This window comes from Cynocephalus volans, chromosome 2 (genome assembly GCF_027409185.1).
Source record: "Cynocephalus volans isolate mCynVol1 chromosome 2, mCynVol1.pri, whole genome shotgun sequence".
Classification (NCBI taxonomy): Eukaryota; Metazoa; Chordata; class Mammalia; order Dermoptera; family Cynocephalidae; genus Cynocephalus; species Cynocephalus volans.
This window is the reverse complement of record NC_084461.1, coordinates 42,694,537-42,766,625: the sequence shown is the minus strand read 5'-3', so window position 1 is coordinate 42,766,625 and position 72,089 is coordinate 42,694,537. Positions and strand designations below refer to the sequence as shown.

The window sequence follows — 72,089 nt, the reverse complement described above, 5'->3', positions numbered from 1 at the left end:
ATGAACAAGCAGTTTACCAAACAAGAATGACAACTGGAATATACATGTATCTATCTATAGATATAGATGTAGATAAAGATATAGCTATAGATATAGATATATACTAATTAAAAAAACACTGAGATAATATTTTTCACTTGTGACACTGACAAAGACTTTTAAAAAATTATTGTAATGTCCAATATTGACTAGGATGTGAGGAAAACAGCACCTTTACACACTGCTGAGAGAACAGAAATTGGCCCAGTCTGCCTGGACGGCAAGCTGGTTATTTATATCAAAAGTCTCATAACGTTATTTACTTTTTCATCTGGGAATATAAATTGATGTATTCAAAGACTAATACAAAAGAATATTTATCTCTGAGAAATTGCAAATGTTCTAAAGTTTTGTTCAATTAATAGAGAAATGGTTAAGTAAATTATAGATTATGGTTGACACACAGAAAGTAACATATGTTAATTTGTGCAATTCTATAAGTTACATGTATTGTCTAAAAAACATAATCATATTATAATGGTAAGGGGAAAATACCAAACCACATATTGAATATTGTACAACACAATAATAGTGAATAAAGAAGGAAGCATACTTTTAAAAAACTGTATGCCTATATAAAAATTTAGATGAAAATGATATAGACATGATAATTATTTGAAATAATTATGGGTGATACTCAATTTCTTTTTTTTTTTTTCTTTGCTCATTTTAATTTTTTACATTCTTTTCCTTCACCATGTATTCCTTTTACAAAAAAATAAATTGAAACAAATGTATATTGATTTTTATATAACCTGAATATAAGCAATACCATTTATTAAAAAATGTGTAAATCATATCCTCAATAACTTTGCATTTACATAATATTTGTAGCAATTTCCCACATAATAGTTTTGTCTTAAATCCTGTGACCTATCTATTTTATCTCAATTTTAAGGATGAAGAAACTAAGATCAAGTGACATGACCAAAGTTCCCACTGATAAGTGAGAGAGCTCTGTGTGCAGTTCTTTTGAGGTTAAGTCCATGGGGCCTTTCCACTACACCAAGAGCTGCCTTTCACTTAATCCCTATATGGCAATAAAAGAAGCAAACTGAGCATTAAAATTTTGTATCATTAGAATCCTATTCCAGATGCTTGTAAGAGCAAGCCAGCATATCATTAGTTTTCATTTCATTGAGTTTTTTAATGACAAATTTTGACTGCAAACTCTTTTCAGAGTGGAGAGTTCAAATTAAAATGTCAGTTTTGATTCAGTCATGATGCTTTACTTTCAAAATATTTAAGGAATATATTTCATTAAAACCAAGATGATTGGAGGTTAGAATATGTAAATGTCTTCATAAATTCTATCAGTTAGTAAAAAGATTTAGGCCCTATTACACAAATCCCCAAACTTTATAATCATAAAAACTTTAGTCTTAGAAATATACATGTGCATATGTATACTTACATAAATATTTAAAACATATGCAATAAGTTCAAGATTCTTATACTACGGTTTGTCAATGTCTATGATAAATAATCCAATCTGTTGACAAGCAGTCTCCAACAATTATTGTCAATGGTAGCATCCATTAGACTTCTGAACTCTAATATAGCTCTCATTGATGAATTGCTGTGCAGTTCGATCTCATTTCGTTTCACAGTATACATGTTAGGTCCTTTGTGGTCCTTTTCTTTTACAGGAGATCAATGTAGATTTCTGAGGTTCACTTTAGCCTAGTTTGACAGTCTCCAGACCAACAAAACAAAATTTTTATTTATCTCTCATTATTCAGAAAATCTCACAATTTATGATACCTCCACCAACCTACCCCCAAATGGTGAATATTTCACAAATAATCTATTAGAGGCAGACCCCATAGGCAATTTCCACTTGCATTTAGTTCGCCCCTAGTTGGGCACAGACCTTTTCAACCATGATGCAAAGATCTCTACTGGTTTAAGAGAAGAGACTTTCACACAAATTCCATTTCACCTCCCCTCCTTCCTCTCATCCAGGACCTAGAAAGATCCCTGCCACACCCCTATCTTTCAGCAACATCACCCTTTGCCTTCATTCTTCTCTGAAATTTTCAGTCAGGATGAGAAGGAAAGGACCTCCCTCCTCTGAGAGTTCCCAAATGCTCTTCCCCAGGCACAGGAAGCTAAATCAGAGCCAGAAGGTGCCAGCTGATACTGACGTCCTAAGCACAGCACAGCTTTTCTCTACCATCTTCTACCTTTCCTCTTAGCTTCCATCTTTATACTCTGCCTCACACCAGCACCATCAGTTCTTCTTGAGATCCTCCAAAATGGCCTTGTCCTAAAGGAAACCAAAGAAGGTCTCCCATTGCAAGACCCCTTCTCAGCCATATATAGTTTAACAAAGGAGTGCTTTTATCACAGGCAAAAATACTATTACACATATACAATTACAAATATGTTCTCTTTAACTGATTCAATCCAGGTGCCAAAATGCTCAAAAATGGGTAATCTACTGAATTAAAACCGATTTTTTTTAAGAATATTATACTTAGACATGGTAAATCATGATTGGACAGATCCATTAGAAATCAAAGTAAAGAGGGTTTTGGCAATATCCCGTTTCAGAAGGGTTCTCCTAGTCAATCCAAAATTCGAGTGACAATTATTCATAGTGTACTTAGATTCTAGTACTATTCTAAATTCACTGAGAGTTACAGTAGAAAAATAACACAAATTAATTGAGAACTCAGGAGAAACATACACAAAAAATTTAGAGAAAAATGCATAAATGTAACATAATATAAGAAAAAGGCAGTTACCAGGTTAAAAACCAGAAGTACTACAGAAATTTTGAAGTAAAAAATTGGTAAAGGAAGGTTTTGTGGAGGACATGGAATTCGAAATGGACTATATGGAGAAAAAACATTTCAGAAAAGGACATGAGAAAGGACACAGAAGTGGAAATTAGCAACCATGTAAGGGCCTGGAACTCAAAGCTGCAAGAAATAGCTGACTTTATTCACATACCTGTTTCACACACATCCCTCACCATGGAAAATTTAAAATGGCTACAAATTCTTCCCTTTCCAATAAGAGCTAGAGTCTTTCTAGTCCTTTTGAATCAGGATTGTCACTGTGGCTTCCTCTGGCCAATGGGACTTTAGCATACATGACACAATCAGAGGTTTGGAAAACACCTGTACCTTGGGGCTTGCCTTTTGCTGTACATGGTAAACTGAGATCACCATGGACAGAAAAGAACCCAACCTAGCCTGTTGGAGAATGAAAGATGAAAGACCTCAATGCAGAGAAATGAGATGACACAGATAACCATCAGACAGCCCCAGGCAAAAGCCTGCCAACTGTCAGTGATGTGTGACCAGCCACCCTGCCAGCTGACCCATGGACACATGAATAAGCCCAACAGACATCAGTGGAGGCACCCCAGACACAGAACTGTGCCAGTCCACAGAACTCTGAGCTAAGTAAATGGTGGTTGTTTTAAGCACTACGTTTTGGGGTGTATGCAAAAGCATACAACACACACACACACACATTTCCTCATTCAATTAACTAAATACATCTCCAAACTGATAACTCAACTTTCAGTTTTTCCTTCCAAACTCCCTTAACCACTGTTAGATTAACTTTTCAAAAAAGCACAGTTTTCATCCTCTCGCTCTTCTGACTGTAAACTTCTAATAAGTATTCATTGATTCATTCATTCATTCAATAAATATTTACCTATCACCAGCTAGGTGCCAGCCACTAATCTAAATGTAGGAAACACAGTCTGAAATGGTGTAAAAAGTCCCTGCTCCACAAGACTAACACTCTAGCTCATGATTTTCTAAAGTAAGGGTTCTCCAACCTGACTCCACATAAGATCACTGTGGAAGCTTTATAATTATGTACTGAAAATAAACATGAGAATGATAAATCATACATTGTTTAAGTGATTATAGGGAGAGGAAGCAGGTAGGTGGATGGGACAGGCTAGATTACTTTGACAATAACTTTTTTTGCAAATTTAACTTTGGAGCTGTGTAAATATTCTGTATAATTATAAAACAAAATTAAATGTACAAAATAATCTCTAAAAATGAAAAGGAAATAAAACAAATGAGCCTTAATGTGTAACCAGTTACTGGTGTAATCAAAAAGAGGAACTATTCAAAGTAACTTTAAAATGGAGCAAATTATTCTCATTCTAACATTCCTGGTGATACTGAGAATTGGGATTTGGAGGGAACCTGGGGAAATGGAGATGCAATATAAAATATAACACTGGAGTGCTGAATTTGAACTGAAAGTATTAGTACGGAGTCCTTTATGCGATATCACATCTTAAAAAATGAGATCTTCCATAGCTTTTTCACTGAAAAGGCCCAGAAACATTGCCTAGTAGCAACAAGAGCCACTAGCACCCAGAGTGTAGTCTCAAAATGTGGTTTACCATTAAAAGGCTAGAGATCCTTGGAGAAATAACTGATTGAAGGTTTGGGGTAGGAGATGTACATAATGATCCTAGAATATGTCGTCATATGAGAAAGTAAATAATGTTTGAAATGCTATGATAAGGATTGAATTTTATGTATTAGAAGTTTCATGTATTAGAAGCTTGACCCCTACTGTGACTTTGGGGAAAATGGGAAATCCTATTATGTAATTGAAAGGTAGAGTCTTGAAAGGTGATTGGTTTGTAAAGTATGCCTAGTGAGTGGATTGATCCTAGTGAATAGTGGTCATGAGTGTGGTTCTGATGGCTTTAAAAGGAGCCACCTGAGAAGGTTAGCTCTTTCTCTGCTTCTGCCATCTTGCAATGTGATACCCTGTGTTGCTGAAGTCACCTTCACCAGGATTATTACCTGGACTTTGGACTTCCCAGACTCTGAAACTGTAAGCAATACATTTTGGTTTTTTTTACAAATTATCCAGTTAAAATATTTCTGTTACAAGCAACAGAAATAGTCTAATACTCTCTTTTAGAGTCATGTCAAAAGAATTCAGGAGTCAAATTGAAGAAGTTCCCATCAGGAAAAGAAAAAATAATTTGAGCATCAATAACAGTAACATTGCAATAGACTGAAATATACCAAACATATTTAAATCCATGAAATAAAAAAAAAATGCTAAATAAATTAATTGATTCAATAATTTAACCCCATTGCACAATGCTAATGGACAAATTCATTATTTTGAAAATTGGTGAATAAGGGAAAAAATCATGTATCCTGCCTTTCCTATTTGAACAGTACCACCGTTTAAGTAAATAATAGATGAGAGGAAATGTGTGCTTGCAGAAGTAAACCAGTAAATAGAGAAGACAGAACATCAACATTTTGAAATTTCTATTAAATTAATGGATCTAGGCATTGATCATCAGTGGCCGCCAACATTTTAATAAGACAAATAGATATTATGTGCCTCCCAATGAACAATGCACCATGCAACCTAGGAAATGGTCTTAAAACAAAACAAAACAAAAAAACCTAGATCTTGTTAAACTTCTAGATACAACTATCTGTAAATGATGAGAAAATATGTTAAATGACAGCACAGGGATGCAAGCAGCAAAATGCAGAGTGAGGGAAACACTGTAGGACAACCTGGTTTCTTGAACAAATCGTTACAAGAAAGGAAAGAGAGATGGAGCAGGAACATATAGATTAAGAGACCTATCAACCAACTGTGATGCGTGGACCTTGCCAAATTCTGACTCAAACAATCTGTAAAAAATTGTACACATACACACCCACAATTATGAAATGGTAAAAAAAAAAAAAAAAAAAGAACACTGGCTATTTGATGGTATTTTAAAATTATTGTTTTTTAAGGTGTTATAATGGTATTGTGGCACTTTTAAATCCACAATAGAGAGATACATACTGAAATGTTACAGATGAAGTGTCATAATGTCCGAGATTGAGATTTGCTTCAATCACTATGGGAGGAGCTGGCTGGTAATTACAGTTGGTTTGAGGGTGGTGCTGATAACACCAACATCCCTGTACTGGCCGGGTACAAAAAACAAAACAACAGCAACAAAAGAAACATGCTATGGGAGGTGGGAGGAGTGGTAGGGGTATAAATGGAACAAAACTGGCCATGAGTTCAAAATTACTGAAGATGGGTGCATGGACACTCACTATACTGTTCTGCCTACTATTGCATAAATTTAAAAATTTTCCATAATAAAAAGTAAAAAAAAAAAAAAAGAAAAGTATTGATGCAAAGGCCCCACCCTTACCCTCAGAGACTCTAAATTAATTGGGGCTCAGGTACTTAGGAAGGAAGGAAAGAAGAGAGCAAGCTCTCTGTGTGATCCTAATGTGCAGCCTGGCCTAAGAATCATTTGTTTACCCTCCAGCCATCCCATTGCTTCCTTTACGGCCATGTTTGTGTTTCTCAGTGGTTTTATCCTAATTATCTGGGTTTCATGTTAAACATGCTGATTCACGAGCCTCACCTCAGAAGGACTAAAACAGACTCACGGGAGGTTGGGGTGGGGCCTGAGACTACATACAATTTAATAAGCTCCATGGGCGATTCTGCTATAAACTAAAGGTGAAAAATGCCCCGCTGTGCTCAACAAGGCAGGACCTCTCATTGTTTCCTGCATGCTGCCGTGGCTCTGTGACTCCCATGACTTTGTTTTATTCCTTCCTTCTTCCATTTGAAATGTCTTTCCCTTATCTTTATCCAAATCACACCAACTCTATAACCAAGGTGAAAAAATCAACCATCCATGAAGCCTAACACCTTCAGTTGAACTGATTCCTTCCTCCTGTGAACTTGGTTTTACCCTCTCGCATAGGTTCATATCTGTTTATATATAGACTTCAGCGCCTTGACTCAACGATAAGCTGCTTTAGGCCAAAGGGCCTCTTTTACATATCTTTGTAACTTAGACATTGTTAAGACACATGCTAAATCAATGAATCAATGAAAACATAACAGCTGATAGTGTCCAGAATACTCGCCTATTAGGTGCTCTTCTGTTAAGGGCTAGCTAACATAATCCCATTCCACCCTCAAGATACAAAGAGGTACCTCTCAAGGAAAGGTGGTAGTGAGAGGAAGACAACTCAAGATGAATGACTACGGGCATTTCTCAAGAATCAGCTAAATCAGCTGTAAAACCTTAACTACTTTCTAAATCAAAATGCCATGCTTACCATTTTCACATACTAAAAAAGTTGGTTTAAAGAAAAATATTCCAAAGTAATATTTTACATATAACCATTGTGTCCAAAAAGTGTTGAATATCCTGAGGCCATGTTTATAAAAATGTAAGTAAATATGCCTTTATGTATAAGTGTACTTCAATTTTATAAGTCTTCTAAAGAAAAGTGATATTTTTATAAAGATCTCTACTTCAGTTTCTTAAAGGAAATAAAAAATCTTTAAAACTTCGACTGAGAGGTTTAGCATTATAAATTAATGGCTGGTGCTTGTTGAGAGCTTACTGTATACCAGGTGCTGTGCTCAGCAGTTCACAGGATTCTCTTGCTTAGCCTTCCCAACACCCTTATGAGTTAGGGTTGTCCATGGTTTCTCAAGAACAGTGCGACCGGAAGGGGTTGGGTGAGTGCCCAAGGTCACTTAAGTGGCAAAACTGGGATTCAAGCCCCCATCTGCCTGATTTTTTCTTTCTTCAGACCCTTACCTTCTTAGCATTCCCCTGACTCTTGAGACTAAAACTACCAAAGTCTGGGGAAAGGTGCAGGGAGCAGGGAGACAGATTAGAGGATGAGAGACAAGGTGAACTGAGGGCTTGGCTGTTAGAAAAATCATGGTTCACATCTTCCTCCCTTCCCTATATGAACCTCCCTGATCTTCATCTTCATTCTCTATAAAGAATATGGACCATGTGTATTGGGAAAAAAATAGGAAAATAGTAAGGGCCCCTTAGATGTTCAGAATCTTGCTGAGTATTTGCTGTAAATACACTTAGGTGTTCCTTGTTACTACTTAATGTAATTGCATATGGGCACTCAGGTGTCCAGGGTTATGGACTTAAGTATAAAAGACTGACAGCTCTGCTCCACAGTGCTTCTCAGAACTCTCAGAGAAACCAGTAGGGCAGTTGCTCCTAGATCTGACTAAAACCTATTCATTTTTCTACACCCACGGCTCCCAGAACCTTTTTCTTTATTATTACCTAGCTCACAGACCTGCATGTGGAAGGTTTGTGACCCAGTCTGTGCAACAGACTCAAGGGGTCTCTAATCCCTAGCTTTACAATTGGCATAGTCAGCAGGATATTTGAGCAGGTACAGGAGCCGAAAGCCCCTTGGAGAGGGAGGAAATGTGGCTACTCCTGAATATGTTGTGCCCTATGGCCACTTTCCTGTTGACCAGGATCTGGTTGCTGCTCACTATACTACAAGTCAGCATAGACCAGGCACTCCATGAAGCAGTGTGGCCTCAGAGAGCCCCTTGGGAGGGGGAAGAAATATGGCTATCTTTGAGTATATGGTGTTTGGTGGCCACTTTTCTGCTGACCGGAGCCTTGCTACTGCTCACTATGCTAACTGATCAAGATTTAAAGAAGAAAGCAGAGTTGTTGGAAGCACAGATATGTCTGGAGGATGACGTGTTGTGACTGGGCACCCCTGCTTCTCACACCTAGAAGAACGACAAACCCAGTGGTGAGTTAGAGGAGACCATGCATCTCCATCCATGACCTGTTGTGCACCAGAAACTGAAACACAAGCAGGCTATAGGACCAGGTGGACAACCGGTGGATGATCCACAGGTGACTGAATTCACTACCTATGTCCCATATACCCAGGTTGAGTTAGTTGATTTAGGGAGATAGTTCTGGCAGAAACGGGGGGTCCCTAGCTGCTTGGCTGCTGCGGTTATGGGACCTAGGGGTGGACAGTGTTATATGCTCTGATGAGGAGATGGAAAAATTGGCCTCCATTACCATGCACCCATTGCTGAGGCAGCAGCTACAGAATAGCCGCGAATATGCACAAGAGCCAGGTAATCACTGCTTAATGGAATAGGTGAGTGCAGCTACCCGAACCATGTGGGCAAATGCTGGAGAAATGCCCAAGACTGTGTGTAAATGGCAAACAAATACTCACTTGGTTCAAATAATTCAGGAGCTGGGGATGAGGCAGTCCATATTTAATGTGAACACCCATGGCCCGGACAATGAAAGTTTTACAGGCATCATAAGAGACATAGTGCTGCAAAATGCCCCATCAACATCCTTTGGGTCACTGATGTCCATACTTGACCCATACATTGGTCATCCTATACATGGAGTAACGACCATGATAGGCAGCCTGGGTGAAGTAAAGGAGAAAAGACAAGCAAAAGAGGTCTGGAAGGTGGCTAAGACCCAACCCCTAAGAAATGATCAGGATCTTATCCTGAGGGGACCAAGCAAGACTAGCCATAAACAGATGTGGCTTGACTTCCTTGCAGCAAGGGTTGATAGCAGGAAAATTGTCCGGCAGCCAAATGCGGTCCTGTTTGCCTTGTGGCAGCAATTACACCCTGAACAGCATTTCACAAAATGTCCAGAAACAAGTAGCAAAGTGCACTTGGTGGACTTAAAGGATTTTTTGATTGCTTCTGAGGAGGTGGATGAAATGTTCCAGTTCGATTAGGGAGCAGGCCAAGGTACTCACCTTTTGAGGGCAGATGAGTACCGGTGCCTCACATTGAATTGGCAATACATTGGTCAAGGACTAATGTGCAGTGTGTTTTGGTGTTGGTAGATACAGACACAGAATGTAGCTTGATATATGGCAATCCAGATAAGTTTCCAGGGGCCATGGTTCATATAGATGGATATGGAGGACATACTATCGAAGTCAAAGCTGTGTCACTGCCATTAAGCATAGGACAATTACTCTCACATGCGTATACTGTGTATATATCTCAAGTAGCTGAATACGTCTTGTGTATGGATGTTCTTTATGGCTTGCACCTGCAAACAACAGTTGGAGAGTTTCAGCTACATATATGGACAATAAAGCCTGTGTTACGGGAATATGCTAAACATGACCCACAGGTGTTACCCCAGTCAAGACATGTAGTTAATGTAAAGCAATATTGCCTACCAGGAGGACATGCAGAGATAGGTGCCTCTATATTGGAGTTAGAAAAAGTTGGCATTATTCATCCAGTTCATAGCCCATTTAATGCTCTGGTATGGCCAGTGAAAAAAACCTGATGATACCTGGAGAATGACTGTAGGCTATCAAGAAGTAAACAAAGTAAAGCCTCCTTTGCGTGCAGCCATGCCTTCAGTTCATGACTTGATGGATCAGCTGATGACTCAGCTGGGAAATTATCATTATGTATTGGACCTTGCAAATGCTTTCTTCTCTATTCCAATCTCAGCTGATAGCCAAGATCAATTTGTCTTCACCTGGGAAGGGAAGCAGTGGACCTTTCAAGTATTACCCCAAGGTTATCTGCATAGCCCAACCATCTGTTATGGTTTAGTAGCTGGGGACCTAGCCAAGTGGACAAAGCCCAGCATGGTTACGGTGTTTCACTACATTGATGATGTGTTGTTAACCTCTCATTCTCTTACAGATTTAACCCAGGCAGCTCCAATGCTGCTAAGCCATTTGGAACAATGTGGGTGGCCTGTGAACACAGCCAAAGTACAAGGACCTGGGCTGTCAGTCAAATTCTTAGGAGTGGTCTGGTAGGGTAAGACGAGGGTCATCCCAGAAGCCATTGTAGACAAGATACAGGCATACCCTCAACCCCCAAATGTAGCTCAGCTACAGACATGTTTGTGACTTCTGGGGTATTAGAGAGCTTTTATACCCCATATGGCTCAAATGGCATGCCCACCATATGCATTAACAAAGAAAGGAGCCCCCTGGGATTGGACTGAGGAAGTAGAACAGGTTTACCGGGCTACAAAAAGGGCAATACAGCAAGTACAGGCTTTACACGTGGCTGATCCCACTAAGCCTTTTGAATTAGATGTAAATATCACCCAAGAGGGGATAGGATGGGGTTTGTGGCAAAGACAAGACTGATTCCGAACACCTGTAGGATTCTGGTCTCAGCTCTGGAAAGGTGCTGAAGTGCACTATTCTCTAATAGAAAAACAGATAGCAGCTGTGTATTCTGCCTTGATGGCCACTGAAGCTATCACAGGAACTGCCAAAGTGCTAGTAAGGACAACATATCCCATACTAGGTTGGCTGTGCACATGGACAACCAACCCTAAAACCGGTGTAGCTCAGACTCCCACTCTGTCTAAATGGGGAGCATATATAGAACAAAGAAGCACTGTGTCAACAAGTCCTCTGTCCAAAGAATTGCAAGTTGTGCTAGGCCCAGCAGTGCTTGTGGAGGAAACTTTGACACAACCCTTACCCATGGAGGTGGAGGCCACACCTTTCCATGAGGGACAGCGACCTATCACAGAACAAGCCTGGTATACAGATGGCTCTAGCATGGGATCCTCAGCATCGTGGACAGCTGTTGCTGTCCAGCCCTTAACAGATACTATGTGGTATGAAAATGGCACAGGGCAAAGTAGTCAATGGGCAGAATTGAGAGCTGTTTGGATGGTAATAAAAAATGAGCCTGGGCCATTAACCATCTGTACTGACAACTGGGCTGCATACAAAGGTTTAGCCCTTTGGATTTCTACTTGGAAATATCAACAGTGAATAGTAGGCCACCGACCCCTGTGGGAACAAGCCATGTGGCAAGAGTTATGGAATTGGAGCATGAGAAAGAAGTAACCCTTTTTCATGTCACTGGACATTTCCCCCTAGCCAGTCCAGGAAATGATGAAGCTGATGCCTTGACTAAAGTAAGATGGCTGGAGAGAGCCCCAGCTACTGATGTAGCCCAATGGTTACATCCACAAATGCAGCATGCTGGCAGCAAAACCATATGGATGGTGGCTCAAAGATGGGCCTTGCCTGTAAAGTGGGAAGATGTAGTGAATGCTTGTCATGCTTGTCTAGTATGTGGTCAAGAAAGTCCACACCCCTGGTAGCTACCCGATATAGATGGGCAAATAACTCGAGGCTCAATGGCAAGTGGACTTTGTAGGACCACTGCCAAAGTCTGAGAATTTCAGATACATCTTCACTGCTGTTGATATAGCTACTGGTCTTCTGTTTGTATGGCCTTGTAAGGGCCCAGACCAGGTAAACACTGTGAAGGCACTGAATAGCCTTATGGCTATGTATGGCCGGCCTATAGTCATAGAGAGTGACAGAAGTGGGCTTCCCAGTTGTCTATTCAGTGGAAGTTACATATGCCATATCATCCCCAGGCAGCGGGGATGATTGATCGATACAATGGTCTTTTATAAAAAGGGCTAAGGCTATCTGCCCAACCCCCATCCCTGAAGCGGAGGATACGGTGGTTATGGCCGACAGTCCGGATTCTAAATGAGAGACCCCACAAGGGTGGACCCTCTCCAGTGGAAGGTCTGTTGCATAGGGCTGCAGCACCTATACAACTGTAAGTCACTACTAGAGATGAGCTTTTGAAGCCAGGATATGGCAAGAATGGAAATATTCCCTTACCGGTCCCAACCTGTTTACAACAGGGATAGACAGTACAATGGGAATGGCCTTGGAGAATAGAAGCATGCCATATATGCTGGGTAGGCCTAATAGGCCCTTGGGGGCAAAGATTAGAAGAAGACTTGCAAATTTCACCTTGAATGACAAGTATCTGGCCTCCTCGAGTAAAGGTAACATGGCCTGGAACAGATAAGCGCTCTATTCCAAAGGGCACATTTGTATTATCATTAGGGCCAATTATGAGTTCCCCTATACTGTTACATGTAGAACCTACAGATCCAACAGTACTAGCAGATAATGTATGGTATCATAAACCAGGTAAGATACCTATTCCTGCAACCATCCCTTCCCAGGATAGCAAACTACATGTATCTTACCAGAGGGGCGAGAACTCCCTCTATTGGTACCAGTAACCCTTCTGTCTTTTCGCCCAGAATGTTCTGGCTGCAGGCATCAGAGTCAACTGGATACATACATACCTTCATGTGACCAGTGTGGTGGCTTTTGAATATATGCTGAACTTCACAGCAATGATGACTATATGTGCGGCTAACAGTTGAAAGAACAAAACTACAGGACAAGCCTTAAGGCATATTGGACAGACAGTAGGTTATATGAATGTAAGGGTCATTTATCCTCACTAAGTGAACATCGCAGAAGATTCTGAATGTGTAGATTGTACGGCAAGGGACCCTGGAGGGGTGGATTGTTGGGATAAAATAGGAAAATGGTCAGGGCTCCTCAAATGTACTGAATCTTGCCGAGCATTTGCTGTAAATATCCTCAGGTGTTCCTTGTTACTACTTAATGTAATTGTGTATGGGCACCCAGGTGTCTGGGGTTAAGAACTTAAATATAAAAGACTAACAGCTCTGCTCCACAGTGTTACAGAACTCTCAGAGAAGACACTAGGACAGTTGCTCCTAGATCTGATTAAAACCCATTCATTTTTCTATACCCACGGCTCCCAGGGCCTTTTTTTCTTTTTCTATTACCTAGCTCACAGACCTGCATGTGGAGGGTTTGTGACCCAATCTGTGCAACAGACTTGAGGGGTCTGTAAGCCCTACCTTTACAACGTGGAACTGTTGTGAGTTTTGTGTAATAGGCCCCTGGCTTAATAATGGAAAGTATTGGTAATGATAGCCAGTGTTGTCAACTTTGGTATTGTCATGAAAAGTATTTCCTTGTAGATTTCTTCTTACTGGGTTATCATCTAATTCAGTGAAATATACTGGCTGATTTTTCAACCTGCACAGATTCTGCTGAAATCACATAGATGCCATTTAATTTATTGTTGAAGTTTTCTTGTCAAATATCTTAAAGCATTATGTATAAAGGAGAATGTAATATTCAAAGTGCTGCAGGCCTTCATCCAATTCCAAACGCTGCTCTCAGCAACCTCACTTCACACAATCTGTCGTATTAGGCAGAATGCTGCACTCTATGCACAAATCTTGCCCAGAGAAGTCACCCAGAAAGGGTCTATACAGTACACCTGTAACTATTAGCCTCTCTAGCAGCCCTCTGGAGCCTGCTCTGCTTCACCCCAGGATAATGATGATGATGATGATGGCTTTCTCTTAGAGCAATCCTTCCTAAAGGCTCAGAGCTGGCAAGAGGGAATAGTTCTGAGACAGCCCTGTGACACTCAGTACTCCATTCTTCCCTCTGCACTCCCTCCCTAATTTGGTTGGGTTTTTTCTAAGTATGTTGCGGTAAGTGTCTACCTCTTAGGATGTTCAAGTTAGGGAAAAAATCTTTTCTGAAATCCATCTGTACCATCCATCCAGGAGGTATAGATGAGGTTTTATGGAGTGGTCTGAGTCCATGGTTAAATTAGACACGTAAACTCTTCTGTCTTCAAACTGGTGTGGAGTTTGAGTAATTGTGGCAATAGTAAGAGGTACCAAGAGAGAAACTGAGTATTGTTGATGAATTATTATATTTTTGTTAACCAATTATAGCCACAAATGCTATTTGTAGAAAAATGTTTACAATCTCTACATTGTTTGTGAGAAACATAAATTATTAACCCATACAAACAATTTGCAATTGGTAGTATTTCTGTGCACAATCTGTAGTCCTCAGAAACAAAATGTTTCACCAGTACCTTCTTGGATGTGAATTAAAGAAAAAGGTAATAAAATTAAGTGTCTATTTATAACTTAGAAATAACTTTACAAATATTTTGACAGAATGATTCAGCTTTCCATACTAATAAGCATACTTTTTTTCTTTTCCTGGCAGATAGTGTGGTTCTCATACCTCCACAATGGCTGAAAATCTCTTGCTCTCTGGGGGAATCTTTCACATACTAATTTATGGAGGTACTTTTATTCTCTCTAATAAAGAGACCTAGGATTGAAGAGCCTAGCCTTTTAATGTAGTGCAAACATTTCTTAAAACTTAAAACCATTTATGTTTTTCTAAAAGATATGTTCAGATGTTTACACTTTTAAAAATACAGCTATTTTTTACAATACAGAAAACATAGGACATAAATATAATATTAAATGTACAATCTTACTATGGAGCCAGGACTAAAATAGCATTTTTATTGTTAAAATCTTCCTCAGAGCACTCTGCATTTATGAGATTAAGCTGCTGTGAAGTCTGTTTTATCTATCCCTGAAATTATTTTGTCAGTCTCTTTAACTATCTAAGTATTTTTTACCGTTAGAATTAAGAACCCAAACCCATCATTTGTATTCTTATAAATCCTTGATAGAAAATTTGTATACCAAAGAAAAGAAACAGAAAATTTCTTCTTAAGTAGAGGATGTCCTGCCACCAGAAACAATAAATAATGTAAATTACACTTTTCAAAATTTATGTATTTTTTCTATTAGAATGATATAGGGAAAAAATTATAACGAAATATGCAAGAAAAGCTTGGTCATATTTCCTGTACAAGGGCTTAAATTTTCTTCCATGCTCCTGTACCATTCTACAGTGGTTGCTGAGTAACATTAGCATAATCCTGAATTATTAAGAAAATTAGAGGACGGATTTACTTTACAGGAGAATTCAACCTATCTGAATCAGGCCTGAGAGGGTCGCAGCATTCCAGATGTGAGCCTGGTGGTAGGTGTAAAGTGCACCACATGTAGAGAATGTGCATGGTAAGGAAAAAGACAAATTACCCAGAGCTATTACTGTCATTAGTTCCATCAGCCTGGGAAGCCCTCCCACGGCATTTTCAGTGTAGTGTGTGGAGCAGGCCTGGGGCTTATCACATCTTGCAGGGGGTCGTCTTCTGCTGGGCACATTCACATAGCTTGACATTTCAGTGAAAAAAAAAAAAAAAAGCCTGGGCCCTCATGCTCCATGCAGCTTCTGTTTTCCAGCTCTACAACCAGTAGCTAAAATAAAGGGAGCCAGCCCACTGAAGGCTGCAATCATTTATCTGATGGCAGAATTGCTAGCCTTTCTAGAGGTGCACACTGTTCTTTCACATAATCAGTTTTAAGCCAGGGACAATAAGCCTCTGCTACTTTACTGTACCAGAAGCTTCTTTGGGGGTGGTTTCACTAGCCTTTTGAATATTTCACCATAATTTAAAAGTTAGAAATCTGTACCACAAGAAATGTGATGAAATAATAAAACATGCACAATAATGCTAGATGGAACATTGCATTTAGACCGTACAATGATAACCAATGAGAAAGGACAACTGATGTAACAAAGCCATTTTCTCAAGATGTTTTTGATTATGGAAGTGCACATGCACAATATTTATTTGGGAATATTAAGCAAAAAGAGAATACTATATATACAATAATCAAAACTACATAGGAACCTGTGCCTGTGGTAAATAATATGCAAAAAAGAAATGGATTGTGATAGGGTGCTCTGATTTTTAAAAATTGCCCTTCAATTATCTGCTAAGATTTCTTTAATGTTGCATATTCTCCTCAGTTAAAGGAAGCCACAAAAATATATGTATACAGCATCCTCATGAAGGAAATAGTGACAACAGAAAGAAAGCAAATGTAAAAATATGAAGCATCCTTCACCCCACCTTTAATGAAAAATATAAAGATTCAGCATCCATCTCAAGAGGAAAAAAAGAAAAAGATGCAGAGAATATTAAGTGAATTCATTCAAGAGAATAATACTTATCTCACACACTTCTCAATAATAATAATAATCCCACATACAGGGTTTATTGCATAGAAGGTACACATCAAATTAGTCCAGCAAGCATTTCTTATACATGTGGAAACTATGGTTCAGAGAAGCTACGTAACATGCCCAGGGACAAACAGCAAGTATTCTTAATCAAGACTGCCTGACTCCGTGCCCTTAACCACTAAGTTACAGCTTCTCTCTCTCTCTCTCTCTCTCTCTCTCTCTCTCTCTCTCTCTCTCTCTCTCTGCCATTCATAATCTTTAAGTAAGGCACAGTCATCAGTATGAAGTAGCCCTCTATTCTGTTGTTTTTCCTTGCCCTTACGTTTTAATAAAGCAATGCAGTTCTCATCTGACTTTGGCAATTCTGATATTCACTCATACTTTAATTCCTATCCAGTAAATAAATATTTGGGTGTCTACTATGCATAGTGCTGCTACTGGGGATACAAAACTCCAGACAGTAAACACTTTGGGCCTACAGACAAGTGGAGGATACAAATTGCAAATAGCACATGCTGTCTGTTATGAGCACATAGCTGGGGCACATGACCTAGGTTCCTTGAGGGATTGCCATCTGAACTGAGAAACTGAAGGATGCAGGGGTTAGAGAAGAACGGTGCATAGTAGGAAATAATGCCCGTAGAGGGCCAAAGGAGAAAAAAATTTTAAAGACAAAAACAAAACAAACACGGTGCTTTCCGGAAACTGAAAGTGACCTATCTAGCTGGACTCAGAGTGCAATAATAACCATAAAAACTTTGTTGTCTCTAGAACAGTCTCATTTTTGAAGACCTGGAGGGTTTGCTTTTCCAAGAAAAAGATTTTCAAGGTCTCAAAAATCAATACTTAAATCTTTTTAGGTTTTTCCTAATCGTACTTCTAAATTAAGTATTGCTATTCAAATTACCAGTGGAATTAATTTAAGTAATTGCTGTTTATATCCACAAATTCTATGGGCAAGTTCTCTGACTAGAGATTACTTTCCTCTTCTGAAAAGTGGGATATACCTATACACCTATCTTATATGTTTGTAGATGAGAATGAGAAACAATATAGGATTATCACCTACCCTGGTGCCCGGCACATAGAAGATTATCATTAAATGGTAGCTATAGCAGAAGAGTTTAGAAAGCCAAATGCCCACAAGTCTCAATTTAGTGTTAAGGAAGGAAGAGTCATTTTCTCATCAAACTTGGTCCCCTGTCCTGACTGGCTGTTCAAATGTCTGATTATTTTACTAGCAGCAAAGCTCAACTGTGCAAATAATCAAAAGCCTTCTGCTTTTCCCCTACTTCATATCCATTCATGTTTGATAAAAGAATATGTGCTGTGGATCAACAGCTACAGGTCAGTGCAGAAGTCTTGGCTCATTCAGAGTAAGGCCTCTACGGACAGTTAGGACATTCTTAGGCTTAGAAGAAGGTGTCCCAAAAGCTCTTGTTCACTTCCTCTGCCTTCTAGGCACCCATCTGCCTTTGCATGGCTTACTATAGAACTAATCAGTTCAATGCCAAGAGGTTCAGGGACTCTTGTGGCCTAATGGCTGTCATGAATTTTTTCCGTCATGTTTCTTTCTGAGATAGTCAATTGCATTATGCCTTAAAAAATCAAGACCTTTATTTAACTCCACAACTGCCCAAAATATGTCTCTTATATATTCTTGCTAAGCAATAGTGAGTGATTTAGGCTGCCACCCTGACATGCTGGGTGGTGAAAAAGAAGACGATTCTCATTAATTCTCAAGTGTAAAATAGGTTTTTCAACAGTCATTTTGAAGAAAAATAAATTTTTATCCTCTCTGGAAGAAAATCAGTTTTCTGAAAACAGATATAATTTGGATTGTTGTTGCTTTTTTGGTTTGTTTCCCATGATAACAATCAAGACTTCACCTTTGCAAAAAGACAACTAATATCAAATGAATCCAGTGATAAGAGATAAACTATGTTTCCACTATTAATATAGTGTGTACATGATATGCATTTTTCAAAGTGCATGGAGTGAATCCAAATGATAGTTCGTTCAGAAAAAAATCAAGAGTTAGATTGAAAAGCATTTTATATGCCAGTTCTGGATTCTACAAGGAATGGATAACTAAAACATTTACGGTTATGGAGGTGCGTTCATTTTATTGCTTTGTGTACATTAACATAATCTGAAAATTAGAGCTCAGAAAGAAAAGATGGAATCCTTATCATTCTGGAGGAAAATGGCATTAAAGAAATCAACACGATTAAACATTTTAAAAACTGAGTAGTTTCACCTACTCAGTGAATTCTTTTGCTTTGTCCTGATAACACTTTTCTATACTATTCCTTCTGCATTTACCTGCCCATCAGATGAGTTTTTCCTTTCCTTGTCCTTGACATTGACCCACAAAATCTTAGTAAGACTTTTCTTCCTCTATTCACTCCTACCTTTATTAAAGACTTAGTGATTTTATCCTCTTGTGAATATTCCAAAGTATTAGGTGGGGAATAATTAATCTTTTAAAATTATTTTGAACTACAAATAATATCTAACCTAGTGTGTTTGTAATCTTTATTTCTCCCAATGAGCTTGCATTATAGGCACACCTACTAGTGTACACACCCTATTATTTTGCATAAAACAATGTAGAACTAAGAGAACTATAAATGCTTGGTAGGTATCCATATCAGGAGAGGTAACTTAAAGCAGATAGTATTACTGATTTTCTCTTATGATGGACACCCCAGTGACGCAAAACACTATAACGTCTGATTCCCCAATGTTTTCAGACTGGCAAGGTATCAGCTCAATGACATGCCACAATACAAAATATATGAGGACTTTCCTTTTTGGCACCTGAATTTCTAAGGCCCAACAGATTTTTTTTTTTTTTTTTTAAGTCTAATGTGGTTGTCAAACCTGCTGCTTTGTTTTCCAAATCTTTTCAGCTGAGTTTTTAAGAGTATGGTAATATATAGTCTAAGGATTATAACCTTCTGATAAAACACATTTTTTAGCCTAGTGTCAAAAAACTAAGCAAATTGCTAACCTCTTAAACAGCTTTATAACATGCTAATAGGTTTTCATTTTTCCCTTAGATTTTTGCCCAGACTCTTTTAATTACTGGATAATTACCTTTCCATACTCACTTTCTTTTGACAGCTTAGTTCTAGCCTCTGGGAGTTTAACATCTAATTGATTTGCCTGCTTAGATTATGGAATCTTGAGTCTTCTTGAAATCAGCAAAGCCAGACAGCTGAAGGGGTTAAAAATATTTAAGGTAGTTCTGTCCTCCGGAGCCCATCTAAAAGGGTTAATAGAAGTACCAGCCTCTAGGACTTCTTCAGTCACTCTTCACAAGCCTGGTAACTAAACTCAGTGAATACTTTGGTTATCAGAGTAGAACTCTGTAGAATCACTGCACTCAATAAATGTCCAGTAACAATGGTGAAGAGTTAGATGAACTATATTTAAAATATTTCCCCCCTAATTCCCCTCCTAAATCTGGCTTCCATCTTTGCCTCTTTATGGTATCCAGTGACCTCCATTCAGCCAAGTTCAAAGGCATTTTCTCTGTCCTTATCTTCCTTGATCTTTCTGATGTATGGGGCACAGCTTTTCATACCTGCCCCTTTGAAGACTTCTGGCTTCAGTTCCTAAGACGTTTCTATTGTCTTTTATTTTTCCTCATCAGCACCCTGATCTCTTTACTTATTTCTCACATTTATGTCTTTCTTTTTTCCTTATACCTTTCCAGGCACTTTTCTTCCAACATATCTTTGATGGATTATTATATTACTTGTGTCTCCCCGTTTTTCTATTCTGTACAGCTTCTTTTGTTTTCACAAGGTTATGTAAGTGAATAACTTACAGATACCTCTAACACCGATCCATTTCTTTCTGTACAGTGTTGTACACAGAAGCATATCAAAACTCAATACAATTTCAACACAGAATTAACGTATACACATGCATCTTATTTTCACTTTTTTGAGTGCTCACAACCTCTTCAAAGGTCTGCTCTTCAGAGAAACCTTACCTGATCACTCTATCTCAATTTCTCTATCCCTTTCTGTGCTTGATTTTTCTTCATAGCATCTGTCCCTTCCTTCATTATACTATGCACTTATTTGTATGTTTTTTGAATGCTCCACAAAAATGTAAGCTCCATGAAGGCAAGAGCTTTTGTTTTGTTCTCTGCTATATAACAACCAGTGCATGATGTGTAGTAAGCACTAGATAAATATTTGAATGGATTAATAAATAAGTGAACAAATGCATGATTCATTCAGAATCTGTCATTCAGATTATGAACCTTAGAGACACCCTTGACCTCTTACCCACCTCAATGCTCTAGTCTATATCCAGTTGTACCAGGGTAAGGCTAAGTTGATGTAATAAGCAGGACCCCCAATAATTCAGAGGCTTAACATAAGAATTTATTTCTCCTTTACAGTTTGAATTGATTGTTTCAAGTCAGCAGGCAGCTCCATTCCCTGAAGTTATTGAGGACATTAGTTAATTCCATCATGTTGCTCCACCATACCTATAGGGCACTGTCATCATCTGCCTGGTTAAACCTGGACTTTTGTGGGTACCAGCCAGTTGAAAGGAAAAAGAGCACAAAAGAAGCAGACTCACTATCCCAAGGTCTAAGCCTAAAATAACCCACATTACTTCTGCTTAGATTCATTGGCATGGATGTAGTTATATGATCCACCCAACTGCAAGGGAGCCTGAGATATGCAGCCTATCCATGTTCTTATGAAGAGGAGAAATCAAATTCTGATGCTCAACTACCAGATTTCCCCACAGCAGTCAATTTCTTGGAATCTCTCTCAGACTAATCTTTCTTGCTCTTCATGTGAACTATAAGAACTTCCATCCCCTGCCTGAAACCACTGTGATCCTTGACTTGTTGTTTTCCCAGCTTCCAGTCTCATCTTACCAGCCTATCTCATTCCAAAAACCAAATGACTTTTTAAAATTATAACTGTCACTCTTACTTCCTTCTCTCAAAATACTATGGCTAGCAATTCCCACCTATGGTAACTCCAAATTATTTGTTGTGGATTTCAAAGTTCTCTTAAGTGCTAGTCATCTTCTGCAACTCCACAAGTTTAGGCTCTAAGAGACAAAGAAGTTCAACACATTTCACATACACTAGTCTACATTTGTGTGTCTTTCTCTCCTAGAGTTTCTTAAAATGGAGACTTAAATTTTCAGTTATATAATATCTCAACATTTTTTTCAAGGCCCTGGATATAAGGGGATTTCAGATCAGTGTTTGATGATGAAATTGAAAAGTCATAAGATAAAACTGCAAATTGGACTTGACTTAAAAACAAACCTATATCAATATGGCATTAATATAAGCAATTAAATTTTCCCTATAATTAATATAAGCAATCGTTTCTCTATAATCCTTTTGTAAAAGCCCATTTTTGAGACAGTGGTTCTCAATACGTGTTCTGGAGAGCCCTGAGGGGATGTCCTTGAAATCTTTTTAGGACATCTGCGAGATCAAAACTCTTTTCAAGATGATGCTCATAAGACATTATTTGCTTTTTTACTTTCCTTCTTTCACAAGTGGAGTTCTGGATGTGTGAAATCACCACAGATTAAATGAGGAAGCAGATGATGAGAATTCAGCTGTATTCTCTTAAACAAGACGTTAAAAAGATTTGCAAAAATGGAAGACAATGCCTCTCTTCTCACTAAACATTTTGTTTTGTAAACTATAGTTATTTTCATTAAAAAGTTATTTACGTGTAACTTTATAGTGTGTTAATATATAGTGTGCTATTGCAAATGAATATTTTTTAATTCTCATTTTAAATTTATGATACAGTAAATATTCATAGATATAATTTCCATCCACAAAGCTTTTTGAGATCATTAATAATTTCTAAGAGTGTAAAGCAGTCTTGAAACAGAAAAGTTTGAAAGCCACTGCTTTAAGGAGATAAACTTATAGTTTTACCACAGTTTATGACATCCACACTCTTTACCCTTCAGCATCTTCCCTCAATTCCTGGAATTAAGGAGAATGGACATCACTGAAAATGTCCATAAAAGAATTTCCACTGTCTGATCTAACATAGTGTTCACTGAAGTCACCAAGGACTAAGTATTGCTTCTTTGATGTTCTGCTATTACACACATAAAGGAAAGACAAGGGAACTGAGAATTGTGCTGAGAAACAGGTACAGAGGTCATTAGGAAAACAGGCTCTGGCTGCTCTCATGCATAACTGATGACTGTAAAGTGCTTTACAGACAGAAAAGTGTAATGTCATGGCAGAAACAACCACTATGCACCTCTTGCTCTAGGAGAAACTGACTCTTTTCTTGATATATTCCTTATAAAGAAGACTTAAAATATTCTTAGTCCAGATAATAATTCTAGAAGATTTTAATTCAAATAACCAAAACAACACTCAAGATGAACAACTTCCATCATTTATACTCTTGGACCATCACTTGATTCTGTGCTGTTACAAATTCTAGCCTAATACCAGCCACTTAACTTTGCCCTAGAGAAAACCTTATGTCACTGCCAAAGGCTGCCACAGTACACATTACAAATGTATACATTTATCCACAAGACTGATTTCATATAATCTACCACCACTACAAAATAAAAACATATAAACAAAGCATCATTTAAAGTCTAGTAAATAATTCAACAGAAACCACTTCCTATATGGTAAGTAAGCAGTATACCAGCTTCGGTTCTTAATCTCAGTGGTAGAGAAGCTATACCATTTGCCTGTCAGTAATATTTCTGAAATATTAGTTCAATAAGGTTTAATCCCAAAATTCTAAAAAGTGGGGAAGTATTTTCAGGCTCTCCCCCATAATGTGTTTGTCTTTGAAGTCAATTCTAATAACCAATGTGCTTATTTTCACTTGTGAGACTAACATATTATCGTGGCCTAGATGTGATCAAAATGACTTCTTAGGTTGTTTTAGCTCTAGCATATTAGCTATAAAGATATTGCTGGTTGAAATATCTCCAAGCCCTTTTTTGCAGATAATGCACAAGGACACCTTCCATTAACATTAATGAGATGTATAAGTCCATACTGATGGGATAATAGAACTAAAAGGTGAGTTTTTATTGGCAATATTCCATCCTTCATCCAAGTGTTCAACTTCTGGTAAATAGGTAGAAATGTGCCCATGTATAAAATGTAAGAGTAACTAGTGCCTTTGAAGTTGTAAAGATTTTAGGATACATCATAGTCTTAAAAATGTGCTTTGCTACCAAAACAGAATTCTAAGTAGCAATCTCCAAAATATTTCCATATATTACTGAGGAAAGTAAGAGAATGATTTCAGAATTTACTAAGCAATTTCATTCTCCAGAAACTGTTAATCCTAATTTTCCACACCTAACTTCTTCAGACATCAGCTCTTCAGTGTTACTGGAAGTAAATCACTGTATTGTACAAATGAAGGTACTCATTTTCTTATTCAAATTAAATCTTAAATGTAATTTAGTTTCCAGGCTATTTTTATTTCAAGTATTTCTTTTTGAGAACTGATCTTCCACAAAAATTCTTGAAGTACTCAAGTAAAGTTTTAAATAACCATCAGTTATATCCTTAGAACTTAAAATGAGATTTTCACTACTTGGGCCCATAAGTATTTTTCCCTTTATTTCTCAAAATTCACTATTTCAAAGTATATATGTTTCTTTTTTTTTTTGCAAACCTAATTCATTTCTTTGTATTTCCTCCTAATCTTCCACAAAATCAGATACAGATTTTCTTTTGCTAGACCTGTTTTTAAAAATAAACCTCCTCTTTATAATAAAAAGTTAATAGTCATTCTAATAAATAATTATTGAAAATTTTAAGACAAAGCATGTTTTTACCTAGCTATTGGCATTTTTTCCTTTTATTTAAAATTGAGAATATAAGTAATTTAAATTATCAAAGCAACTGCAGAATAGAACCTCCACAAGTAACATTTTGCAAATCATATCTTTTCTGTGCATTGAACAGCTGGTTTCCTGTTTTATATTACTGGAATGTGAGAAAATATATAGAACATTTTGAAGAAATATTAATTTAAAAGCTATCAGTAAAAAGTAAAATCTTTCATAGCCCTTAAAAGTTAATTCCCACCATATTTTACTTTATCATATTCGGTGGCCTGTCTAGTATTATCTCTATATACCTGCTAAGTTTAACAAGTTTCAAACAACACATTGTATTTGTGACAGGTCAAAATAAACAGCAACCTTTACCCATGAGAAAAAGAAGTCAGTGCCTGAGTTACTGTTAAGGATTATTTTCTGGAGAAAGAAAATTTAAAACAAATCTCCCTACAAAAATCCTTTGATTTCATGAAATTTGGTTTTTTGCCTTGTTTTGTCTTTTTTCATGGTAACACACAGTTGTAACGCAGAGAATAAGCAAGGAAAAGCATAAAGGTGTGCATTTGTGAGTGTTGCCAAAGAGGGGAGATGGTGCTGTTGGTGTTAACACCCGTTAAGCACATAAGCAAATTACTCTCACCTTTATTCATGGTTATTTTTCAGAGGCAATATTACCTATGCTATGCCAATGACACATTCACACTCGTAACGTTTACAAACTGGAATTGTAAGTAAGGATGTAACTAGAATCCCCTTCCTTTTTTGAAACAAGAAAAAAAATCCCATAGGGAAAGACCAAAATTATAATTAACTTAATCTCAATTAATTAATTTGAAATGCGAGCCACAAAATCCTTGACTATCAATCCCCAAGCCGGGCTATTTGTTACTCCAAAAAGGGCACGCAAGATGCATCCCAAGGTTTCCCTCGCTCCTGAGTGGAAGGCACCTAGGGAGGATCAAGGCTTCCATGGTCTCCCCAGTGAAGTGGGCACGAAAAACTGGAAAGTCACGTCACTTGTTTGTGCTTGCAGGGAAAAAGGGCATTCGGCCGCGCAGGGACATCCTGTCCAAGATGGTGACGCATCCTTCTCAGTACATTCGAAAAGAAACGCAGCGTATTACTGAACTAAATGTTTTTATTGATCGCCCTGAGTCAGAGCCCACTGACCCCGCAAACCATAAATGGCTTTAGCGCAAAACTGTCCTTTCCAGGCAGCAAGAGGAAATACTGGATTGGTCCAAGACACCTCGCCTATGCTTTCTCCCACTGTCCCTCACCTCTCCGCCTTCGGGTTCGGAAACCAGAAAAGGGCAGCGGCTGGATTTCCCGAAGGCCCTTTCCAGGACGTGAGGGGGCAGGGACAGAGGGGACCGTGAGCGCTCACACGCGCGGTGGCGGAGCGGACCGCCCGGCACTGCCCGGCGTGGGGACCGGGACGGCCAGGCACGGGCGCACCCCTGGGCGCACCCCCCCCCCCCCCCCCCAGCGCCTGTGGCTGCACAGCGGCCGGTAGCAGGGCCGAGAAGACCAATGCATGTTTTGCAGCGTTCTCCATTAAACAATAAAGCGAGCTGTAAAGCCTCAGGTGCTGTTTGTTGTTCAGTCTGCGCCGTGCTGTGGCTCCGGGCCCGGGCGAGCCGAGCGCAGTGGGCCGGGGAGCGCCTCTTCGGCTGATCCCAGGGAAAGATAAGGAGCCGCCGAGCCACCAGCTCTGTCTAGACTCGCGACCTCACAAGTCAAGCGCCTTGTTTGGATTAGCCCTCCAGATCTGCCAACCTGATCAACTCCTGAAAGAGAAGGGCCCAAGAACACCCTTTCCCCTCTCCCGGACCACGACGACTGTCCCTTCTTTAAGGGATCAAGGACTGACTTGCCCGCGGGAGTGGCGGGGCTGGTTAGACCAGTGTCCGGGGTCCCCCATTCCCAGCACCATCCCCGTCCTAACCCTAGTGCAGACTGGCGCTGGACGTGGGGAACGTAAACGAGGAGAGAACCACCAGGATGGCCCGCAAAAATAAGTAGCCGCTCAGTCCAATCCACAAATAATATCACTCCAGAATGAACACGAACTCCTGATCCATGGAATGAAAGGATCCCAAGCGAGGAATAAGCAGCTGTAGAGCTACGCACAATCTTCCATAGGGCTCTAGGAAAGGGCGGGTCAGTGTGCTTTTCCTCCCCACCTACCCGGAGCAAAGCAACCTTACCCCACATCTTTCTCCCAAATCTAGGCGTCCCCTTTTAAGAACCCTTCGCATGTCAATGCTGAGCAAGTTTGCAGGGGTATCATTAAGCAGAAAGATTTGCAAAATAATTTTTTAAAAAAAATAGAAAGAATCAAGGAGTCTTAAGTGCAGTTCCAGGAAGAGATTGGCTTCCTCAAGGCACAGAAAGTGGCTTCTCATAAAAATTAAAGGATATTACAGTAACAGTGGTCACAGCAAACACTCAGCAGCCTTCCCTACCGCCCCTCCCCCTCCTTCACTCCCTGTGAACCAACTTCTCTGTCTACACTTCAGAAGTCTCCGGGAGGTGTGGAGAGATCCTCCATCACGGCTTGGGACATTGTAAGCTGTGAAGTTTATGTTTGTGGCGCCTGGACTCAAACAGCCATTCAGTGGCTTGCTCCCTTATCAAGAAAACAACAATCACAAAAGATCAGTAAACAGAATCGGCTGCCAGAGCCCTGAATTAACTACTTGGATTTTAGTTTAAAAACACCGACTCACATTGTACAAGTTACTTGCTTTTATTTTAAACAGTAAAGAAGAATTAAGATTTTGGAGGCATTTTCCAAAGTAACACTGTTTAAATAAAGGCACAAAAATAATCCCTTCCCTCTTCCACTGCTCCCAAAGAAAACTTGACTTGCCTTGTGATGTAATCTTTAATTGTTGATTAGCATAGAGGAAGTAAATAGTCCTTAATGAATAGAACTCAAGCATAATTTGGATTATAAATCTCCTTTACAAAAGTTGACTGAACTAAACTTTACAAACAAGAAAATAAGTACTTTCTGCTTAGTTTACTTGTACTAGGGATGAGATTAAATATCCAAAGTGGCTGGGTGCCATCCAAATTTCGCTGTTCCAGTGTTTTGGACTGAGATTTTTAACTTTTTTTTTTTTTTAACTTCTTTTTTAAGAAAAAGAAAAAGGCTAAGTAAATCCACATGGGATTTACAACAGTTATATTTCAATGAGATCAATCTTGTGGCTTAAGAATTCAAGGTACTAGGGAAATACAAAGTACTTCTAAGGTAACTTGAAAGCACATTGTTTTTTTGGCTGGTAGTCAAAAGGATAAGATAGACCAGAAAAGAGGTCAACATGATGAATTTAACAAGTTGACCAGAGTGAACAGCAGCAGAGAATCACAAAGTCATCTATTTAATCTTGAACTCCAAAAAAGTTGTCAATGGGCAAGTGGGTACACACACCCACACAGAATCACAAATAACCAGAAAAGGTATTTCAATGGAGGAAAACAAAAAGTCTTCAAATACAATTCTAACTTAGAAAGGACGTTTTTCCAATATTAAGAAAAACCAGGTCCATCTGATAAAAGGGGGAAAGAGGGACAATAGACTGAAATAGATGTTATTACTCTAAAACTATAAGGGACAAATCCTGTCTTTAAGACTACAGATATTGACATGGATTCCTTAAATTAAAAGGAGCATCTTAGGTGTTTTTTAGCTGCATTAAATTTTAGCTTGCAGAAGCTGCAGGAAATGAGTCATAATGTCTAGAAGGGAGAATCCAGAGTAATCAGGGAGAGAGGATCAAAGATAATACAAACAGGAGGAATTTCATTAAAAGAGAACAGCTCAAAACTCGGTCTCCAGAGGTGTGTCGAGAAAAGGAGAGATGTGCAAGAGATGATTTACAAGCAAGAAGACATTTCAGCTACACATTTTAGAGCACATGCTGAGGAGTCTAAAGGGGAAGACACACCTTTCATACAAATAATATAAGAACTAGAATGTTATCGACCCATTAATCCATTCTCAGCCAACAGGCAACAAATATCTTGAATCTAGCAAGTGAAACCAAATCATTCATCACCCCCCCCCCCCCCCCCGCGAACTACTGTTCTTAAATTCAATCTTCCTACTTAAGAATAGACTGACATCTACCATTCCCTCCCCACCCTGCCCCACCAACCCCAAACCCTTTATCTTAAAAATCAATGCCAGGAGGGAAAAGCATCACAAAGATGTGTGTTTCGCTTAAATACTTCTATTGCAAGTTTTTTCCATCTCTAGGGTCTATCATTCTCAAGAGAACCAGAGGCAATGACTGGGGAAGGGAGTTCAATGATTTCACACAGGGCTTGGGCGATCAGTAACTTTGCCGGCATGACACCAATATTCACGTTGGACCTTCTATCCTTGCACATGCTGATTAGTTAGTAGCTATTCCAGCTATGATCATGAGGAAAAATGAAAACTGAAAAGGCAGATCAACAGAATCGGTGGACGGGAAGCTGAGAGAGTCAAGTCCGGTGGCAAGAGATTAGAGGAGGGACACGGGGGCGGGGGGCGAGGGGGGAGCCTTTCCTGGAGAAGATCCGTGTGAGATAAGACATAACTCTTGTTTTTCTCCACTGACGACTACAAGCCATTATTACCGCGGGCCAAATTATTACCCCTCTGTCAAGAATGAGACACAACAATCAAAGTAATCAACGGGCATGTCTAATGCACTGTAACATTTTCAATGCAAAGTTTGTTTTCTCTCTGCCTCCATGTTAGAGCCTGTAATTAACCCGTTATGCAGAACGATGCCAAACAAAAGCCTAATTGGGGCTCGCTTCCCGACTTGCGGCAGGTCTCGAGAGGGTGGGAGCGGCTGGAGGGCCGGGGGCCGCGGGGCTCGCCCGTCTCCAGCACGGCCTCCTCCCTGGGCTCGGCCAGGGCCCCGAAGCGGTAAGGCGCCACACCACACACGATTAGGGTACGTTAGCTTTCGCATTTATTGAAGAGTTGTCAGATATTGAAAAGGGCATTACACTCGCGCATACACATGAATCCAGTTTCCAAAGAGTCAAAGTATCAACCAGGGGTAGGGGCGGGGGGAGAAGAGGAAACAGGGTGGAGCGCCCAAATCCTAACTACGCTTGCAAACGAAGAAGCACCGAGAAGCCCGATTTCGGGCACTGCCATTTATCTATCCCTGGGTTCTGGCTGTAGCACATGAACGACTGCTACATGCCAGGGGGAAAAGGTCCCAGAGAGCACGTCCACGTAACTGCGATCGCCGATGTGGGCCTGCAAAAGCACACGACCCGGTCCCCACCGCACAAAAGGCGGTTATCCAACCCAATGCATGTCCCGCTTTCGCCACCAGCCAGTCACCCTTCCCAAGGTTTTTGAAATTGGAGTTTGGGGAGAAGGGGTGACGGGAAGGCTGGGGGGGGGGGGAGCAAGAAAATGCATACACTGACTGGTGTGGGAAGTGCTGAGAAAACTCCTCTCCCGCCCTGTTCCTTCTCCGCAAATAAAGCAGCATTTCTCAATCTGCGGCAACCGCCAGTGGTAAATAATGGTCATACCTCACTGGCTAGGCAGAAAGCCTCTTTTAGCAAGAGCTTATATTTGAAATGCGGGTCATTTCAACAATTCTAAACAGGGAACTTTGGTATAAAAGCAGTTACTCTAAGAAAATAAAACAGCGACTCCGAATCAAAAGCCATTTCAAGTAGGACCCTCTTCCTACCTGGGGTTGGTGGATGGGTGGGGTAGGCAAGAAAAGACACGAGGAAGGAAAGGTAGGGGGCAGGACAGAGAACATCACATTTTCACAGAACCAGTAACATCACAGCTGAGAGCTAAGAGCTTCCAAGTCAACTTTGATCCAACTACTGAAATCCAAACTTGCAAACTCAACCTTAAATTAACTACTTGCAATACAACATCACACCTACTGTATGTCAGTATACCCCAATTCACATGCAATCCTTAATTTCAGACATTTTAATAGCTTGCTTGTAAACATATAAAAGAGGAACCCTGGATCATCGCATTTATTTATCTATGCCAAACGTTTATTAGTGAAATAGTCCTGAAGATATAATTCTACATATGGCGCTTTGATTTCACATAATATTTAAGAAAAATGACAAAACACATAGAATTAGACATGTAATTCAAAGACCACGGTACAACCTTTATCTTTTTTTTTTTTTTACTTCAGCAAACAAAAAATGTCAAATGACATGAAAAGTGGCAAGTCTTCCGACAATAAATAATAAATTACTTTATAATTTTTGCAATGCAAGAGCAAACAAAAAAAAAAGTTTCCTTTTTTTTCCTTTTTATTTCCAGAGAGAGAGAGAAAACAGTCATTTTATCCAATAACTATACACATCTTTGGGGGGAAAGTTCTTGGACAGACACAAGTCAAACACAATCCCGAGACGCTTGTGGCAAAATAGAGGTAACCTTGTTGCAATGCTTTATAAGTTGGTTTTTAAATCTGAATTCAAAAACCTTTAAAGTCACTTCAGACTTCTTGATAGAGGATGGATCTCAAAAAAAAGGGGTGGGGGGCAAAAGTAAAAAAAAAAAAAAACAGCTACAGGACATGCTAAGAGACCCAGGTTTCAATTAACCCCTTGTTAAAGTCAACTAAAAACATCGCAAACCAACGCAGCTCCACCTTCCTGAAAGGACTCTTTCAGCCAAGGAGGCCAGTCTCTCTTCCTGCTCTTTTGCTGGAGCTCCTGTTTGGCAAGGCAATGACCAATATAGAAACAGCACCATTCAGATTAGGATGGACTAGAAAAATTTCTATTTCTGCTTTTTGCTAGATGTGCAGTGAAACAAAAATGCTTTTTTTGAGATCCTTGAATAGAAATCCTCTACGTTTTAAAAACGTCTTTTTTTTTTTTTTTTTTTTTTCTTCAGTACTCCTAAGGTCATTGAATAGCATATGTTGGGTTTTGGGTTTTGTTTGTTGTTTAATTCTAGTAAAATCCCATGATTGTCTTCACAGTGTTGCTACCATTTCACCTTGTCATTAAAACAGACTTCGTGCATTTCATGGAGCATTCATTTCTTGATTCAGTTTTCATTGACTGGGTCGTTAAATACTTTTGTTTCGGAGTTCAACATTATAGTTTCCCACTTTCTCCAACAGGGAAAAAAGAAATACATCTGAATGACTGTTCTTCATGCCTCAATAGGACTGGCTACCATGCTGTTAGGTGTATCTGGGAGTTGAGAGGACATCGACGCAACTTCGCTGCCAGTGGAATTAGAGCCCGGTCCTCCTTCTGAAAAATTGACCTGCATAAAACGTTGAAAAATGAATAAAGGAGGCTGTAATAGTATTCATAAAAAAATTATAAACTCATCATAATGTGTATGAATGTACAGATAGCTAGATAAAGATGTCCACATATTTAACTGGATTTTAACAGGCTTAAAGAAAGCCTATAAGGAAAATGACTTGAGAAGAAATCCTCTCGCTTTCCCATCTTCTAAAAGATGTTTTAACTCAAACTGAATTCTCAACATTATGTTGCATTAAATTATTTAAGAACAAATGTGTTTCCCACTGTAAAACGGCATCACAACTCTACCATGCATGCTCAAAATAAAATTATCCTGCTGGCTACATGTTGCCCTGGGAGCAGGCGAGTTCTAAGTCTCTAGGCATCAAAGCCTCTCTTCTTGAGTTGGAAAATCCATAACACATGCTCATATCATGTGACGGGAGATTCAGTGGAGGCACCACAGAACAATGATTAACTCCTCAGAGGGCTCACAGCGTGGGCTTTCTTCCTTGTTGTTGGTCCTGCTGCCTCTTGGCCTTTCTCTCTCTCTCCCTTTCTCTCTCTAAATCAGGCTCTTCCCTCTGAGAGGAGACCTATATATTATAACATCACCGCATTATAATTATATCTGGCTCCTTCTTTTTAACCCAAAAAGCACTGTGTTGCTGTTGTAAAGTTCCTTCTCCAGCCGCACCCCCTACCCCGCCTCAGCTTCCCCTCCACTGCTCTCATCTGACACCAGATTTTCAGAAGGTGCAAATACTTGGCTGTTCTGAACCCTCCCTTTACCTTCCTTCTATGACTCAAATTTTGCTCAAATAACTCATCAGATGAATGATTTTAAAATAAGTTCTTTTTTCTAGTTCCAGAGTCAACCTTCCTTTCTACCCTAGTAAAACATTCCCACTGTGAGGCCTCTAGGTTGGCCCACTTACAGACACAAGCCTGGGGCCAAGCCCTTTCAACCACTTGCCTTTGGCCAATTACCTAACTGTTGACACTGAGAAAGCAAATGCCCGCTGGGTAAATGTGAGGGTAAAAAGCTAACCTAAACTACAGCTTTATTTCCAAAGGAAGGAACAAGCTTTTAGGATAGATCTTCATGTTTTCTAAAACAGGATTCAAAAGTGCTGATAACTCTTTAAGAAAAAAATAATAAAGTCATGTGTATATATACCATAGTATAAAGGACATGTATTTAATATTTTATTTATCTTGACCCCTTAAGCCTTTTGGAGGCAAGAGGTGAATTAATTTTCTCTTCTCTGGATGTGTAAAACATGTTAAACACTAAAACAGGTTTTCAGATTAAATAAACACTATATCTCTAATTGGTAGAGCTCACGGTCCTTTTGCTATACATGCCACAGTATGGACTATATGACATTTGAACTCACACACTTAAAATGTTTAAGCAGTCCTACATTTTTAGATTAAGACAGTCCCAGAAAGGGATATAGTAAAAAAAAAAAAAAAAAAAAAAAAATTACATCAATCATCTATTTGAATAGTGAATCTCTTTATTGATACTTTAAAAAATTGTACCCAGAATGGTACCTGCTGCTTATTGATAACAACACTGATTATGTATTATAACATCGATTATGTATTACAACAACCTTAATTTGGGTCCTTAAATATCCCATTCTCTAGATGCTGAGGAGGGAGTAATCCTAGTAATAGTTGACCAAAATGCCAAGGTGAACTCTAAAGTCCCTGTCAAGTCTAAAAGTCTAAGACGCATAATTTTGCAACACTGTACACCTTCCCACGCATGCTATCTAGTGAAGCACCTTGAAGTTAATCCCTCAAATCAGGCCTGATTGATAGAAAATTCAATCTATATAGTCAAATTATGCAGTCTCATAAGAAAGACTCACAGGAGGTTTGTTTTCCTTGCATTTGCCTCCCTTCTCTTCAGCACCACACCTTCTAGGTCTTTCCCCAACTCTGGGGAAAAGGAGGCACTCCCCCACCCCCCCATCTTTAGTATGTGACAGTTAAACCAGAATCTCCTTTCTGTTGGGAATTCAGCCTCCTCCATATGGGAGCTGACACTTACCAGTTGCTGAAAAGCAGGCTGATCTATGTCACTCTGCAAGGCGAAGTCACTCAGTACTTTCCAAGGCGGCTGGTAACTTTGCACCTCCACAGGGTTAGCCTGTAAGCCACCGTCATGTCTCTCTGGACTGGCAGCCACCATGGGAGTTCCTGTCATCCCCTGGATATTCTGTGAATAGGTCCCCCCCAATTCCAACATATTAATGAGCAAACTCCCTCCCTCCATTGTCTGCACAGGCTAAGCAAATATACCCTGGTATTATCTTATCTATATAGTGGCCTTTATTGACTCAGTTAATCTGCTGCTCCTATGGATATTAGCTGAAGTTCAGTTTTGTTTTATTGTGTTTTGTTTTTCTGCTTCTGTGGGCTGGACTATTAGGTCTGCTTGGACCTTATAAAACCAGGCTCTACTACGACTTTCTTCTTCTCCCTTGCCTTCATAGCTCATCACAATTCCTCCCATCCACCGTCTTAGACCATAGCCTCCCAGGAATAGAAAGCTGAGGCAGGCGGGGACTCCCTTCAGCCTCTAGACATGGTGGCTTTCTAGGTAGATTCAGTTAGCTGCACGTTTTCCCTAAGCAGTTCACCTCGCAGAGCCAGCTCCCACCCCCTTCACCAAGTGTTTGGGTCTGGCTGCTATTGTGCTATAAAGCACTAACCAACTTAGAAAGTGCCCTGGCCCAGTCTTAGCTGGCCTGCCAAGTTTAATGACAGTGGGTTTTACGGCATTTAAAAATAGGGCCAAAGCAGTAAAATTTTTTTCTCAAAAGAGAAAAAAAAAAAAAAAAAGAAAGAAAGAAAGAAACCTTAGTTTAACTTTACCAGGAGGACTGCAGGGAGAGTGCTGCCATGGGCCTGTGATAATAGTGGATAACAGTGCCGGGCCTGACCCCTTTGCCGGAGGCCTGGGTTGACCTGGAGCAGAAGGTGCCCTGTCTGTGCGGGCCACCTTAGGGGACCTCGCTGGACTGAAGGTGCAGCGGCAGGCCTTACCCCAAAGGTGGGGTATGCTGGATGGGGGGGCTCGCTGGGTGCTCTGCCCACCGATGCCCTGGATCTAGGCAGAAACCCAAGGTGCAATACTTCCCTCCTCTTTGGTACATGAGAAACTGATGACCTGCATGTTGGTAAACCCGGGCCAGGCCTCATGGCCACCCATCTTCAGAGGGGGTGGTCGCGTCCTTCCGTTTCCGGGATGCGGGGTGCGAGCGAGGTGGAAGGGCACAAGCCCACCCACGCGGCCCGGCCGGGGGAGGGACGGCCGCTCCCACAGCTCCGGGGACCTCCCTAACCGCCTGCTCGGCGCCAGGCTGCCTCCCACCAGGGCATGGGTGGGGGTGGGGATGGGGGGCCGCCCGTCCAGGCTCCTGCCGGCAAGGAGGACCTAGAACCGCGTGCTCGCCAGGCTGGGCACCAGGAACGCACCTCGCACGCCACGTCTCCTTCCCCCTCGTGTCACCTGCCCGGCCCCGGGGCCACTCACAGTTTTGTCATTGGGCTGTTGCTGCTGGAGTTGCTTCATCATTATGCTGCGCTTCTTGTCCTTGCACCTCTTGTTTTGAAACCAGACCCGGATCACGCGGGGGCTGAGGCCCGTCATCTCTACCAGTTGCTCCTTCATGAGCGCATCAGGCCGGGGGTTGGCGGCGTAGCAGGTCCGCAAGGTGTGCAGCTGCTTCTCATTCAGCACAGTCCGCACGCGGGTGGTCTTCTCCGGCTGCTTGTGGACGTGGGGCCGCAGGGCCGGTTGCCGGGCGGAGATGGGTTCGGCTGCGGGGCAAGGGCTGCCATGAGCGCGGGGGCCCCGGGCGCCCTCCACCGGCCCGTGCGCCCCTGCCCTGCCACTCTCAGACAATGGCCTAATGTTTTGCAGCCTGGACACAAAAACCAGGGGGCGGCAGAGGTGGGCGTGAAGAGGGCGAAAGGGAGAATAAAATCTCGCTGTCTAATTCGAGAGGTCAATGCTGAGTAATCCCGGCCCGGAACGCAGCCCCCGCCCCTGATCCTGTTCCTATCAACAGCGCGTTAGCCAAGGGGAGCTCGTCTCAGGTTCTGTCCCCTTGCTCGCGGCAGGGGCGGCATTTCTCAGCATTGTTTTCCCTCCCTTCTCGCCTTTCCTGGTACCCAGACTGGTACCCAGGGTTACATGGAGTACTCACTCCCACCTCCTGGCTGGGAGGTTACTCTTGGGCTGAGGCCACAGGGGGTACCATGGAAGGAAACGGAGAACACCCCAGTGACAGCCAGAAACACTACATCGGCCAGGACCTCTGCATGGGAAAGCCGACAAGAACTCTGCCAGAAAGACTTGAACTTCAGTCTGAGAGGACAGTCATGTCAAGGAGCTAAAGAAATCCAGTATTTCTAACCTCTCTCCAGTTCCTGGTCTTTGTTAAATCTACATGGAGGTTCCTGAGACGGGCTGATCCAAGCAAAGGAAAACTGAAACTGTTGAGCTGCCTACGCCTAGATAAAAGACTGGGAAACATTCCCCACCTCCCTCCCAATATTTCGGCCTCCTCTGTGTTTCCCTACGAGCAGGGCACAGCTGCAGTGAATAGGAGTTGCCACCCCTGCTTTTGCCCTCATGTTGCCACCCCTGCTTTTGCAAGCTAGTCACACATCCCCCAGGACGGAATTCTTAGAGCTGCCAGAAAGCAGAGGTGGGAGAGCTGTAGTTTCCTCACCTCCAGTGTTTAGTGCGAATTGATACTTCAAAACTGCACAAGGGGGAGAGAAGGGAGATCTATTCATGACCGGAAGGCAGGTTTGGAAACACTCTGCCTTCTTACCAGCAGCCTCCCTCCTGGCCAATGATACTGTTTCCACTCCTTTCGTGGGGAATGGGCCCTCTGATCTGTATGGTACAAATTCCTGCACCTTCCAACGACCCCCTAGGGTCAGGCCAACACCTATAGGGTCAGTTTAGAGCTACAGGGAAAGGCTTGAAGATGAAATTCTCACCAGATCATGTAGAATGAATGGTTTAAAGAGGCAGGCTCCCTTTAAAAGGCAATTACCACAGATTAGCTTGTTGACAGTTTTAAATTACAGCCCTGTGCAATGGCCTGCAGTTATTAAGACTATATCTTTTCAGGCCCTTTTCTCACAAAAGGATGAAAATAAATTTTAAAAATGTTTCCGAGTGTGGAGCAATTCGCAAGGAAAAAGGATTTGGAAGGGTAAATGACATTAAGGCCACCTAAGCTTCCTTCACTGGGTTAAAGGGAAGCTCTAGGGACCTAGAGCTCCACCCCTTTAATTAGGCAGCCACAAAGAGAATACCTGGTAGGGAGCTGAAGCCCGTTTTCAGGAAGCCATGATTTGGAGACCAAGGTGAATTGGAAATGCCGTTTGGGCGTGTGTATACATGTGTGCACAAATGGTGTACATCCATGTGTACCCATATGTAAACACACAGATGTGTAGGTGTGCTCGGGGAGTCAAGGGAGACAGTGAGTGCATTGAACCTGGCTGCAAAAGTGCAGAGCACAGTGCAAACTGCACAGAGAACACTTCTTTTAACTGCTGCCCGCCGCCACGACCACCCTGAGACTACCATGGCTGCTGTGGCCGCCGGCACGCTGGCAGGGGCGCCGCTGGCTTAGCCTGGCGCCTGTCTCCCGGAGCCGGGCCGTGGAGTACCTGCCATTTGCAGCGGCCGCGCCGGGTGCAGAGGGCTGAGCGGGTCGCCGGCCCCCAGGCTGGCCCTTTCCACCACGTCGTGGTCCGCACGGCAGAAAAGCCCGTCCTCTCGCAGCGCGAACTCGTCCCCGGGGATGAGCTGGCGGCTGCAGGCCACGCAGCGGAAACACTCGATGTGGTACACCTTGGAGCGGGCGCGCATCACGAAGTCGTTCTTGCTGAAGCCGATGCTACACTTGGCGCATTTGATCCCGTACAACCTGCGCGGGACCCGGGCCAGGGCAGGGAGAGAAGCACAAGGAGAAGGGGTCACTTCAGGTGGGCACTGCCCTGGCTCAAGATCTCCAGCCGCGACGCCCTTAGAAATCAGCATACCAAACAGACGCTGGGAGCGGGAGGATAGAAACGAAACCTCTCTCTCTTTCTCCCTCCTCCTCTCCCTTTCATTTACTCCCCTTTCCTTTCCAATAAACCTCTGTGTCTCCTCGGTACCTCTTAGTTCAGAACACCCAGACCATACCATGGAAAATTTATCGATGGATTTGAAACCTGGGCCGCTGCTCTAGTAACCAGCCTCAAGGTTGCTCTTGCAGATCTTATCCAGGAGGCCTCCGGTGGCCTCTAGCCCCTTACTTTCACCTCCCTATCTCCCAAATTTCTGCTGCTAGAAATATCTCTGAAACTGCAATAAAAAGTCCTCCTTCCAAGGAAAAATAGAGTTTGGAGGATGGGATTGATTGCCAGCCCCACTCGGTTTGCAAACACACACAAATGCAAAAGCAGAATAACAAAAACGAAACCTCTGAGGGTTTCCAGATCCCCTTCTGTACAAGTACCTTCCAGTCTTTCTTAACTAAAGATTTTCCAGGCAACAACGTTAACAGAAAGTTTCCTCTCCATTCTGCCTTTTATTATTATTTTAAAAATCTGCTTCTGTTTCCTCAATATTTTTCATAGTTGCTGAAGAATCTACCTCTACTTTAGTTTGCTTGAGAGCCATGACCAGCCTGAAAAATGAAAAGACCCACTTCCAAGGTCTTCCTCACTGCCGCCCTTTCCTTACCAAGGGACAGTCCTAATAGGTTTCCTCTAGGATGCACTTCCCTGTCCCCCTCTTCATCTATCAGTAATGACAGAAAGTGTACCATTCCTACAAACAGAGAATGGAAGAGAGAGTAAAAGATCCACACAAAGGGAGGAGGGTATTCCAGTCCCCCAAGGGGAGACTTGAAAACCTAAACGGTTGCTCGGTTCTCCTTTTACAACTACAGGGTTTCAAGGGGCGTGCGTGCACACACACAACAGAGTTGACAGAGAGTGGAGAAAAGGTACAAGCGATTGGGTCCTCCTACAAGTGCGTGTATCCAGAATTAAGCACATGCAGGTCTGTGTGCAACTGAGCAAAACACTATCTCCATAGGAGTAAATATACCCCTGGAGGTGAGAAGTGGGCTCTCTCTCTCTCCAGAACCTTGAGTTCACACACCAATCGAGTAAACAATGAAAAAGGCTCATTTGTCAGAGGTTAGAAGGTAGATTCAAAAGGTTTTCCTCCCTCCGCCTACTCAGTGTGAGATCTTCCATTTCATAGGATGAGGACTTGACTTTGCCTGTGACCAAACAATTTAGAAAATCCCTCCCCCTTCCTGTACCCCACTTTCCCTACTTCCTCCCACTCCTCCCCAAAGTATTAAAAAACTTTCCACACTGTTCAATTTTCTCTATCAAGATTATCCTCTGTGCTTCATGATTTAAAAAAAGGAAGAAAAAATGCTGGATGATACTAAGGGAGCAAGAGAAAATTGTGACTGCATTTTAAATTTTAACTTTAATAAAAGTTCTCAAAGCTCCAGAAACCCTATAACTTACAAAAGCTATTACTTTCGTAGCCACTGGAAAATCTATTTTTAAATAATATTTTGCTATTAGTTAACATACTAGCAAAGCTGATATCTCTTCTGTTTGTTATTAAAATTAATAAAATTTTCTTTATAAATTCTACTGGCTTCCCAAGGCAGAAAACAAAGTTTCTGACATATACACACAGGTCAGAGAAAACTTGAGATTAGCAAAGCCTATGCAGATTAAACTGGAAAAAACAAAAACAATACCAGACTCAAAAAGTTCCTATATGTTTTTAGTCCTGTTTGTATGGGCAAATTCGCTCATTTTATCAGTTACCAGATTTTAATGTGAGAAAGGAAGCTGTTCAATTATCTAAATATACCAATTGTTCGCAGACAGATGATGGGCAATTTGATCTGCTCTGTCTAATTCATCAGCTCAGATAAGATAAGAAAGAAAAGATAGTCAGATGTCACCAAAGGGTTAATATTTAAAAAGATTAAATTTCCGGTCTTTTTGTAAGGAATATTTCAGTTGATTCTGAAATCCTCCAGGAAGGAGATTTTACCCTGTACATAAAAGAGGCAATACCTCTACTTGCTCTTTCAAAGTGCATCTCTAAACATGCTTAGGTCAAACTTTTCTTTTGCCTATTGTACTGATACCTCTAAAGAATCTGTAAGTTACTAATAAACTACAGAACTAAAATAAACAAATAAATGAAACACTACAGTATATAATAAAAATCGACCATCTTTTAAGGTTTAGAAACCCAAACTTATCCATCCTTAAATTGTTTTGTTTGTTTTGGAAGGGGGAGGAGGGTGAGAGAAAATAATTTGAGCATCACAAATTCTAAAAGTAATTACACAAGCCTCAATACGTGTTTTATGAAAACCACTGTGCAGGGCTCCCCCCAACACCCCAAGAAGTAAAATGAACAGGGCAGTTTAATTTTTGTAACACACACAGGGTAACTTTTGCACGATGGACCCCACTAAGGCAAACTTCGCAAAAAGACAAAGCCACACCAAATAAAAAATAAACAGTGGGGAGGGACAGGGAAAGCTCACAAAATTGAGGAAGAAGTATAAATGGCGTACCTGATATAATCTCTTTTACAGTAGGTTTTTCCATCCCTAACAAAGCACGTACAGCTCTCGTCCAAATACTGATTACACTCCGCACATTTCAAACATGCCGCATGCCATTCCAAATCCGGAGAAACCCTCAGAATATACTGATCGTGAATTTGATTGCCGCAACCAACACATAGGGAAATCAGACGTTTTTCTGAAATGAAAATAAATACATGATTGACTAACCGTTTACTTCCTACAGAGATAAACACACTTTTAGTGTCGTTCTCTTATAGGGCGTACTCTGGGAGGTTTTGTGGGGTATTTTTCTCTCTCTCTTTTTTTTTTTTTTTAAGAGTACTGCACTTTGGGATGGTAATTGAAATATGCCTTCAAAACCTTGACTCATTTTTTAAAGGAGGTGGAATATATGTAAAATACAGATTTGAATAGTCTACATTTGTACGCCTAGCACGCAATCAAACCCGCTCATTTTGTATTTCTCCCCCCCCCCTTTGCCATAATCATTGGGAAAGATTATGGATAAGTCAAGTCAAAGAAAAGGTTTTGACTAGAAGCGTTAAGTGAACGCAGGGATGTCTATATTTTCCATGAAGCACGCTCTTAAATAGCACATAGGACTGGATATTGTTAGCAAGAGCAGACATCAATACAGTTGTCACTCGTTCTCTTTTGCAAGTCTAATGCTAATTCACATCTCCGGGTACTGAATGTGCAGGCAGACCTTTGGAACATAATAACCTTCTCGGAGAGCTCAGAATTCCCGAGGAGGAAATCACCGCTTAGCACCAGAAAGCTAGGGTTTTGGAGGGGCACGTGAGCGAATGCAAACCCAAGGTACGATCACTTTCCCAAAGATCAGAACCGACAGCAAGCATGCAGGCGTGGCGGCAACCAGAAAAAGCCACCTTTTCTCTCTCTCCAGGCAATGACTTCAACTCCGAAGAGCCCTTGGCACCCGTGCCTGAGAGAGACCCCCGCACAAGAACAGCACACCGAGCCCCACAAGGTAAAATAGCCTCTTACTTTTTGGTGGATCTCCCATGTCTCCCATATCTGTAAGAGGGAGTAATGTCCACAGTGAAATGGTGGTTGTACAGTTGGTGAACAGCCCACAGAAAGGATGCTGGAGCTGTGGCTAAGTGGGAAACAGTGGCCCCTGGGGTTGCCACGGCTGAGAGAGCCGCTGCCAGGCTGCGCCGCGCCCTCGCGGATCAGGGAGTCCAATGTAAGCCGGCGGCGTTGGCGGAGCGGAGGCGCTGCGGCGGCGGCGGACTCGGCGCGGCTCGGGCACCTCTCTTCCTTATCTCTTACTCAAACTTCTCTGCTCCAACTCAGCTCCATCGCCATTGGTCTGACGCAGCGCGCGGGGACGTCAGGCGAGCGCCGCGCCCATTGGCTGCGGGGCGCGCGGCGCAGCTGTTCTGATTATCATATTTCAGCCTCGCAGCCGCCGCGCGCCACTGACCGCTCGGCGAGCCCGCGGGAGAGGATTAGGGCTCCCGAGGCGACTTGCTCCGGGCTCAGGCCGTTCTGCCCCGACGCTCGGGCTACCCGGCTGCTCTGGCTTTGGCCTCCCTCTCCTCCTGCCCCCTCCCTTGCTCCTTCCCGGCCGCGCCGCCTGCGCCCTCGCCTCCCGTCGCGCTGTTCTTCCGCCCTGCGCTCCTGGGGTCCCCGCAGTCCGGCTGGCCGCGTTGCGCGCGGGGCTCACTTTTCTGCCGCCGGTGGCGAGCGGCTGGTGGGTAGGTTTTCCTGTTGACTAGGTCCCTCTCGGGCTCTAGGAAAAGGGGGAACTTGGAACAGGTCGCTTAGCTCGGGTTGGTCCCACACTGGCGCACAGCCCCGGGCCTGGCTCAGCTTGGCAGCTGGGGAGGGTGAATTCCCTCCCGAACTGGATGTGCAGGGCGCACTAGGGGAAGGGGAACCGTGAATGGGATGATGAGACCCAGAGGAGGCGTTCGCTGACTGCTACCCCAGTATTCCTTCACCCCCGACCTCAGATCTCCAAAAACGTGGGTTGGGAGGAAAGGGGCGCTTTTTGCCCGTAGCGGACAATCAGGTTGGAAACGCACAGGTAAAACGAAGTTGACTCCGCGGACTGCCTCTCTCTCCTTCCGTCCCGCGAGGTCTGCTCTTCAGTTTAACTCTAGAGTTAAAGATCACTAACCCGAAGCCAAAGAGCGAAATGATCTTCCAGTAGTCTAAAGTTTGTAAAGCAATTATATCCTGTCCAGTTTCTCTCTGCTGGTCTCCTGCCCGTTGTTATTTTAAGCAAATTTCTTTAATTAGCTCGTGGTGGTATGATAGTTACAAGGACAAGTCTTCATGTCTCTCTAGAGGTTTTTAAAAATGCGTTAGTCTAAAGGCGCGAGTAGGAAGGGGTCTATTATAGAAAAACGGTGAAATACCTATTTCACTTAACTGGGTGTGGATATCTAATTTTCTCCTGGGAAACTACCTGGAGAGAGAAGAATTTTGGCTCCAGCTCGCCGGTAACCTTTCTCAATCAATTCTTACATGTTCCCACCATCTCTTATAATCTCCCAAAGACAAAGCCACAGGAAGGCCACGAAGAACGCCTACATTTTCCCCAAAAGCTTCTAAATAGCTATTCCTTATCTAATGAGACTGCCAGTTTTATCTAAAAAGGCCTGCAAACGTAAACCATAGAAGGCTTAATTTCGGTGTCTTCTTGCAGCGAGAAAACCCCCTGTGTTAGGAAACTCCTTTCTTTGTATCTTTCGCCAGATCTAACCCTTGATAAGAGCTGTGAGCCCTCTGTGGCTCGGTTTAAAGGGATATGCCTCTCCAGGGCGGAAAGAGAAGCTGAGATGCGTGAGTTTCCTCTCCTGACCTAGCTGGGGCTTTACCAAGAACACGTATTATTTTGCTTTGTTTTGTTTTGTTTTCTCTCAAGGGAGATTGCAAGTTGGATCTCTTCCCTTCCATTGTTATTACAAATTATTTGGGAATGCGTGGTGAAATCGAAAGTTGTATAGACGTAGTTTGATAAGTTTACCAGTTGAGTGTGTGTGTGTGTTGTGCGTGGGTCTAAGTTTCTAGTCTCTGGTATTATATGCATGGAGCCTTTTGTCAAGTTGCTTTTGCAAAGCTAATGCTGATAATCGCAAAAAGAAGCAAGTCTTCCCCAGTGTGTGGGCATGTTTCCCGTATAGATAACCAAGTTGTCCCTGGTAAAACAAAGAAGATACCACCATAACGCCAGGAAATAAACAGGATTTTAACCAATCATAGTCCATCCTGCCACTTTCTTAACATGGAATTCAACACCAGAAGCTGTCAGAAGGCTGATGACTTATATTCGAGATCACAAAGCACCCTCACTATCCGTACTCCTTCAAACCAGTCCCCACCACCACAGTTTGGTATTTTAACTCCCTAAACCAGTAAGCGATTATAAAGAATTATTGCAGAGGATAGAAATTCCAAATAGAAAAGCTGACATGAGGCTTGGGGGGAAACCTTTAGTAATAGGCAATTTCACCATTATGGTGAAGACAAAATGTTTTCCTTTTTTCAGCCCCCACCATTATTGTAAACAAGTATTTTCTTAATAAATTCCTAAACTAATAGAAGCAAAGATCCTTGGAGAAGATACCAAGGTCAAAGGGAGAAATTTGAGGGAACCTAATAATTATGTTGGTCCGTGGTGGATGTTCCCTGAAGTTCTGTGGGTCTATTGATAATACATTTTGCCTTGAAATCAAAGTTAGGATAGCAGGCATCATTGTCCTTGAAGTTTTAATGTGATCACAGATCATTCCCATTTCCTCACCTGATGGTTATATGTGGATTTAGTGTATCAGATATATGTGTAAAATTTTTAATGTTTTGTAAAATACATAAAACTAATTAGAAATATTTTTTCGAGTATTTGATCACAGGAGCGACCTCTTGTGTTCAGAGGGGGAATTAGACCCTCTCCTGTCAAAAATGTACTCATTTTGACCTTTGTATATTCTGTTAGGTCAAAAATACATCCTTCAAAACAGCAGTGGTGTAAATCCTTGGTTTGAGCTCCTCTACTGTTGAGAGAAAAAGAAGAGTATGAGTATATTAAGTATAGTCCCTACCACTTCCAGGCTACCCCAATATACCTTACAGTGTCTTTGAATATAAAAGAGATGCTGAGATTTAATAAGTTCCTTTTGAGCCTGTGGCATCTGCCCACGTGCACTTTACACACCTTTCAAAATGTAGCTCTTACACCCAAGCCTCCTGGTGGGCTCTTATACCTGTGATTTTTTTGTGCTGTTGCTTTCCTTCTCTGTTCTAATTAAAATTTAAACATTCCACTTCAAACTTAATGCTAGATACAGATTCTTGAACAGGTATCATGTTCTCAATCTACTTTTCAAAAATCTAAATAGATTTTAATTGCAACTGAAAAGTAAAATTACATGTTTAAAATTTATTTAGTCCCCAACAACCTCTGGCAATATAAATGCATTTTAAGTTGGTTCTTAGGGAAATCATGTACAGTGAGAAAGCTTTTTCCTTCCCAAGACTGGGAAGGAAAGGGGGGCTTTGGTCAGCTTTCCCTGAGCTATGAATTTGTTTGGAAATTTATTCCCAGGGAGGTGATGCTCTGTGTTTAGCCCACATTAGAATCAGGTTAGAAAGAGTAGAGTAACAATTGGGGTGTCAGTTTCAATGAGTAAGGTATTCAGATGGAAAAAATATAACTGAAGGATTTATATTGTCTGATATCCACAGACATGTAATTTGGAGGTCAAAATGAAACGTGAACATAATTTATTCACCTCTGAAAATAGATGTGAAATATGTTTGTATGTATCCTATTCCCCCCTTTTAAAAAAAGTTTTGACTTTTTCTGTGTAGTCTCTAATAATGTAGAATAAGGCCATATAAGCCATCGGTATCCTTAGTCACGTCCAAGGGTCAGATAAAATTATATGTGTTTAAAAGGAGTCACGATTAACCATTTATATTCCACCAGGAACAGGGTGTGGGTGTTTAGAGCCCATCTGCCTCTTCCAGTTGTTGCAGGTGGTGGCTTATTGAGGATGAATCAAGAGAAGCTGCGATCTAATTTCAGAGATAGAGATCTTTCTCCATGTATCATTGGGTATGAAATGATTATCTTTTTATTCCCATCTTTTCTTTCGTTCTTTTTTTTTTTTTTTTTTTGATCATCGTAGTAATGATAATAAAGGCAATTGTTAACAACAACAAACCTTTAGTTGTGATTCTCATTTTATTGTCTAGGACTCCTGCTGTGAATGTGGTTTTGTTGACCGTCAGTTGCTTTATTAACCAGTTAAAACAATCTGGGAGAATTAGGAAGAATTTTCTTCTGCACGCAGAGCTTCCTACCCTGTTTCTGAGTTCAGGTAGTTGTTTCCGTCACCAGTGTTCCTGGTGTTCTTTATCGGCAGACGACAGCCCGGAAGGCAGCGTTCATGTGCGGTCTGTTGCTCAGTTCTAAGCCGAGCTAGAATTCCACGCTCCGGGCAGCAGCGAAGCCACAAACCTCAGGTCAGTCCTGAGTATGCGAGGTTCCACAGCTGATTGCCGGGAGGAGTTCGGCCAAGCGGGGACAGAAATCTGCACCCTCCCTCTAAAGCTGCGCTTCTGGAAGTGTTCACTGTATTTTCTCAAAAGCGGCTGGCAGTGTCAAGTGCAGTATTTTTCTTCCTTTCCTCCCCCTCTTTGGACTCCTAAATGACCAGGACACCAGGCGATTTTTAACTGTCTTCTCCGTGGAGCTCAGGTTGGAGCCAGTGAGTGCTGTGTGCTAAGGGGTTCTAGCCCAAGACGCACTGAACCCTACACTTAGCAAAGCCTTCATTAAATATATCGGATTCTCGCGGAGGTAGAGAATGTGGAGTGTGGAGAGGCAAGTAAGCTTTATCTCGCCAGTCCAGGGCGGTTCGGCTGAAATCTACATCTGCACTGAATCTAGGAAAACACCCACGGGTCCGCCGGAGCTCTCGGGAAACCCGGAGCGCGTGAACTCGGTCTAGGTGATCAAATTGATCAAATGTAGTTGATCATTCTGTCTGAAAGAAGCGACACCCTTTTCCCCACTGCAATCCTGTCCAAAGGGCAGCTCTGAATTTAGCGCCGAAGGGTTGATTTCCAGCCCCGCTGCAAGTGTACAGGGACGAGCGGGGGAGGGGAGGCGAAGGTACCTCGGAGGAGGTCAAGAGGGGGAGGAGGAGCCGCAGAAAATCACCAGCCAAGCGGGGGAGGGAGCTGGAAGCCCGGAAACCTACCAGGATGCCTCAGATAGCCTTCCCTTAAGTCTCAGAATTCAGCGCTCGAAAAAAGAGCCTCATAATAAGGTGTCCTGGGCTGGAGTCCTGGGGTGGGCTACCGGAGGTGATGTCAAGAGTTACAGCTACTTCGTGTGGATTAAGCCGGTGGTTAAAGCGTGTCGGGGCGGTTTAGTGTAGCTGAGAGGTGCGTGGATGGGGGCTGCCTTCAAAGGGGGGGAGGCAATCATTGCTGGCATCTACCAATAGATTCTGAGTGTAAAAGTAGTTTCGGGGCTGGAGAAAAACCTTAAAATCTCAGTAAATGCCTAGACAGTTCGAGAAATAAGATTTTAGGGACAGCTTTGAAGGTCGCCCTCCTGCTCCGACTCCGAGGAGGGGAATGAGAGTGAACTCGGGGCGAGTGTACGTTTAAAATCATCTGCGCCTCCGGATCCATTCTGTTAAATTGTATCAATTCTTTGCACTTCCCGTGGAGTGAAAAATTTGCCCTGCCCCTCCACCTGCGAAATGCCAACTGAGAAGAGAAAAGGGGCCCAGGAGACGACCCCTTTGAGAAAGAACGTCACTCGATCAACCCGACTGAGTTATTAACTTGCTCCCCGAAGGATCAACAACGTCTTCCCTCCCCAGCCGCGCGGCGCCGAGATCAGTCGCTCTGCCCCAGGTAGCCTCTTGTCGAGGGCTCAGGAACTCCTGTGCTGAGATCCTTCTGGGGCTCAGAAGCCCCGCGATGCGGTCTTTCCAAGAAACCCCACCCGCCGGCGCTCAAGCAACACGTCGCTAGAAATTGAGCCCGAGTCCGGGGACGAGAGAAGCGCTGAACAAGGAGACCCCCACCTCCGTCCCTTCGGCCTCCTCTCTTCCCGATTTCCAATTTGCCAACCTTCTAGTTAGACCACCCCCCAATCCTCAATGTTCTGAGCGCAAGGGCCTTTTTCTATCCCACCTTCCCATTGACAGAAGTGGAAAAAATCGAACCGAATCTACACGCCCTGCCCTAACTCCTGCTAGAGGAAAGAAGAAAATCAACGTCCCACAGACCTTTCTCAGTCCCGGCACGGCGAGCGCAGCCTCTAGAGAGGCCACACTTAGTTCCTTAATGTGACTCTGCTTGTAACCCACCTTCGGGAACCAGGGCCCCCGGATGGCCTCGGTCGCGTGTTGGGGGCCCCCCTAGGGACGCGAAAGCAAAGGCGATCGGAAATCGGGCTTATCACTAAACGAGGTCGGGGGTGCCCCTGCCTCACCTAGGGGCTGGGAGACCCTCCTGCCTCTTAGACGCGGAAAGTGGGGAGGAAAGCTAACCTCCGGCTGCAGGATCACACACGCAATCCTTTCCGAAGGTTAAACTTTCAGCCTCAGCTTGACCCCTTATATGTCCATGCCCTAACCCACGGGCTTCCCCCAAAATGAATACACTTGCGGAAATGAATGAATCAAGGTACCATTTTAATTGCTTCAAAATGTCACATCACTTCTGCCATCTGCCAGAGGCTTAACTTTCGCTGAGTGCCTGGATTCCAGAAAAATGTTAAGGACAACATTTCCCTGGCTGGCAGCGTTCGGAAATGATAACAGCACAGTTTTTGGCGCAAAACATTTTCGTGAATAGCTTAATTCTAAATATCACCCCCAAAATATAGATATTCCGTAGTATTGGTTGGCATTTTTCTGGTTTATTTTATTCACTTTGTGCTGCAAATGTTTGATTCAGAACACGAGAGAACGCCCGCCTGCGTAGATGCACTTCTGTGCTCTGCCTTCAGGCACGGGACACACACCGGCTGATTAGCCCTAGGGGCGGGTTCCTTTGTTGATTTAAGAGTTCTCCAGGCCAGAAGAAACAATGATCTTGTTGCCTTTTCTGAATTGTCTACTGTTGACTTATATCTGGTACGCCTCCATTGTACGAAATTCGATCCAAAAATGAAAAATAAAAACTTTAAGTTAAAAAGGTAATAATGGGAATAGAGGTCTATTTTAATTTTGACTGGCTTTGTTTCTAGATTATATATACCTCATAGTCATGTACACGAAAGGTACCATTTCTGTATGTTATAATTATATGCTAATGATAGCACCATTTAACCTTATAATTCCATAAAGAAAAATTATTTCTGATACACATAACATCGTCCTTCTAAGAAAATAATTGGTAGGCATAAAATGATATCTGAGGGTGGTTTTATAAAGAGAACAAAATCTAAAACTTTATGAACCCAAATCCTATCAAACAGGGTGGTCCATAATTAGGTTGTTATGAGTTAATGATATCAGAAAGTACTCTGCTGTTTTACACAACCTCATTTTGTGTGCACAAAATACACATTTTAAAGTTGTGTGTTTAAATGTGTATTTTACTACTTACTATTCTGAAATCTCCAATCACACCATATCAAAAAGAAGTAAAACCTGAATAACTCCTACATAATGCTTAAGGAATAACTATGATTTAACTTTTGGGATTTGACAATATTGTGTTGATCTTTATTTAAATATAAATATTAACATATTAAAATTAATATAATTCTAGATAATATCATCACCTTATGATTTATAAGAAATCAAGATAAAGTAAAAGCAAGTATAACAAACTTTTACTTTCTATGATGTCTAGTTAAGGATCGATTATCAAAATATAGTGCAAATAAGATTCGTATGTGTAATAAATATGTAGCTATTACTCTGTTATCAGAGTGTTTAGTCTAGTTATAAAAGCATTGAACTATTATATGATGTGGGCTTTCACTTGAAGGTAGCTGAACTGATGCTTCATAATATTGAAGAATCCTCCTCTTCTTCCAGATACATGTAATAGCCCATACCTGTACCTTCAATTGTAATACTAAGTCAGAAATTATATTATTACCCATAACTAGCATCCTGCTGACTTTCGCTTAAATATCAGGACCCAAATTATTTTACGTCTCACTACAGAATGTGGTACCATTGTAAGCAACATGCAGACTTTTCTGAGGCCAAGAGAAACGGGGAATATTTCATCTTCTTGGCCCAGTCTTAGGATTTATTATACACTCTTCTTTTTATGAGCTGCGCAAACCATTGGTGATAATAATGAGAACCACTGTCTATAGTTTCACCAGCTTTGGATTCTCACATGGTGTATGAAAAGGTATAAATCATATTTTCTGGCTCTTGATGATGTGTTACTTGCAATCCTGAAATGTTGATTTAGCTGTCCTAAATGCCCCACAATGTGCCTCTCCAGAGTCCTGTACCCAAGCCATAGCACATCTGCTGATGTGACTTTGGATATGCTCTGCCAGGGCAAATATATATTTTTGGATTATGCCGGCAGTGAAACATGAGTACGGCTCTTAAAGTGGAGAAAAAATGTAAGTGGATGGAAAATTGCACTTTTGAATATGGTGGTGGAGAAAGAATTGAGTGTAGGTGACTTTATCAGTCATTGAAAGAGAGGATGAAAGTAGATGTTTGGCTAAGATGAGAAAAGTATTCAGTTTTGAGAAGAGAGAGAAAGCTTATTGAGACAAATAAAACATCAGGTAAATGTCAAGAAGAACAAAAGAAAGAAATTGGTCTTGACGACCCAGTTGTCCCAATAGAATATGCATTTAAAGGTAAAACCCAGATCCTGGACAGGTAGTGGATGGAGGATGGGAAAAAGTAGACTTTATAGTTATTTTATCTGATATTTAAAACTTTAAATATCTAATTTAAGTGGTGTTTTATTTTTAGTGGAAAAATAGATTATTTGGTAATAATTTTAAATTTTTATTGCATTTTAAAACATACTATACTAGAATATTTACCAAAAGTAAACTCACTATTTGGTAAACTGTATCAGCACAAAAAATACAAACTAAAAGTATAAGAAATGTCATAATATGGATTCCTATGACTTTTTATGTAGCTGTGTTTATTTGACAATAGAATTCAGGACCCAGAAAGGAGAAAAGACCAGATAAGAGAAGAAATTTTTGAAAATGGCTTCAAAGTTTTCCGGAGTTTTTGTTAGCAATTGCCCTTTCTGCAGACTGAATTATACCAGAAAGTGTAATTCAAATATTTGGCACTGCTCACTTAAACCACAATAAAAAGGGAAAGGTGTTGTGAAAACACTGCCTCATGCTCAAATTTATGCAAAGCAACTTGAAGGGCTGCCAGCAACATTGTTGTTATGTTACCAATTCTGACCTGGCTTCAGATTCTTCTAGACAACTTCCTCTGATGTGAGAAGAATGTAAGCCAAAACCACGAGGGAACATTTTTCGCACCCATGCACTTAGGAAGAACTTGGGTGCCCAAAATGTTGGAAAGGTCAGATATAGCTGTTCTCATAGAATCTGTTCTGCAGGTCACAGGGTTAGCATGTCTGCACATGTGCACAAACCCCTAGGCCCATAAAAGCCTGATAGGAGGCAGCAGTGCCCCGTAAAAGGTCACACCCAGCCAGAATCCAACAACATTTGAACAGCGTCTGTTATGAAGAAGAAATATGAGACGATGGCATTGGCGGCAGCAGCCGCAGAGAAAGATAGATTGGGGATTAATCATGGTAAAATACCGAGCAGAAGAGACAACAAATTCTGCCAAGCACAAATCTTTGTCTACTCACATGTTTCACAAAGTACTCTCCTCAAAGTAGAAGCTGATTGGCCAAGGTCAGGTTGATCTTTATGAGGCTGAAAAAAGCAGCTGCTGAGTGTATCCTATGGCAGACGGAGAACACCTAAGGATTTTTTAATGTTAAAAAAAAGAAAAATGATTTGTGGTGGTTCAACAGTAAAAATACTCCTGATACCACACAGTAATCAAAATTGCATTCTCTCTCAGTGCTCATGACATTACTGGTTGCTATTAGCCTCTGGCTCTCCAGGACTTTACTTTTAATGTATTACCCTTGTGTTTCTAGATTTAACATTTTGTCTAATTTTATCATCTCTCCTCACTGAGATAATTTGTATAAGCAAAACATGTTACATGACAGTCTTTGGAAGACTAAATAAGCAGCCCCTAAATTGTACATTTTAGAAAGCTCTAGGCAAGGCCACCCAGACTGAAATAACACCCTCTCCAGTATCTGTCAAGGCACCTCAAATAACTCTAGTAAAGATTTACTACTCTGACAGTCATAAAGACTCGAGTTTTCAGAAATTTTTGTTTAGTTTTGTTTGTTGGCTTTTAACTCAAAGGCCGAAGCTTTCTGTAGGTGATTTTTTTTCCCGTTTCTTTTACCTTTCTATACTATTATGAAAGTTTCTATAATAAGTATGTCGATAATAAAAAAAAAAAAGGAAAGGAAGGAGTTGAAAAAGAAACAAAGGTAGAACTAAAAGTGTGATATACAATGGAATACTACTCGGCAATTAAAAGGAAAGAATTATTGATACATGCTATATAACATGGATGTATCTCAAAATAATATGGGATGAAGGAAGCCAGACAAAAAATATGGACACACTAATAATTCCACTTATAAATCTGTAGGCTATACAAACTAATGTGTGACAAGACAAGCTAAAAGGACAAAGAGCAAATCAATGGTGGCTTTGGGATGTGGGAGTTGATGGGGAGATGTGAAGGGTTGAAATTACAAAGGGACTGGAGGGAATTTTTAAAGGTGATAGATTATTCCTCATCTTGGTTGTGATGGTTGTTGCATGGGTGTATACGTATGTCAAAGCTTACCAAATTACATACTTTAAAGTTTTTTGTATATCAATCATACTTTAGTAAAGCTGTTAAAAATAGACCTCAAGAAAGAAACTGAGCATTGTTACCCTATTCTTTATTATTATTGCTATTATTATTATCATTATTATATAATTTTTACAATGAAGTGACGCAGAAAGGGCAAATACGCAGCATCACAGGTACTGAAGTAAGGTGCTTGAAGGGAAAGATGAAGGAACTCACCTCAGTCTAAATGGTGTTTGGTCAGTAGTTGCTCAGGAACACCAATCTGAATTTTCTGTTGCCTAATCCTATGATATTAAGTGCTTTCTTCTAGTAATTATCACTGTTCGGAAAGCCAAGATATGTTTTTAAAGAAGACTTCTCTAATATCTTGCTTTCTCCAAAGTCAAGTTAATTCTGTAATTACTAGCACTCTGTGTGTAATTTTTTAGGACACATCACTTTCAATTTTGTTTAGGTAAAAGAAAAAAAAAAGAAAGAAAAGAAAACAATTTTTGTTTAGGTATAGGTCTTACCACCATCTTCCAAAACTAAAAAAAAAAAAGTTTTTGAGGAGAGAGTGCACATCTGGTTCATTACTGTGAACTATTGGCTTTCTACAAGTCTTTGGTGGATTATTGAATGGCCCCCCAGCCAGATTGTTGGTGTTCTGCTGTCTTTGGATGAACTTCCACAGACATGAACCACTGGTTCACCCAAACACTCACCTGAACAAACACACCACTTCCTGGGTATGCTGTTCTCTCTGCGAAGTGGGCCCTAGAGTCAGCCTGATTCATGTGTGAGTTCCGTTGGGCACTTCCTCCAATACTTGCCTGCACCCCAAGGCTTTCCAAACATCTTAGCCACATTCCTCTTTCTGACCCTTGTGGATGAGTCCCTGGCATGTCCCTACCTCACTTGTTTTTCCTCATAAACTTCAGTTGCTGTGAGCTGACTTCAATATCTGATCTTCAAATACTCATACTGGCTCTCTCTCTAATCACTAAGCAACATGCAGACTTTTCTGAGGCCAAGAGAACGGGGAATAGTAATGATTTAAAAATGATGTGCTTAGATATAAGATTTATTTCTCTTTACGTTTTAGCCTTGGGGTTTAAACATCACTGGTCAGGGAAGAGATCAGTTAGTTTCTTTGTGGCTCATATTTGTGAGTCCTTCCAAAGGGCAAAACATGTACCCAGTGAGGGAGTAAATAGTTTAAAGACAGGGATGGGTATGAGGTATTTGGGAACAGAAGAGATGGAGCAAGATTATAAGCATTAGCATTGACTAGAATCCTTTCTTTGGATACTCTGGACAGCAGCACACACCTGGCTTGTCTCTTAACATACTTCTGTGTTTGCTGTAAGCATTCTGCTTTATAAATTTTCTCCTATTAGAAAACTTACGTTGGAAGACTGATGCAAAGAAATCTTTTTCCTCTTTTTTTTCCTCTCTCTGTGGAAGAGATTGCTGTTTGTTTAAATGTCCATGTCCCCCTGCTTTTCTTCTTCCTTACTAATAAAATCCTGGTTTTTTGTTTGTTTGTTTACCTATTGGCTATACTCCCAGCTAAAATACTCTATTTTCTAACCTCTGTTGTAGTTAGGAGTGGCCGATAAGGAATAAATAGAGTTTGCTGTGTGGATCTTCTGGGAAAACTGCACGGGGAACAAACTATCATGAACCTCTCTTGCTCCTTTCTGTTTCCCTTCTTCTTGGCTGGCATCTGGGCATTGTGGTTGGACTTCCATCAGCCATCTTGTCACTTTGGGGTAACAGTGAGGATGGAAGCCAGGCACCATGGGTGTTGCCCGGATCACTGATTATTTTCTAGAGCCATCATACCATCTCTGGACTGCATAACACATCACCTTAACTTTAGCATTTTAAAACAACACCCATTTATTACCTCAATTTCCTTGGATCAGAAGTCTGACCATCGCTTAGCTGTGTTTTTTGGTCAGGGTCTCATTAGGCTGCCATTAAGGTGTCAGCCAAACTGCATTCTCAGGAGGCTTGACTAAGAAAAGAATCAGCTTCCGAATTCACTCAGATTATTGGAAGAATTCATTTTCTCACAGTTGAATGACTGAGATCTCCACTTTTTTTGCTAGCTGTTGGCGAGCACCTGCTGTCAGCAAGTAGTTCAGGACCTTGCCACGTGCCCATCTCCATAGTTCACAACATGGCTGTTAGCTTCTTTAAGGTCAGCAGAAGAATCACTCTCTCTTCAGGAATTTGTATCCTCTTTTAAGGGATTTCACCTGTTGAAGACTGCACACCATGGAGAATTGTAGATTTTCTTTGTAATGTTAGGATTAAGAGAATTTGTGCTTTATTTGGGTGATTTGAGGGATATTTGGGATACTTGGGTTCAAGAAAATGGGGGTTTGGTCACTCTAGATTGGAAGCTATCAGTAAGTGAGCATAATTCTATGATTGACTATCTTACTAAATCTTTTCTAGACGGAGGAAAGACTAGAAGAAAAATAGAGCTGTAATTGGTAAAGAAGCTTCAAACACTTAAATTAGGTAGGAGAAGGAGATGTTTTGTATTTCTGTGGTTTGTACAGTGAACTTGTTTTTGTCTTATGCTTAGACAAAATTATGTATCATTTCTTCTCAGTCACAGAGTGACCTTGCCTCATGCTGATGTTCTGTGAGAATGTTTTGGTCCAGCAGGAGAACACCCAAGCCCTGGCTGTGAGGGCCAGGCCAGCTGCTGACAATGCAGAGGCCCAGCTGGAAATGTCAGAACAGCTCCCATATGTCAGGCACTGCTTTTCTTTCTCCCAGAGAATCTCTATGATGAGAACAAAAGAAAGATACAAATTGCATTTCATGGGGGATAGAAGAATTATAAACTGTCCATTACACACATAATTCATATATGTAGCAACATAATGTAGTTGATAATTTTAGACTTTATTAGACACATTTCAATGTTACTCAAATGTCCTATGCTGTTGATACTTCTATATATGTGTGATTATTTATATTTACATATATATTTATTTATAATCATATATATATATATCCCACCAACATAGGACATGAGTTTCATATATGTAAACATGTGTACATATATACACACACATATATGAAATACATGTTGTATACATTTATTTTATAAATATATCTTTATTAAGAGATAGCATTACTCTGAAGATGTCTATAGCTATGTATATAACATATAATATATGTACTTTTTAAAGAGAAAGCTTTATTAATTATCACATCATCAATCAGTATAAAGTTAGAACTTGTAGGATTTATCTTGATTGGTCTTTGTTTCAAAATGGTATAAAATAAACAACTAGCTGCTGCTGCTAATATCAACATTTTCTAAAAATATGTTGAGTATGTTGTGTCCTTCTAAATATTTATCTTTTTAAATAATCTCAATAAGCTATATTTTGGAGATCTTTTTGGGTGGGCAAATAAATACTTTCAACTGAAACAAAATGAAGAACAGTTCAACTCTCCTCCAGCATTTACAGAGATTCTCTTCTTTTCTAGTAATGTAAATGTTCTTGGTCCAAAATAGATCTAGTCTTTAATGATTTTCACTGTAATGTTGGAGGCAGAGAGTTTCTACCCAAGTAGCCAGCATTGTTTTTTATCTATTGGAGAAAGTGGCCCTTTGCAAATTCATTCTGAAAATATATATTTTCAGATATATATTTTCCACTGGAAATATATATTTCACATGTTTTTAGTCTTTCAAATAGGTGTTATAAATCTTGTCTACAAAGTAATTATAGAGTTATCTGAAAGGGAATAAGGGTTGCTTGTCTAAAATTAGGTAGGGTTACTTATAATTTCTTGGGAAGAAATGTCAGAAGATGGAAGTTATCTCTGTGTTGGATTTCAGTATTCAAAGGATAAAAATTTCCACAAATTTTTCCATTTAATGTGGTTCAAAAAGGTGTAATGTAAGCATAATATGGCACCTTCTTTCCTCCCAGCAACTTCTGGAAAGATGCCAGAGAACATGCAATTTACATCGAGTCCTTGCTTGAGCTGAGTATGTGATTGCCGTCGATAGCTTAGCAGCCAAAAGGGGACCAAATTCATTATTGGGTTTCCTGGTCCTGGTTCTTGCCAGGTGTTCTGTCCACTTACTTCCCACAGTCTGTAAACTGACATGTTGCTTCATATTCAGGTCACCTGGTGAATCAGAAAGTAAAGCGAATGGGCATTGCTGACTCTTGAGAGGGCAGCATGCTGAAGAAAGTTGTTTTTTAGCACCCTGTACTTCTTATGCTGTCCCCTTCTGCGGTCAGGTACTGCATCCAGGATGCCTGAGGACTCTACTGAGGCATCCGGACAAACTGAACTCTCTGAGGAGTAGAGTTTAGATGCTGATGCTGGTGCTGATTGAGTTCAGGTTTCCAATATTATAATTTGGACTATCAACGTGAGGCAAGTTCTCCCAGCCCTGGTTTGTCCATTTTAGGTCTGTTTCCTACTCCTATTTAGCAACTGAAGTGCACCCGTTGCTCTCAGATGATTCCTCTGGCGGGTTGAGGTTTGGTTGACTTTCAAGCACCAACCCAGAAAAAGCATTGTGCAGCTGTCTGCTTCAAATTTCATAAAGGCAGATTTCTTCTGCTCTTAGGGAAGCTAAAGTGTAAGTCTTAGTTGTCAGACATACATGAGACATAAATTAATCTTTTTCTACCACTGCAATGTGTAGCTTTATAATTAAATATTATATTTTAATGTACATGGTTGATGTGAAAAAAGAAAATTGATGTGAAAATAATTTGCAAATATAAAGCGCATTGGTTATATATAAAGTATAGTTACAGCAGTAGTAGTAGCATTATTATTATCATTGTTATTATTATTGGTGGTAGTGATAGTAGTAGCACTAAGAAAGATAAAGTAGGTAAGTTTCTGGCCAAATGGTGAAAGACTGAAGAAGGGGAAATACAGTAAGGATTTAATTGCTAATCTTTGCTAATGATTTATTCTAGCTCTGTAGAAATATATAGATTCATTATTTTATTACATATTCTAGGGAAATAATATATATCATGCAAATAAGTACTAATGTGAGCACATATTCATTAATGTTGTACATATATTTCATAAGTATTACCCATGGTGTATAGGCTCCACAGATATTATAATATGATACACATCAAGTTAAAGAAGAGCGAAACCTCATATCAACCACACACAATTATCATATATGTTAATTAGGAACCCATCTTTAGTTCTCTTGCTAAGTACCAATTATTTATTATAATATTGTGTAAAAATGTTAAATTGACCTTGGAAATGCAAGCATTCACACATACTAGTGTACCTCAAACACATTATGTTTTACTAACAAATACCAGTAATTCTAATGAAGACATCTCAGGGTAGTTCAAACAAATGATTAGTGCAGACAGTATGAACATAAATCTTTCCTGCTTTTCATATATATGTAGAGATAGGAACCTATTTTATAGCTAAACGCAAGCGCTAAAATTATAATCCTAATTGGTTTTTTATTTTCACAATCTTTTGACTTGAGGCGTTGATTTTATATGCATTATCTAGACAGTGAGGCCTTTGTTTCAGTGAGAATGTAGAACTGACACTATTGTGTCTCTGTATGTAAGACTCTGTGGCATTTCCAGAAGCAGTAATGTTTATTGAGTTATCTACAGTCCTTTGTTCTTTGTGACATTCATCCATGAATAAAGTGTTAAGAGGAAGTAGAGTTAAGTGACCAGGTGGAATATGTAGCAAAATGGTAACAAAACAATTTTAATTCATGTGAGAAATCTCAAGCCCTCTTGGTGGGGAACTTTAACTTTATTTTCCACAATATTTTTTGTCATATACTTGTTTGAGCATAAAATAATCTGTAGTGTTTGATATTTATGACATAGAGAATTTCATGATTTTTGTGAAATACAGTTATTTACCCAATTTGAGAGGACTGGTGGAGAGTTTTAAGAAATATGGAATATTATTACTTTACCTAATTTACCTAACTGAATGAAGTGTGAATGTTTGTGCTTTAAGTACCTAACAGAAGAAATTTTCTTCTATTGACAACTTTGACCCAGCTCTTACATGTGCATAATTAGGTCAGTCTGTCTGTATACACAGTTTCAAAAGAGCCAGATGTAAAGTGACAATTTTGGATATTTATTTTCATATTATAACAAATCTCCAGAAGATTAACTAAATATTTTTGATTAATCCAGATATTTGGCATTGCATTGATATAGTTTCTAAAAGCAACCATAATGATAGTTTTGACAGACTATATATAATACAAATATGTGCTCTTGATAGGCACACACATTTTTAAAATTAAATTCTATTTGCAATTCATTTATTCCTGTAACGATCCGTTATATCTCACTGACCTTTATATTTCAGAGAATTGTATAACTTCATTCTTCTTCCTGCCTTTGCAAAAATAGTGCCAAAAAGCTTTTTTTCTCTTTGAAGGTTTTTTTTGTAACTTTTTTGGTAAATGTTATTTTTTGCATGCAAACATAAACAACCACCATAAATGCATTTTTTTGAAAGGGGAGGATGCAGTTTTTCTAAAGTGGGGATAGCTATGTTATAACTGAATTTGAAAAATGAAGAAATTAAAAAGAAAATTACTGATAGATCATCGTACTCTCTTAAACTTTCTTATGTTTGGTATTCCTCCAGACCATCTCATGGAAATTTTAAGACTCATAAAATTGAGTCTTAAACGAATAGTTATGAAAAAGGTATTCTATGTTGAGTCAGTATACTGGCAGCAAACAGATGACACACTCAAAGGTTTTAGCTGGAGAATTATTAATGAAGGGACTATTTATGGAAGTGTGGGCAGGGTTAAGCGAACCCGCAGGGATAGTGAAGCGGCAGCAGGGAGTTGATAGTCCTGCGCCTAGGATCCTGGAAGTTGTGTAAGAGAGGATGCTGCTAAGAGTGGTGAATGTAGGGCCGACCCTGTGGCTCACTCGGGTGAGTGCGGCACGGGGAGCGCCGAGGCCAGGGGTTCGGATCCTATATAGGGATGGCCGGTGCACTCACTGGCTGAGTGCGGTGCGGGCAACACCGAGCCGGTTGTGATCCCCTTACCGGTCACAAAAAAAAAAAAGAGTGGTGAATATAGGGAAACTACACCGCTGCCAAAACTGCAGGAACCTGAAGATCGCAAAGGGCCTCTCTCGCCCCTCTCTTCCAGCCTTCCTATTGCCTGCCAATGCCTCCCAATCAATGATCTAGGCTGGAAGCCAGAGGTCAGCCTCCTGTGGCACAGACCAAGCCAGAGAAGGGGGAAATGAATCTGGGGAGTCAGAGAAAAACAATTACTGTAAACCCTGCATTGGTTTCTTATTTCTGCTGTAATGATTTAGCACAAATTTAGAGGCTAAAAACAACACAAATTTATTATTCTGTATTTCTGGAGGTCAGAAGTACTAAATCCAAGACGTCAGTAGAGCCACGTTCCTTCTGGAAGCTCTAGGGGAGAATTCATTTCCTCGCCTTCCCCAGCTTCTACAGGCTACGCTCGTTCCTCGAGCTGTGGCTCATTTCCTGTGCTGCCATCATCACATCTCCTGTTACTCTGGTCCTCCCGCCTCCCTTTCGTAAGAACCGTTGTGATTACACTGGGCCCACCCGGATAATCTAGGATAATCTCTTCATTTTAAGATCCTTAACTTAATCCCATACATTGCAATGTATGGCAATATATTCACAGGTTCTGGGGATTAGCATGTGGACATCTTGGGGGAGCCACTTTTTTGTCTCTAGACCACACACCCCAATTAGCTGTAACTATGAAAGAAGTTGATGTCTCTACTATAGGAAGATGAAAACTAGAGACTATGTTTATACATTGTACAGCTGAGAAGAAATTGCTTTTTATAATTTGAACAGTATTTTCTTTATTGGTGGATGCAAACATGTTGAACTAGTGTTCCATTTAATTTTAACGTTGTTGAATATATTTAGGCCTTTATGTTTTGAATGTCTTCTAAATGTTCAATTTGCTAATTTACTCTCTCCACATCTCATGGCAAGGATACTTTGACATTTTTCATAAAAAAAAAAACTGACTTGGAAAATTAATATATCTAAGGTTTATTAAGTTTGTTATGATTTTCCAGCCATTTTCATGTATCAATTCCACAATATCGCTATTAGTAAGATACTATTACTAACAGTATTTTAAAGGTGATGAAACAGAAGCATGGGTTAAGTAATATGCTAATATGCCTCAGGTAATATAACAAATAAGTGGATATGTTGGTTATCATTTTCCATTTGCTTCCTCAGATCAGTTTTTCACTCTTCTTTGCCCTGGCCTGGGAGGCTGAACTATTCAAAGTACATCATCCAGGCTCCCTTTTCCCTGGCTTCTGGTTGGCTTCAACCAATGGAACATACCAGCAGGAGTCTTAAGGGTGAAAGAAGAAAGAAGTGGAGTTATTTCTTCCTATATTACTGCCTCTCCCTGCTCCTTCCCTTGCTATAGGAGTCTGTTTCCCTGTACAGCTATAGGTCCTGTCCATTCCCCTCACACCAAATTCTGGTAACACTGTTTCTTGAGTTCTTGGGAGTAGTAATGGCTTTCCATTTTTGCTAGTTCCTGGGTACTTCACCATTCCTTGTTGTTTCTCTCAACCTTCCCATATCTCTGTAAATAACCCTTTTGTTGAATTACTTCCAGTTAAACTGCTCTTAATGTGTCATCGTTTTCTCTCCAATTGGAAGTTAGCTGCAATTTGATTACAAGGATATTTGACTTTAGAACCTGAGCCTTTAATAATTTCAATATATTGACTTTAACAGAAATGTGTCCCCCAAACAAATGAATTTATAGCTTAAGAGTTTAGTCAATTGCTTATATACTTATTTTTAGTGACTGATTTTTTTTAAATGGCTAACTCATGGAATTAAGCCAGTTTTATAATTTTCAAGTGTGAACATGGCATATCATATGTTATGTATAATGGGTACATCATGTAATAAATCTATTTGTAAACTTTGTTTTTATTTTGCCATCAATGAGCATTGTTCATAGCATTTTATCTGTCATGCTCTGATTTCATGCTTTGCAGTGAGTTTGGATTCGATTCATTAACATTGGAAACACATCCAGTTATCCTTCAGGGAAAAGAACTCTTACTCACTGTAACATATAACATACTTCTGTTCTCTTACAGGTTTCTTTTCACCACTTTCTTAAGTAAAGCTGATGTCTGTTTCTATGACAACAAGGTAGGGTGAGCACTGAAATGATACCGAGTGCGTGTCAGGTGTATTCACAAAGTGAGTTGTAGTTGTTCAGAGGAAATATATCAAAGCAACCTTGTCTTCTTTTGCGAGCCAATATATTAATAAAGGAGCTTCACTTTGCTGGTGGTTTCCATGGAGCTGAGGGGGTAGGTGCACATGACAGTCAACACTTGCCTATACATTTTTGCATTTGTTTACTACCACTGTTCATTTCTTTTCCCCCAGTTATTCTTAAATGACACATACTGACCAAGTAGTTTATGACTTGAAATCTAAGCAAACACTTGATCTATTCCTTTTCAATTGTAGGATATGATTAAGGTATCTTAATCATGATGGTCTCAAGTGGTCTTTGATTGTAGCTAGAACATGGAGTACAAAATGTATTGTAACAGTGTAATAATTATTCCAGGATCCAACAGATTGATCAAAATTTCTCCCTTAGCAGTTGTTCCTGCAAGTCTAAATTATGACGTCTGTATCCGTAAACATGTGATGTAACAAGATCCTAACATGAGTTATGAGTCATAAAAAAGCTATTAATTCATTTTCATAGTTACCTAATTACTAAATATATATTTAATTAATTTTAGTAATATTGATATACATTTAGTAATTATCTAATTATTTGGACATTGGTGATTCAAACGTAATGCATATGGAATCTCTGTTAAGGAGAATATGATTAACCAACACATTCTTTTTGTCATCATAACAGATAACAGAGAGTTTCTTCTATTTGAGTAATGATCCTCCTGGAACTGAAACCTCTAGGATGCTTTGGTTAAAAATTAAATTATATATGTGATGAAATTTTTGACTATAATTATTGTATATGGATGTTAAGGCTTCATAACAGTAATTCTGTTCAATATTAAGATATTTTTTCAACATTTAAGGATGTTTTCAAAAGTATATATGTACGTTCCTATTGGGAAAAATGAGAATCAATTCAGAGAACTTATACTTTTCTATCAATTGAACATATTGATGATATAACTAAATGCACATACTATAATGGGAATTTCTTTCCCATACCATGAAGGTTATGTCTGTTTAGGCATTAACATGAGCTTATATCATCCACAAAGATATTTAATTCACTCAGTGTTGGAAGATGTCACAGATTCAGTCCCCTGTGAAGCAGACAATGAAATGGAAGAGCAGTTTGCAGGAATTTTATTCGGGTCTCCTTTGGAAAGGGAAGAAAGCAGGATTGGGTAGAGGGAGAATTGGGGCTATAAACAAATGCAACAAAGGCTTCAGCCAACCTCTTGGGCAGCTTAGAAGCTGGGATGGCCCTTCAAGGTTGTCCCACCTAAAGGTGAGTGGGCCTAGACTGTAGCCCTGTGTTTACTAGTCATTGGATGTGGCTGCTCTGAGAGGCAAGGTGTCTCTCTTCAGTTGGTGGTAATTCTAAAAAGTCCTAGAAACAGAGCTGAAAGCCTTCACAAACTTTCTAGCAACTAGAGAATCATTTCCTCAGTCTTGAAAGGAGGATTCGGGCAGGACAGCGCCAGATTCCTGACAGTCCAGCCCTGAGCTACTAGGCTCTACTTGCATTATATATATATGGCTAATTGGTTTTTTCATTCTGGACTCTAGTGGGCTCTTTTTCTCAGAGAAACAGATAAGAAAAAGTTTAGTGGAGGATCCAGAGCCTCATTTCAAGGCTGCAACTAAACCTCAGCATCTCCGTTCTCTGCTGTCTGTTGTAGATTTGCCTCATCTTCGGTTAGCAACTCCGCTGGTCTAGATGGCTTACATAGAGTGTTGACCAGGATCCCCTGAGGGGTCCAAACTCCTGGTTGCCTTGTTCTTTTAAGGATGCTGCACTTGTACATTTGCAACTTATGTTGAGCAAGGGAGTGCCAAGAAATACCCCTGTTGACAACCTGGGGCCAAACATATTCCTTCTTGCTCTTGTTGTGCAACAGGAACCCTACCTCCTCTTGCTGAGCTGGGTTAATTACTACTGCTGGGATGACAATTTTTATTTTTGCCTGCTGGTACCTTTGAGAGTGCCCAGGCAAATGCTGTAGCTTAAAGTTCGATGAGACTATTTCTGTGTCTCCTGGTGACAGAGTTGCAGAATTGGGAAACAAGTTATTTCCTTCTTTATTTCTTTCTCAGAGATGGTGATCTTGGTCACTCCACTAGGTAAGTCATCTAGACCAGCAGAGTTGCTAACTGAAGATGAGGCAAATCTCTTTTTCTTTTCTTTTCTTTCCTTCTTTCATACGTTCCTTCTTTCTTTCCCCCTCCCACTTATGAGTGACTACTTGTGGTATTTCTTTCTCCGTGCCTGGCTTATTTAATTTAACATAATTTTAGTCAAGCTCATTCATGCTTCTGCAAATGACAGACTTTCATTCTTTTGTATGGGTGAATAGTGTTCCTTTGTGTATATACCACATTTTTCTTATCCAGTCATCTGTCAATGGACATGTAGGTTGGTTCCATCTCTTGGCTGTTGTAAATAGAGCTGCAATAAACATGGAAGTGCAGGTATCCCTTTGACATGATGATTTCCATTCCTTTAGGTGTATACTGAGTATAGGGATTGCTGGATCGTATAGTAGTTCTTTCTGTACTTGTTTGAGAAAACTCCATACTGTTTTCTTTATGGCTGTACAAATTTACAGTCCCACCAACAGTGTAGGAGCGTTCCCCTTTCTCCGCATCCTCACCAGCATTTGTTATTCTCTGCCTTTTTGATAATAGCCAATCTAACTGGGGTGAGATGATATCTCAATGTGGTTTCAATTTGCACATCCCTGATGCTTAGTGATGTTGAACATTTTTCAATGTTTCTGTTGATGGTATGTCTTCTTTCGAGAAATGTCTATTCATCTCCTTTTCCCATTTCTTAATTGGATTATTTGGTTTTTACTATTAAGTTGTTTGAGTTTCTTTTATATTCTGTATATTAATCCCTTGTCAATGCATAGTTTGCAAATATTTTATCCCATTCTGTAGGTTGTCTTTTCACTATGTTGATTGTTTCATTTGCTGTGCAGACGCTTTTTAGTTTGATGTAATCCCATTTGTTTGTTTGTTTCCTGTGCTTTTGAGGTCTTATTCATAAAGTCTTTGCACAGTCCTACATCCTGAAGTGTTTTTCCTGTGTTTTCTTCTGAGTTTTATAGTTTCAGGCCTTGTATTTAAGTCTTTAATTCATTTTAAGTTCATTTTGGTATGTGGAGAGAGGTATGAGTCTTGTTTCATTCTTCTACACATAGATATCCAGTTTTCCCAGCACCATTTATTGAAGAAGCTGTCCTTTCCCAGATGTATGTTCTTGGCACCTTTGTTGAAGAGCAGTTGGTTGTAAGTACATGTACTGATTTCCAGGTTCTCTATTCTGTTCCATTGGTCCATGTATCTGTTTTTATGCCAGTACCATGCAGTTTTGGTTACTATACCTTTGTAGTATAAGTTGAGGTCAGGTAATTTATGCCTCTAGCTTTACTTTTTTTTTTTGCTCAGGATTGCTTTGGCTATTCAGGGTCTTTTGTTGTTCCATATAAATATTAGGATTATTTTTTCTATTTCTGTGAAGAATGCCATTGGTATTTGGATGGAGATTTCATTGAATCTGTAGATCACTTTGAGTAGTATGGACATTTTCACAGCATTAATTTTTCCTATCCATGGACATGGAATGTCTTTCCATCTTTTGGTATCCTCTTTAATTTGCTTCATCAATGTTTTGTAGTTCTCATCATAGAGATCTTTCACTTCCTTGGTTAAAGTGATTCTTAGGTATTTTATTTTTTTGGTACCTATTGTAAATGGCCTTACTTTCTTGATTTCTTTTTCTTTTTCTAGTTTGTTTTTGGTATATAAAAATACTACTGATTTTTGCAAGTTAATTTTGTATCCTGCAACTTTACCAAATTTGTTTATCAACTCTAGGAGTTTTTTGGTAGAGTCTTAAGGTTTTTCTGTATATAGGATCATGTCATCTGCAAACAGGTACAGTTTGACTTCGTTTTTTCTGATTTAAATGTCTTTTGTTTCTTTCTCTTGCCTGATTGCTCTGATAAGTTCTTCCAACACTATGTTAAATAGGAATGGTGAGGGTGGGAATTTTTTCTTGTTCCTATTCTTAAAGGAAAAGCTTTCATCTTTTCCCCACTCAGGATGATGTTGGTGATGTGTTTGTCATATATGGCTTTTACTGTGTTGAGATACATTCCTTCTATACCTAATTTGTTGAAAGTCTTTATCATGAAGGGATGTTGAATTTTGTCAGATGCTTTTTCTGTGTCTACTGAGATGATCATTTAGTTTTTGTCTTTACTTTTTTTTTTTTTTTTGTCTTTTTTCGTGACCGGCACTCAGCCAGTGAGTGCACTGGCCATTCCTATATAGATCCGAACCCGCAGCGGGAGCGTCGCCACGCTCCCAGCACCGCACTCTCCCGAGGGCGCCACAGGCTCAGCCCATTGTCTTTGCTTTTTTTGATGTGGTGTATCACATCTATTGATTTGCATATGTTGGACCATCCTTTCATCCCGATGATGAATCCCACTTGATCATGGTTTATAATCTTTTTGATATGCTGCTGAATTCTGTTTGCTAATATTTTGTAGAAAATTTTTGCATCTATGTTTGTTGCGGATACTGTCCTATAGTTTGATTTTTTGTGTGTGTGTCTTTGTCTGATTTTGACATCAGAATGATGCAGGCCTCATAGAATGAGTTTGGGAGAATGGCCTCTGTTTCAATTCTTTGGAATAGTTTGAAGAGAATTGGTATTAATTCTTTTTTGAATGTTTGGTAGAATATAGCAGTGAAGCTATCCAGTCCTGGGCTTTCCTTTGCTGGGAGACTGCCAATTACTGCTTCAGTCTTGTTGCTTGTTACTAGTCTGTCTAGGTTTTCTATTTCTTCTTGATTCAGTCTCAATAGTTTGTATGTGTCCAAAAATTTATCCATTTCCTCCAGATTTTCAAATTTGTTGGTGTAGTGTTATTCATAATAGTCTCTTTTCAGATATCAGTTGTGATGTCTCCTTTTCCATTTCTGACTTTTGTTATGTGGATCTTCTTTTTTTGGTTAGTATTGCTAATGGTTTGTCTATTTTGTTTATTTTCTTAAAAGACTAACTTTTTGTTTGTTGATCTTTTTATCATTCTTTTTGGTCTCTATTTCATTTACTTCTGCTCTAATATTTATTGTTTCATTCTATCTCCTCATTTTGAGATTGGATTGTTTTTGTTTTTCTAGTTCTTTGAGTTGTAACATTAGGTTATTTATTTGAAGTCTTTCTATTCTTTTGATGTAGGAATTTACTGCAATAAACTTCTTTCTTAGTTCTGCATTTGCCGTATCCCATAGGATTTGGTATGATGTGCTTTTATTTTCATTTGTTTCAGGAAATTTTTTGATTTCCTGCTTAATTTCTGGTTGTTTGGGGTATGGTACTGAAAATTATTTTTTTCCTTTCAGGATGTCATATTTTCTTGTTTTTTCATATTTCTAGTATCTCTATGTTGATGTCTGGGCATCTGGTGGAGCTTCTTCTACTACTCTGGAGTGACTTTTGAGGAAAGAGACTTCCGCCTCTACATGTGTTTTATATTGACTATTGGATAGGGTCTTTTAGTTTTGATTACAGGTAAACACAGTAGTGTAGTCTCCATTTGGCTACTTTGACTGTATGAAACATTGGAGTTGTCTGTGAGTACCTCCATGGCTTAGGGACTGGCACTCAGTGGTTCCTTGCTGAAGTAAGTGACACCATGTTGAGTTGTTGAGGTCATGGACAAAATATTGAGCTCTTGGGACAAGCATGTGGGTTCCCTGTCACTCTTTGGTTAAGGTGGGTGACCCTGGGGAAACTTGCTGGCACCCTGGCTAATGTCCTGTGACCCTGATAGGTGCAGTGGGGTGTACTGAAGCTCCTTAGCTTGAATGGACAATCCTGGATGTGATTTCTCTTTCCTTTGGCTCCACACTTGTCCCTCTCCTGTGTCAATGCAGTTGCATAGGCTGTGCGAGTTCCCACCCCTGGGTGCATGGCTGCAGGGCAGCTGAAATTCCCCCGTGGATTGGGTCACTGGCTTGTAAGGCTGTACTTGCTCACCTCTTTCCTCTTTCTGACATTTCTGTGCCTGTCCCTTCCTCGGTCAATGTGCTCAGATGGGCTGTTCATGTAGTTCTGTCCACTGGGTATGTAACTGCAGGGGTAGTGTAATTTGCCCTGTGGGTTGGGCTGCTGGCTTATGGGGCTGTGCTTGCTCACCTCTTTCCTCTTTCCTCCTTTCTGGTACATACAGGAACATCTGGATCTAGGTGACGTGGAGCTGGTGGCACCCATGTTGGGTGTTGGCACAGAGCCGGACAGATTGTTGTGTGGGTAGATGGGTGGCAGCAGTGCTGGTGGCAGTGGGCCAGGGCAAGAGCAAGAGGAAGATTACCACTATGAAGTGCTCATGGCCGAGCAGATTCTTTTCAACATAAGAGAAAATTCCTCCTGCACTGCTCCTTGTGTTGGAGATGTGGAAGCTGAAACTGTGTGCCTCTCTCCTCTCTGTGCCACCATCCTGGGCTTTTGCGCTCCTCAGGGATCTCACCAGTCTCCTGCTGCACTTTTTTGCTCCCCCACTGATGCTCTCATCAATGTTTAGCTCTCTGTTGATCGTTCTGGTCTTTTTCTGTGGGAGGAATGCACCCTGGGCATCTCTAGTCTGCCATCTAGCTTTACCTGCCTTGCTGGTTAATTTTAGACTTGACTAGATTAAAGAATACCAAAAGAACTGGTAAAGTGTGATTTCTGGGTATGTCTGTGAGGGCATTTCTAGAGGAGATTGGCCTATGAGTTGGTGAACTAGAGAAGATCTGCCTTCAATGTGGGTGTGCCCACCCAATCAGCTAGGGGCCCAGATATAACAAAAGGGACAGAGTAAAGGCAATTTCCTGTCTCTTCATGGAAGCTAGGTTACACTCTTCTTATCCTGCCCTTGGACATTAGAACTCCAGGCTCTCTAGCCTTTGGAATCCAGGATTTACACACCAGTGGCCCTCTGGGTTCTCAGGTCTTTGGCCTCACACTGAGAATTACTCCGTACGCTTCCCTCATTCTGAGATTTTCATACTTGGACTGAACCATGCTATTGGCATCCCTAGGTCTCCAGCTTGTAGGTGGTTTGTCATGGGACTTTTCAGCCTCCATTATTGCATTCCCCTTATAAATCCTCTCTCATATATCTATATCTATGTATATCTTATTGGTTCTCTCTCTCTGGAGAATCATGACTAATACAGTGTGTATAGTGTGTCCTGAATGATAATACTTATCCTTGTAGGATATTATCTCCAAGCTGGCACCTTAGCTGTACTTTTAATAGGTCATTACATGCCGTATAGGGATATCAGCTACTTTGTGTGTGGTGCGGGATAGGACCAGTGGACTTCATGGTCATGTGCTCACTATCATACCACCCATATGTCTGATGCAGGGGATGATGTGCCAATATATCAAGCATTCTCTAAGCCCTTGGATAGTGGTGCTAGTTGAGGCTCTGTGGATTATAAAGTCACACCCACACTTGGAATACATGCCAGTTAGCAACAAAATATATCATTGCTTCTTCTCAGAGTTGAAGGGATCAAGTGTTAGACTTGCCCCAAGTGGCTTATTGGTTTCCTCAAGGAACAGTGCATATGAGGTGCTTAGCATTGGTCTCTGTTGCTTGCAGCTTGGAATTCTGTAGCAGCAATAGCTCTTGAAGTAGTTCTGCAGAAGCTTTTGGCCTTAACGAGTGAGAACCCATGTTGTTTAGCCCATGCTTAGCTTAGCCATCATCCCTACCACTCTGGCTAATTTATTCATGCACCCTTTGTAGCAGCACTGTCATGGTTGATGACCGATGTTGACTTATGTTAACTGGATGAATTGTTCTATCTATCTGGTTGTTTAGTATGTTTTCCATGATGGGTGTTCTTAGGATCAACACTTGTAGGCAAGGGGATTGAGCTGAGAAGGGATTGAGATGAGAAGTTGGGCTGTGGTACAGTCACAACAAGGCCTCAGCTGACCCCATGAGGGGCTTGAAGTTTTAGTGGCCCTTCAAAGTTTCCCAGAGTTGGACAAAGAGAGCTTGGCTTTATAGCACTGAATCAACCAGTCGTTGAATGTGGGCTACTCTGGGAAGAGGGGCATATCCTAGGTAAGATGGTTTTCTTTAGCCTATTTCTCCAGCATGGTTATATTATGGAGAAAATAAACTTTGATCAGAAACAACTTGAGACTTTTGGAGAATCTGATTCTACCAAATTAACCTTCTAAACTGAGCTCCAAACAGATGTGGATTATGTATCGCAGTAATTCTTAGGTAGATGAAAATGGAACCGCCTCCACTAAGGATTGGAACCTGAATAAACAGACTTGGGACCTATGCTGTCCGGTAGAGTACCTCTGAGAATCAGGTCCATTTGAAAGGTTCCTAGGCACCAGCAGTAAAAGCACTGATGATTAGTTTCCTGAATGAGGAGACTAACACACAGGGAGCTCTCCCTGGTGCTGCTTAAAAACTTGACCAAAGACTCCCTCTGATCTGATCTGATTCTTGTGTAACTTAAAAGGTACTCTTTCTTGCTTCCTCCCAATCCCACCAAATCTCTCGAAATCTCTCTGTTGCAATATGACCCTATGTGATTCTAAATATATGTCTGGCTCTAGTCATAACCCAGAACTACTACCCTACGGCCAACTTATCCTATCCTATCTTGCCCAGTACAAAGAAACATTTTATTCAAAATTAAAGTTATATGCATTATTCTTTCAGAAGATGTAAGATTTATTTGATTAAAATGCAAGTTTAACTAATAAGGAGATCTGGGCTATCAAATACAACTAGAAGATCAAAATGTCTGCTAAACGCTAAGTTAAATAATGTTCAGAATTTTACACAGAAGGTGCAAAAGTATACAGCAAACTAAGTGAATCAGAAAAGATACGTTAGGGGGCATTCTCTTTCTTCATATGTCATATCCTTTTTTCAGTTTTATAAGAATAAAAAGAAGTCTTGAGGGGAGGAAGGGTATTGGTGAGCAGTCACCATTTCCTACTCTTTGGGTTTTGTTGAAAGTTGAACTAAATGTGGATACAGAATTCTGTTTTGTCAGTATCAGTGAGGAGAGAACTCGTAGCTTATGTTTCATAGCTATTCAGATAAAAGAAAGCTATATCCTATACAGTGCTTATATACTTGAAGTAAATATAAGACAAGAATACCCATATAAGCATAATATAAGGTTACTATGGGAGTAAAGAGAAAAGACCTATTTCATAAGTTGGGTATATAAGGGACGTTTTCATGAAGGCACTTAATCTACTTCTTGGAAGAGAAATATGATTTCTGTGTGTGAGTCATATGACTGCAACATTTTTTTTCAATGTCACTCATGACCAGCATGAATTTAGCTGCCTACCCTGTCAAGTGAATATCCATTACTCCATGTATATTCCTTTAACAACTAGATTGGAATATCTTTTCAGATTGAGGAGAACTGTTTTTACTGTTTTTTCTGTCAAAGGCCTTCAAGTTCACTTTACTGCACTGTGAGAATGTTTAGACACTCTCTGGGATTTTGACATTCAGATATAGTGGAAGAGTGTATTAGTACATTTTGTGTTGCTAGAAGAGAATACCTGAGAGTGGGTGATTTATAAAGAACAGAGGTTTATTTGTCTTATGATTCTGGGACAGCTGCATCTGGTGCAGGCCTCAGGCTGCTTCTACTCATGGTGGAAAGTGGCAGGCAGCCAGCGGGTACAAGCAGATCACATGGTGAGAGGAAGCAAGAGAGAGACAGAGGAGGTGCCAGGGTCTTTTATACAACCAGCTCTCATGGGAAATAATAGAGCGAGATCACACTCAGGACCCCCACACTCCAGGGAGGGCATTAATCCATTTATGAGGGATTTGCTCCCATGACTCAAACAGGTCCCAACAATGCCACAATGGGGATCACATTTCCACATGAGTTCTGGGGGGCAATACATCCAAACTCCATCAAAGAGCATGCTGGATAGAGGGAGTATGAGCTTAGGAACAGACGTAGAAAAGTGTCAGAGCATATTTGGATATAGTAAGTAGAGAATGGTTGGAACATCAGATGTTCAGCACACTGGTGAGAGAAAAGGCAAGAAACATAGACACTAATGAGTATTAGAGGCTATAAACCCTAAGACAGTTGTAAAACAAGTAAACTAATTAACACAAGAGAGGGATGCAGTATTAGGATTGGCAATGGGAGAAGAGTAGACCCTGGACACATAAGTATTGATTATAAGACAGTTATAATGTTCTAGATATGCAATTATGAAGGCATAACCTAAGACATTGTTAATAGAGTTAAAAAGGAGAGGATAAGTGAGAAAGCCATTTAAGAATGACAACTAAGAGAACTTGGTGACTAATTTTAAGGCAGAGTAGATTTTTATG

The 72,089-nt window shown here is 40.5% G+C and overlaps 1 protein-coding gene across 1 annotated transcript; it reads right to left on the bottom strand.

Moving 5' to 3' along the window:
* Nucleotides 1–31,677: 31,677 nt before the first annotated feature.
* Nucleotides 31,678–41,495, bottom strand: ISL1 (ISL LIM homeobox 1). Its single transcript, XM_063088180.1, has 6 exons — nucleotides 41,468–41,495; nucleotides 40,445–40,634; nucleotides 37,497–37,756; nucleotides 35,335–35,621; nucleotides 33,847–34,014; nucleotides 31,678–31,794 (listed from the first exon to the last, which is right to left on the bottom strand). Exons 1-6 carry the CDS (start codon nucleotides 41,493–41,495, stop codon nucleotides 31,678–31,680), a joined length of 1,050 nt encoding a protein of 349 aa, XP_062944250.1.
* Between the last annotated feature and the right edge of the window lie 30,594 nt (nucleotides 41,496–72,089).

What these genes read in the sequence shown, in the direction of transcription:
- ISL1 (XM_063088180.1), bottom strand. Translation starts at nt 41,495, where the DNA reads ATGGGAGACATGGGAGATCCACCAAAAA. An exon ending in CATGGGAGATCCACCAAAAA is followed by an intron (nt 40,635 to 41,467) that starts GTAAGAGGCTAT and finishes TTTTCATTTCAG; the next exon opens with AAAAACGTCTGATTTCCCTA. An exon ending in GCGGCCGCTGCAAATGGCAG is followed by an intron (nt 35,622 to 37,496) that starts GTACTCCACGGC and finishes CTTGCCCCGCAG; the next exon opens with CCGAACCCATCTCCGCCCGG.